This window comes from Leptosomus discolor, chromosome 1, assembly GCF_034619465.1.
Source record: "Leptosomus discolor isolate bLepDis1 chromosome 1, bLepDis1.hap2, whole genome shotgun sequence".
In the NCBI taxonomy this organism is placed as follows: domain Eukaryota; kingdom Metazoa; phylum Chordata; class Aves; order Leptosomiformes; family Leptosomidae; genus Leptosomus; species Leptosomus discolor.
The window spans coordinates 122,490,089-122,562,177 of NC_141391.1; positions in this window are offsets into that span (position 1 = coordinate 122,490,089).

The following is a 72,089-nucleotide window of genomic DNA, read 5'->3' on the forward strand; positions in this document are numbered from 1 at the left end:
TTGCCCCTTAGGAGACTGCAAGACTGTCTCGACTGTCCAGAAGAACAGAGAAGAGAATTGGCAAGAGAACCTCATAGGCAACTTTTCTGTGACTTACAGAGAGAGATTTTCTTACACTGCGGTTCACAATTATAATTGCAATACACAAAAGTCAAAAGTGGTCACGCTGGTCTTTGTAGTAAATATTCATGAGGATTTGCATTTTAAAGCCAGCTTCCATCCAGAAATTTCAAAGTTCTGTTTGGTCCTTCTTTCCTGCTTTCCCCTTTTACATCACTCATTTGAGCTATTGGTACTGACTACAACCTATATCTCTGGTCAGGATAATAAGTTTGACAAACCAAGCCCATATTTCAGGAAGATCATCCTAAGGTTACTATCTTTTCTGAAACCCTCTCCTTACAGCCTCTGGCTGCAGAAGACAGAACTACTTTTCCATCACTAGCCCTTCCATATGAGCTAATACATAGACATATTCTGATCTAGGGTCTACTTTACCAAAATAATAATTTTAGCAATAAATCAAAGCTATTCTACCACCAAAGTTCTCAATAGAGACAGCTCATAGGCCATAAGCCATATAAGGGTAGAAAGCAGAAACAAAAGACAGTCACACTCAGACTTACGGCGAACAGCTTGATGTCCTAGTGAAGACCAGCGATGAGTGGCATTCATCAATGGTCAGTATTGGGACTGGTGCTGTTTAACTTCTTTGTTGGTGACGTGGATGGTGGCATTGAGTGCAAGTTTGCCAACAGCACCGAGCTGTGTGGTGCAGTCAACACACTGGAGGGAAGGGAGGCCATCCAGAGGGACCTGGACAGTCTGGAGAGGTGGGCCTGTGCAAACTTCATGAAGTTCCAGTGCAAGGTGCTGCACCTGGATCAGGGCAATCCCAAGCACAGACACAGGCTGGGCAATGAGTGGATCAAGAGCGGCCCTGTGGAGAAGGACTTGGGGGTGCTGGTGGATCAAACACTGAACATGAGCCAGCAAAGTGCATTTGCAGCCCAGAAAGCCAATCACATCCTGGGCTGCATCAAAAGAAGTGTGGACAGCAGGTCAAGGGAGGTGATTTTCCCCCTGTACTCTGCTCTGGTTCAACCCCATCTGCAGTGCTGCATCCAGCTCTAGAGCCCCCAGCAAAAAAAAGGTGTGGATCTGCCTGAGCAGGTCCAGAGGTGGGCCATGAAGATGATCAGGGGGCTGGAGCATCCCCCCTGTGAGGACAGGCTGAGAGAGTTGGGGTTGTTCAGCCTGGAGAAGAGAGGACTCTGGGGAGACCTTACAGCGGCCTTCCAGTACTTAAAGGGGGCCTACAGGAAAGGTGGGGAGGGACTCTTGATCAGGGGGTGTAGTCATAGGATGAGGGGTAACAGTTTCAAACTGAAAGAGGGGAGATTTAGATTAGATGTTAGGAAGAAATTTTTTGCTGGTGAGACACTGGCACAGGTTGCCCAGAGAAGCTGTGGCTGCCCCCTCCCTGGCAGTGTTCAAGGCCAGGCTGGATGGGGCTTTGAGCAACCTGGTCTAGTGGAAGGTGTCCCTGCCCATGGCGGGGGGGTTGGAATTAAGTGATCTTTAAGGTCACTTCCAATCCAAACCATTCTGTGATTCTAGGAAGAGATGAAACAAAGTCAACACTAGTAAGTTTAAAGCAAAGTCAAAGCATTAGAGACTTAGAAAAAGACACAAACCTAGAGTCGTGTCAAGATATCAAGATTAAAACAAAAAAACCCAAAACTTAACGGAAGAAGCAAAGGAGGAAACAGCAGCTCTGCAAGATCAAACGTCAGCCCATTTGTAAGGAGTTCCAGAGACTGACATTTCCCCATGTGACAAGTGCCTGGCCATCTGAGACTCGGTGTGTGACTGTCCTGGGAGTGGTAAATATATCACTACTCAGTTCAACAGCATGTTCATCTTAGCTCATTACTGACAGTATTAGCAAAAGTTAGGTAATTGTAATCACTGTGTACTCATAAGCCTATTGTCCTGCTTTCAAATCTCCAAGCCTTGCCAAAGGTGCCCAAATTAAAGTCACGCGTAGACAGGAGTGTTACAATGCGACAAAAGGAAGTAATCTCTTCTCCTTAAATACTTAGCCAACTGCATTGCATACTTCTCTCTCTCTTTCTTCATGGTCTAGTATGGAAACACAGGCAGTGGGATGACTTAGAAACATTTTAATGGTAAGGTAAGTATATAAATTGAGAGATTTGTTACCCTGTTTCTCTCCCAGAGAGGAACTTGGGAATTTTCTTATAAAGAGATTGAGAAATGGGCTCATTACGAAGGGAAATTGTCAGCATGGGTTCACTAAAAAGGAGTACTGTCAGAAGAATATGACAGAATGCATTGATGAGGACATCAGGACAGGAGCCAGTCTGATGTAATATAACCCGGAATCCAGAAAGTGTTTTGACAGCATTTTTTATGGGAAGTTAAGCAGAACAGGCCTAGTTTCTAGACTAAAAGTCAGAGCAATAACCTGCAGATAAAGCTGACTGCTAAACTGAGAACAGTGAGGCATTTGTAAATAGTGGCAAATCTCATTCTTAATGGAGAGACATGATCTTTAGCAAAATGGAGAGGCAGGCCTGATTTTACTTAACAATTTTAATATATTCACTGTCTGAAAAGAAGAAGAGGTTGATATGCTGATTCTATGCAAAAGGAACATCATAAATCTTATTTAATTATATAAATATTAATCCTTTCCTGTAATTGTACCATAAACCACAGAAGTTATCTGATAAAGGTTAAAAGCATTAGACAGATTGGCAAGATTCTCCTTTTTTCCATTAAGATTAATGTAGTGATTTTTATCCTTTCAAAAATATGCACCTGTTTATAGCAATTCAGTATCTAGCACCTTCAGGATTTGTGCTTCTGCACTTCTGAAACTTGTTACTAGCTAAGGACCACCTGAGGAATAGGGGCCTAGTTTAAATCTCCTAAAATAAAAGCAAATCTTTGAAGGTTCTTTTGGCTTCCATATTCTTTTATATATAAATATATATATATATAAGCGTATTTGCTTTCTGATAATTGTTAGACAAGTTGCAGCTAGACCTTCTAGGTTATAAAGGAGATTAAGGAGGCAGCCAATGCACTGTCTTGTAATGCTGGCGCTTCAAGAAATGCTATAACACAGAGATGTCCCTGTGGGTTTGTTCTTTGCTCACAGAGATTCTTCTGAATAGACTCACAGGTCATTTGTTACTCATATGAACCTGTCCTCTATCCATGAAAATCCATATGTTCTCTGTCACTGGAGTTGGACCACTCTTCCCATGAGCTCAAGATATTGCACCTGAGCAAGCTTGCCAGTTTTCATGCTGCTGTGTTTCTTGCTGGGGAGGGAAGATCCATGGAGGTCACACCACAGTGAATAGCCTTAAAAAGGGGAAGAAGAACAGAAAGTGTCTACACTTCCCTCTTCCCCCCTTTCTTCAGCCACTACTACATTTGTTCAGCTCTGATGAGATGGGAAAAGGTGCAGCGAGGAAAAGACATCAGAGAGGAACCTTCTACATAGGCAGCAGGGCAATGGCAGCAACAAAAGAAAACCAAAACAAAAAGTGTAACACTCAAGCAGTTTCAGGATAAATACAGGTTGCTGGCAATTCCAAATAGATGTGGAGAAATTAAGATAGCAGTTGTTTAAATTCATTACATATTCTGAATCCACTAGTTCCAAAGGGTACAAGATAATCAGAATTTCTTTCAGAAGATTCTGCCAACTTCTAGTAGTGCTACAGCAACAACAAACAGAATAAAGAAAACTTTACGAATGCATATAGCGGACATTCTGTTGTACCACTTTTGCAGCTTTAGGTGCTATACAGTTGAGAGCTTAAACAATCTCTGGTCTCCAAAGCTGACTGAAATTGTGTGCAAGTAAAGAGTAGCCAAAATGGAGATGGTTCATTTTGACATGAGCTCAGTCATCTCAGCCAAGTTTCAAGTGAAGAGGTGCCCATGGCCCAGAAAATCACAGTCCCCAGGGAAATACTGGACATCACATGAGGGCACCCAAGGCCTGACTGGAGATGAAGATTCCAGTTCTCTCTGATGCCAGATGTAAATGATTCAAGTTTTTAAAACAGGAATAATAGGATGCTCTGTGAGAATGGAAAATGTAATTGGGGAGGAATGATAGAATGATGCAGGGTAATTGTTGTCTAGCTAATCAGGGACATAGTTCTGCCAGCTGAGCCACTGGAAGTGAAGTGACAACACAATCTTCCACTAATTTAAAGTCTGATTCCATTGTGGAGCAATTAATTTCTCGGTTCACAAACAAAAGGTTGACACTCAGATCCCAGCAGAGAAGGCAGCATACTTTAATCTTGCCTCGCAAAATTCTTCTCACCCATTTAACCAAGGGAGTTTATTTTTTGGCAGACATACAACTATCATTAGTTTTTAATTATCAGTATAAATGGCAAACAAGCATAGATGGTGTTTGGACTAGTCCATTCCTGATTTGCAGAACTGTTTTAGTCCGATCTGTTATTGCATATTGCTGTGCAACAATCACTACACAAAGTGGATTTCTAAAACATGGATCCTGAGGATGTAAGATACAAGGATGCTTGGGCAGTATTGAATGCTGGCCTTACTGAACATGGAACAGCAGCCTGCAAAAGGGGAGTGATGGGAAGACTTGACATAAAAGAGAAAACAGTCATCCTTGTAAGGAGGCAGCTGGTGCTGACAAGACAAGACAAACCAGGAAGATCAATATGGCAGCCTGTTGAGCCATCTATTCCCAGATGTTAGGAATGTGGTTAATACAACAGGAAGAATTTGAAATTTTAGTACCTGGATGAAAGTGTCAGCACTACAGGAACATGATGGGGCAAATCTGTACGAGTGGTATGTTAGTATCAAGCAAGACCAGGAATGACAGGCAAGGAAAAAAGGGAGAGGGCTGCAAAAGATGCAAGAAAATGGTATGTGCTTGCTCTAAGTTCAGATGGGAGAGAAGAGTCAAAGTTGCAAAAGGTTCTGAAGAAGGACAAAAAAACCCCCAGGATTTCCTAACAGCAGCCTATTACAGATTCCCAACGAGAAGAAGAGAATTAATGCAGCTGTTCTTGGGCATGGATTAAAACATATAAAGCACAGAATTGGTAAGAACGGGAAACTGGAAGTAACCACATGGTATTTTCAAGGATGGTGTTGTAAGACAAGGAGGACAATACATTACTTTGTCAGGATGTGGTTTTATATATGCATACATGTATCTCTGATTAGTCCAATTTTTCCTGCCAAGTAAAGGAGCATTTAGTACCACCCATCTCTGCAAAAGTCTACTGTAGTTCATCAAACAGCTTTGGCATTTGATGGTGCCCTGGTTCCCAAATTACCTAAGATCAGAGTGCATAGCAGGGCTTCAGACAAAAGAGGAACAGTCCTGGTAGCACTGCCATACACTAAACTGGTAGAAGCTTTTCTGAGCCCATTTCCCTGTTGCATGATTAAATGTATATACAATTCCTAAGAGTGATTATTAGCTCACAAGCCAAATTAGCTTAACCATAAGGCCAAGATGGGTTTTGGGATGCACCCAGGCTAAAAGCTAAGATGGAAACAACACATTTTGGGGAAACTAACTAGTAGGGGAAAGGATTTTTTTTTTCCTCCTCATTCAAACTAGGGAGAACTGGCTGTAAAGTCTGGACATCATTTGTAGAGTATCACAAAAGAAGACTTTGCTAAGAAAACTATGGTATGAAAGCAGGAAAGTAAGGATCAATGGAATTAAAAATAAACTAAAAAAACTGTCAGGAAGATTTTGTTAGGAATATAATCCAAGGAATAAAAGTGTACTGTTTGAGAGCCGGCATTACTGAGATAGTCTTTATTAAAAACATGATGATAAAGTGTCCCAATGTGGATGAAAGGTAAGCAGTACTGCAAGGCAATATTACAACTGTATCAGAAGCTCATCGCAGATCTGAATATCAGAAAGGCATTGCAGAAGAAGTGGAAACAAGACACAAAGCTGAGATGACTATAAAGGAATAGCCCAAGGAAGAAAACATAAAATAAAAGAAAAAAAAAAAAGGGGGGGGAGGGGAGAGGAGAGGAAGAGGACTGCACAAGATAAAGCTATCAAAAGACAGAATTAAATAAGCAAAATACATAAGAAGCACAGGGAGGTAATGGAGAATAAAAACCTGTGTCTGACAGGAAAGGAGAGCAATCAACAGCTTCTGTGAAGAAGGCTGGTCTGCTACACCCTTTTGTTCCATCTTCAGGCAAAAGGTGAAGAACATTTAGATTATATTAATTAAATATACTTGCATGAGTGATGTTTGATGAAATCCACCAATATTTATAGAACAATCTTAAAGCAGTTAGCATCAAAAAGTGATGAAGGGTGGAGAGATCCGAAAGACTGAAGAAGGAAAAGTAAAGCACCTACTTTATAAAGGAAATAAGCATGGAGGAAACATGGGTAGAAGAGACTAGGAGAACTACAGAATAGTCAGAATGCCTTTGTTTTTTAGAAGAATTCTGAAACACACGACTAAAATACCTATTTCAAAAACTAAAGGTGAACACTGGAAGGGTGAGTGACAGGCAGGAACTGGCTACCCAAAGAGGGTGCAAAACAGCCTTTACTGAATGCTTTTGAGCAACCAATGAGACAAACGTCTCTCGAGAGAAGGTCGTGGCATACCAGGATCCTGCATCTCGGCAAAGGTGTGGAGAAGTTTATTCCTCAGGGGCTTTTCCAGCCTTCTACATGTGTGATTCTAGATTCATGTGAGAAAAGGATCTTTACCAGAGTTTCCTCAAAAGATAAGATGTCTGAAGTTAGGCTTCTTTGGAAAAAATTAGTTCAAAAAGTACTCTAATGATGTAGGCCTTGGTTAAATAGTCAGCTGGGCAACAATTTGGAGGTTTTCGCTTTCAGCAGGTCAAGATTACAGCCAAAGGCATTAACATTGTTCTTGCCTGTTTTAACTTAGGAACGGGTAAACCAGAGTTTTGTGCAGAACAGGAGAAGGAGTGGGCCCACAATGTTCTTGGTCGGTTTTTGGAAAAGCAGCAATATCTGCTCTGAGCCAGGGGACAGTCCAAGTGAGCACAAGCAAAGCAAAGCAATTTAGATGCTCTTGAGAAAACAATATTGTAACCTTCAACAAGTCTCAGGAAGTGATTTGTCAGAAGCATAGTGCATTTCTTTTCTCTAGTACCCACCTATAGACTTAGTTTTCTGCCTAGAAACTTTCTTAATCTAGCCAAGAAAATTTGATTCTGGTCATCCTTTCTCTATACTGCAACTGCATCCATTTTGAGGTGCTCGTCCTCAGCATCTTTCATTTTCACAGACCTCTGTGGTTCCAACTCTTAATAGAAATATCAAAGCATGATGGGAGGATGTATTATCATTTGTGTTTCATCTTGCCAAAGGAGGTTTTCCATTGTTGTTGTTATATAAATTACAGCTTTCACTAAAGATGGCAATGACGTGCAGGACTAACAGTGCCATAAAAAAAAAAAAGTATTATTTTAGTACTCTTTAAAAATATAGATTTAAAAGAACAGTAAAATCTAATTTTTGTCTGCTGCCTCAAAGTATCATTTGTTTCCTTCTAAATACCAAGCAGTAGAAAGTTAAAAACCTGCAAATAATAAAGTAAAAGATACAAAGATGCCAACACCAAAACTTTGCATTAGGAAGAGCAATAATCACTACCCCCTTCAGTATTTCTGTTTAAACACTTGGAAGAGCAACTAATTTCAATACTGAATTTCTAAGATGACAATGGAAACAAGGCTTTTCTGAAAAGTATTACATTCATATAGGGCTGTAACTTAATCAGGCAGCACATGCAGCTTTAGAGCATCCTGTACCACACCAGAAATGCTGTTTTGCTGTAACACTGATCTGGCAAGAAATGAATTTGCTTATTTTCATTTCTTTAAGAAATTACTCTGATGGGTTAATTTTGCACCAACAAGCTCTATGACAGATCAAGTGTCACCTGCTGTCCTCACCTGCTTAACTTTATTCAGATTAGGCATCATCTGTCCTTCCACAGTCAGCATAAAGCTGGCATAAAGCTTAAAGCCCACATAAGCTCTTGCTAATTTGACAGAAATGTGACAGAAATTCAACACTGGATCTGGATCAAAAATTGTACTGCTGAGTGATCCATTCATGCACACACCTGGTATTAATGATCAGACAGACACATGGCTTAAGAGGAAGGCTAGCACTGTGTAAACTAGGTAAAGTCAAAAGGAAAGGAGCTACAAGGAGTTTCATACTCAAAAGGCAGCAGTATTGGGAAATGGGTTGAGATGACAGTTATGGGACCATGCAGGAGCTGACAGGAAAAGGTGTGGTACATGCTGTCAATCAACAATACCACATAGAGATGTCTTCACACGTAGAGCACTGTAATGGGTCTGCGTGGCAAGGTTTTGGTAGCAGGGGGTGGTTAGAGGCGTGGCTTCTGTACGAAGTTGCTAGAAGTTTCCCCTATGTCAGATATAGCCAATGCCAGCCGGCTTTAAGACGGATCCGCCACTGGCCAAGGCCGAGCCAATCAGCGACAGTGGTTTCGCCTCTGTGATAACGTGTTTAAGACAGTGAAAAAGTTGTTGCGCAGCAGTAATTGCAGCGAGTGAGAGGAGTGAGAATATGTGAGAGAGACATTCTGCAGACACCAAGGTCAGTGCAGAAGAAGAGGGAGGAGATGCTCCAGGCACTGGAGAAGCAATTCCCCTGCGGCCTGTGGTGAAGACCATGGTGAGGCAGGCTGTCCCCCTGCAGCCCATGGGTGGTGGAGCAGATGACTGCCTACACCCCGTGGATGCCTGCAGGAAGCTGTGAACCTGTGAGAAGCCTGCACCGGAGCAGGCTCCTGGCAGGACCTGTGGCCCGTGGAGAGAGAGAAGCCCACGCTGGAGCAGGTTTGCTGCTAGTGACCCCGTGAGGGGGGCTCACGCTGGAGCAGTCTGTTCCTGAAGGACTGCACACCATGGAGGAGACCCACGCTGGAGCAGTTCATGAAGGACTGAACCCATGGGAAGACTCACGCTGGAGAAGTCATGGAGGACTTTCTCCCGTGAGGGGGACCCCACATTGGAGCAGGGGAAATGTGTGAGGAGTCCTCCCCGTGAGGAGGAAGAAGCGGCAGAAAACAACAGAGTGATGAACTGACCCCAACCCCCATTCCCTGTTTTCCCCCCTATGCCACTGGGGGGGAGGAGGGAGAAAAAAATCGAGATCAAAGTTAAGCCCAGGAAAGGAGGGAGGGGTGGGGGGAAGGTGTTTTAAGATTTGGTTTTATTTCTCATTACTCCTCTCTGAGTTAATTGGTAATAAATCACATTTTTCTTTAGTCGAGTCTGTTTTGCCCATGACGGTAAATGTTGAGTGATCTCCCTGTCCTTATCTCAACCTCACAAGCCTGTTGTTATTTTTTTTCCCTCTCCCCTGTCCAGTTAAGGAGGGGGAGTGATAGAGTGGCTTTGGTGGGCACCTGGCATTTTGGCCAGGGTCAACCCACCACAAGCACACAAGAAGCAAACAGCACTTTGGATACAGAAAGTGTTGCTGCTCAAGAAACTACTTGACACTCTCCCTAGAGGTTTGAATATAGTTTAGCAAAAAATTCCCACTAACTCTTAGGTGTACACAGGCACCAGCTTAGATCCAAAGTCTCCACCAGTGGAGATCCAAAGTCTTTGCTTTCAAAAAGAAACAGGCTGCCCTTGGGCAGGACAATCAGGAAAGTGATGGATACTGCAGCAATTCATCTCCTACATTCAGTGATGCTGAGATGTGTGTGTGATAAAAATGGGGTCAGCGTCCTCATTCTGCAAAGTCTGAGAGCAGACTGACCTGCCCACACTACACAGTGTTGTTCTTGGCTACAAGGGACTTATCAAAGCCCTGATAAAATGAGCACATTAAGGTAGATAAAGATGTAGCCTGCTTTACTGTAGGATCTGAGCACTGATATCTAACATTTATCCTCCCAACACTCTCAGGATATAGCACCTGAAGCACAGATGACTAGAAGTTGTATGTTCAAAGGTACTTCAGAAACTACCTAGCTCTTCAGGTGGGTAGTTTTTTAAGCTCTAGAGCTTCAATTTAGGTGCCATAGTCAGTCTCAAATCTTCCTTCTAGCAACTAGAGCTTCAAGTTAGATGACAGTCTCAAAACTCCCATCCAGCTACTACCCTAAGACCTGTGACACTTTAAAAGGGATCCAGGTTTCTCCAAGCTGATGCATAAAAAAACTGTCAAGATACTGGAATTGTGACATAGCTAATCATGAGCTGCTTGAGCTGTTTGGAGCTCTGGTTCAGAACCTTGAAGCTACAAAGGCAGATTTCCAGGTGAGGCTTTTCTCCATCTTAGATATTTCTAAGGTAGGTGAGATCCTTTTTGTGAACTGGAACTTCCAAGATGCTCAAAACTGAGGCTGAAGGAATTAATGGTTAAGTCTTTTACATCTCAGCTACAAATCTTTATTATTGGACTAAGAATCATAGAATGGTTTGGGTTGGGACTTTGGTTTGGACCTTTAAAGATCATTTAATCCAAGAAGTCTTCTCGAACCTGATATTTCCAGGTATTTATTTGAAGAGCCTTTTACTACTTCGGTTCAAGTCAGCAACATGGTGATATAGGAACTCTCAGTTTGAACACAGAGTTGAAAATCGCTGTGCTAAATCAAGCACAGCTGCATTCTGATGATGCCTCACTTAAATTCCAGGTAAGCGCTGAGCAGCAGGTAAATTAGCCTGTGCTGAACCTTGTGCTGCAATGACCAGATAGCTTTCTTTTTTAAAGACAGCACACTATACTTTTCTGAAGAACCTTATTAGAGGTAACAGCATTAGCATCAGATGCATTGGCATGTCTATGAGATAAGTGTGATGCTGCTCAGAAATGCTAGTTCAATTCCCAAAGCCACAGAGCCTCACTAAGGTGGCCTTGCATCCAGGATACAAAGCCCTGCTTTACTGCAGGACAACGCAGTTGCCCATTTGATCTGAGGGCTCTAATAATAATTCCTGCTTGTGTTCAGTAGCATACACACTCTGTTTACAGTGTAAATGTGCCACCACGGGCAGGATAAATTGCATAGGGCAGTTGGGGTCAGAAAAAGGACACAAAGCTTCCTTAGTCCCAAGCTTTGCCTCTCACTTTGCCGCACTATTCCCCAGCACAAGCAGGGTGAACAGCTGGGCTTGAAATTCAAACCTTCGAAGACCTTCTGGCAGCCATATCGGGAGAAGTTAAGAATGAGCACTGAGGCACAGCACAGTTGCAAGGGCAAGAGAAGCCACAGCAGGATGAGCACTTTGTAGTGGCCCCATTCTTCTGTCGCTGCTGTACCCAGATCCTGGCAGTAACTGAAGCCAGAACACAGCAGTGCAAGAGAAACATGTCTCTGCAGAGGAGACACTAAAATGAATCAACATCCTGAAAACTCATAAACCCAGTGTTGATGTATTGATTTAATTTAAATAATTCTTATAGGCAGGGACTGTTATTCCTTGACACTATTCTATAAGTGAAGCTCTCAACAAGTGAATACTACTGCTTTTTCTGATTTACTGTGCACACAAGACCTCTCTAAACTTGACAATAAATATTCTGTTTGTTTGTTTTCTCAAATAAAATGGAAGGACCAAGCTCAAGGCTGCAAAGTCAGTATAACAGAACCAAATTTATTCAGAGAATATGAGCAAGGTTGTAATAGGAAAAAACAACAAATTAGGGTGAGGGAATATAAAACAGAATAAATAGGAAAAGTTTTTAGTTACCACTATATATGCACTCAGTTCTTCTGCTACAACCTAGCTGTGTGTGCAGTCACTTTCTCAGTCTTGCTTGGATGCCGTTCACATACCTAATCACTGTTAATCCCAACCTTAAATGTCTCCATGAAAGCACAAATGCTTAAACATTTGCCAACGTGCTAACCTACTGGCAAAACAAGTACAGAAGTACAGATTTTCAGGAGTGGTTAGCTTCATTTCTTAAGGCTTCAGCAAACAGGACGATACAGGAGCAACACTATCTTGCCCTATTTGGGGTGGAAAAAATGAGGTCGGATTGTTTCTGTCTGAAAGGCAGCAGCAGAGTTTACGTGGAAACGTAACGCCTCTCCACGACCGACTAACACTAGGTGGCACTGGTGGTATTCACACACATTTTCATCTGCCTTTATTTTTGAAAAGTCATCCACTGATACCGTTCGACTTTCAGCAAGCAAGAATGTGGTGGAAAACAACTCAAGTATTTCTCTCACTGGCTTATGAGTCAAAGATTAAAAAAAAAATACCTTTTGCCATATTACTGGGGGCTGAAGGAGAACTGACTGACCCTCCTTTTCTCTCTCAGCACTGTCTGACTGGGTCTTTAGCTTGTTAACCTCACTTTCATGGTATTTAATGATTACAAGCCAATTGATAGAAATATTGTGTTGCACATAATGGTGTCTTTATAACCATTAATTATGCTGTTATATTACATGTGAGAGTTGCCAAAGGGCTGGATCCTATGATAGTGAGCTATCAGTGCTGATTGATGGCATTAATATCCTGATCTTAAAGTGTAATTAGACATATTTGAAAGTGTTAACACTACACAAGGGTTAATAGCATCAGAAATTATCCTCCTCTAAGCTGACTTCAGAAACTCCCTAAAGGTTGCTTGTCAGTATGTTTACTTGCTCACAAATTCAAGAAAACAAAAACAGAACAAAGCAGCAATAAAGAAAAAGGAAATGGCTTTCCTTGGAGCTCATGCATTAAAGCAAACTGAGGCACAGCTTAAAAACTGTACAAGAGAGATCATTTTGGTGTGACCAAGAGAATCAAAGCACCAACAAGGAACAGAAACTGCCACCAAGTTAGCAAGCTCTAATGAAGGTCACCACTCAACCAGCCTGGTTTTAGATTAGCTTCTTAGAGTCCTAGGGAAAAAAAACAACAAAACAGGGTAATTCAGAGATAGAAGAGGGTTTACCTAATTTCAAGAACATAAAGTAATCGAACCGTTTTCATTATAAATGTGCTAAAAGTTGCTCTTTCTGGTCAGAGCACTTACACAGAGTTAGCTGTGAAACCTTTCTTAACAATGGCAATTAGAGCACAGGGCTCATCTCTGCATGACACACAGCAACCCATCCATGTGGTGCTTTGTTTTACTTCTACCTTGTAGAGATCACATAGCCCCCCGCACAGTCTCTGCTCCTGCAAGCCTGGTTCTAGCAATTCCTAATCCCATATTTAGAGATGAGATGTGCAGGCAGAAGAGGTGCAGGGCAGAAAAACAACTTCAGGCACCTTTTGTAAATCCCTACTGGAATATTTAATTTCCTTTAATGTGGAGTCTGAATGAAAGTGATTGTCCAGTGACACATCTAAGGTCCAGCTCTGCCTACTCTTGATCTAACCAAGCTGGAAGTTTCCCTGAGATATTGGCTCCCAGCGCACAGGTGGGCAATTTTACTTGATACCAAATCTTTCAGTAGTCTTTTCTCTTACACATTTCTGCAAAATCCCAAACCACCCAGTGCTCAGCAAGTTCAAACAGTCTGTCCATTTAGAGGTTATATTAAAAAAAAACCCCACAAACAAACCAAAAAACCCCACAAATCTGTGGCCCTAGAGTTCATCTTCCAAAATCTGTTTTGAGTCAAAAGAAATGGACACAAAACATTGATTTATAGTTCCTTAGCACACCTGCAAATCAAGATCCTTCATGTGAAAGGTGATCTTATTTCTAAATATTTCCAAGCTCTGTCTGTCTGCCAACACTCAGTAACTGAAAATGCAGCTAGCCAGCACCCAGCTACTCTGTGTGATTTCTAGGATCACTATCACCTCTTTTCAGATCTTCTCTGCTACCTGTCTTCATGTTTTCCATCTTCAACTATCTACCGAAGAGGAGAACGTACAGGAGAAAGACAAACTTTTATTGGAGGTATGTAGTGGAAAGAATGCATGTTAGGACATGCGAAATTCTAATTTTTCACTGTAAGGGAGGTCAAACACTGGGGCAGGTGCACAGAGAAGTTGGTGAATCTCCAAATTTGGAGATGGTCAAAAATCAGTTGGTCAAGGTACTGGACCAAGGTCCTGTTCTAGCCTGACCCAGTTTGAGTAGGGGGCTTGACAAAATGACCTCCAGAGGTCCCTAGCAGTCCGAAATTTTCCATAATTCTAAGTTTCTATGACACACTTGTTAATATTAGTTATATGTTGCAGAAATAATCTTTTAAATTGATGATGCTTTTGTATCTGCACATAGCCACTATTTGTCTATAACATTCTGTTGTATTTAAACAAGGATTATCTACAGGATCAGTAAAAATTTGGCTGACTTGAACTATTCTCTTCCTAATTCTTTCAGTAATGGCTAAAAAAAAATAATATAATAAATGATGTCCATGATACCTAAGGGTATGCTCAGTTATAGCACCAGAGTCGATCAATACTGGAACTGAAAACTGCTGGGAAACTGCCTCAAGGTTAGCTGCAGTATATCAGCTTTTTCTTCAGCAAAAATCCATGCAGTGCAAGAGGCCAGTTCTTGATACCGGAGAAGCGAACACCAAAAATATCGCATATGTCTGTCTTGTCACCAGAGAGCACTTCAAAACTTCTTGAAGTGCAAATTATTTAATACTGGCACCTTAACCAAAATGAAACATGTTTGTTACTGCATGTCCTTCCCACCCTACCCTTTCTCTCTGCTGGGTTTCAGCTAGCAAGAACATTCTTCCCTACAGTGCAAAGCCCTTTAATTTTTCCTAGACCCTGTATGTGAGGGGAAAAAAACAAGCAAGCAAACAGGAAATCCCTCTCCATGTTTCTTTAACTTGTGGTATTCCTGTGTAAGTCCTCTGACAGGCAAGGAGCTGAAGGAGCGTGAATTCCTGGCTACATCTCTGTTGTGACACACTCCCAACCTCACCTTCTCCTTTTGAAATCTTGTTTCTTTGGTTGTTAAGGAGGCACTGCAGTGCCCATTTTGTAGCTGGGTGTCACGCATCAAAGTTCACTCAAGCGAGCACTGCTGGTCCTAAAGCTGCTTTATTGCAAACTAGAAGGCCTGAGAATAATGATGCTTCAACCATTTAATAAAAATCATGTGAACCATTATAAAGACTAAACATGCTGCAGTACATCTAAGTAGCTCTGGTCTTCAGAAATGTGCTGTGAAAGATTCTTCTCCTTTTAGCCCTGCTCTTTCAAATACTTCTCTGTCCAGCGTGGTGATTCACTTTGCTTCATCTTACATAACATGACAGAAGTGGAGATGACAGCCCAGCCCTAGAAACTGAAATTAGTTTTCTGAAAAACATGCCTCAACTGACTTATTATTATGATTATAGATCATGGAAATTCACTGATTACTGCAAATGAGGAAGATACAGTAAACTTCCACCAAAGGGATATAGTAGCTATAAACAGGCTGGCACAAGCAAATAAATGCACCCTGAGATTAGCATTTTGAAAGCAATGGAGCAAAGAAGATATGAGAGGGACTAATCATTCACAGAAAACAAACTATTTTATTTGGTCTGTAATGAGGCATTTGAGGGTGTTTTAAAGTTTCAGATTGTCACTGAGTGAACTATTCTCCTATTAATCTGTTAGAGAATTAGTAAACAGCCACGAAAGGAAAAGCACATGCCTGTGGCATTAGAGGGAAAATTGCCTACAGATTACAGTAACAACTGTTTTCCAAAGGCTGGAAGAACACCTGAGAATACTGCCTCTGCTGATAACTCTATTTCTGCAAAGGAGCAAATGCTCAACAATTATCTACAGCACAAGAATGGCCACATTTTTCTGAGCACCTCTATAAATGCAGCCAGGGACTAGGTTTATGAGACATGGAAAAGTCAGGTAGAGAATTACAAAAAAAAAACCAAAACCCAAAGTATTAATTTTGCCTGATAAATGGTAGGGGAAGGGAAAGAAATGTAAGTTTTCTTCTTTTTATGCAGGAATTATTTTATTATGTTTTATTTTAACCTCTGCCCTCCTACATACCTTTGTCCATGCCCAGGCACCTGTAGGGGTGTGACACTTCAGGGAGGAGGTGGGTTCTCTGCCGTTATGCAGGTCAGCATGCCACACTGCATCAGCCAGATGAGATTATCCACAAGATGTTTTAGTGAGTCTGTGTATTTTGTTCTCTTTTCCTTACACCATGTTGCAGATGGTCTCTGCCAGTGAAAAAGCTGGGGGGGGGGGGGGGCGGGGAAGAAGAGTTTTCCTGAAAAATACTTTAAAAATATTGTCTCTTGTCTTTCTAAAGCCCTCACTGAGCTATGAAGGCTACTGGAGAATCTGGAAAAAAAAAAAAAAAATCAACACTACCTTCACAAGAAACAGCAAGAGGGTTTTTTGGGTGGGTTTTTTGTTGTTGTTGGGTTTTTTTGTTTGTTTTTAAGACTAGGGCTGGGAATTAAAACAAACTGGCTCAAACTATGCAGCAGGGTAAACTGGTGTGGCATCAGCAGGTCCAACTTCAGCCATGAGCAGGGGTCAAAGAGTATGTATGCATGCCTGTGAGGGGCTCTGTGTGTCCATTGGTGTGCACATACCATTTAACACCTCCCTTATTACTAAGGTGTTTTTAGCCTTTGTTGCCCCTGACCTGGTGATGGGAGACACTACAGAGAGTGTTGGCACTGGGAGAGCAAACAGCCTGGGTCTTCCAGACGAACTTCAGAGTGACTGCATCTTCCTGGCACGAACGAGTACAGTATCCCTGTCTAATGGAATGAGATACAGCTATTGTGTATGACCAGCCTACCTCCTCTCCATTTCAAGCAGGTTTATCATTGTGTTCCTTTTTCCTCTTAATGGGATAAGAGGAAGTAGAAGAGCTACCCTATAATGAAACATAAACAATATATCTTTTATTCTTTTTAAATGTCTTTACAGCTTCTACAATACACTGAGTGTAGCACTTGGTACTTTAAATGAAAGATCTCTTTTTTTTTCTGCTGTGCTTTGCTGCTACAACAATTCAGACCGTCTACTGCAAGGAAACCCTGAAAGTAAAGAGTTTAGATAAGCAGAGACCAGGACCATCATAACTGTGCCCTACACAACAACATTCACACGACTTTTGCAGATACACAGGATAGGGGCTGCTAAGGGCCCAAATAGTTAAACTGGATTGTTGAAAGGGAATGCTTTCTGGACACATAACACTGGGGAGAGGGGAAATGGCAAGTAGTTTTCTGCAAAAAATAATTGATGACTGTGGACTTTCAACAGCCATTAGAAAGACTGTTTACCCAAAATATCTTCATTCACACCTTGTGTCCAAAGAACTTTGAAACAAGAGATAATAAATTTTTGATGACAGCAAAGACATTAGAGTTCGTATAGATTATATTCTAAGATTGGAACAAACAATAGAAGAACACAGAGACATTGCAAAAACCCAATGTGCAGTTTAAAGCTCCCTGGATAGAAATACAAATTTAAAGGAATAACCCACTCTGAGGAAAAATGAATGAAGAAACAATACAGGCAGATCCCCATGACTTACAGGTCAGTACATCTCCATCTCCAGAGGGAGGAAGTATACAAAGATATTGTAAATTGGGCATGGAATAGTCTATATCTATACTGGCTGATGAAACTGCTAATGCAGGAAAAAAATTAATGGTAATGTGAAGGAGTAGGAAAATATAAAAGCAGTGGATAAAGATATAATCAAAAGTGCCAGACAAAGCTTTCAAGACATGTCTTTAAGCAAGCCATCAGGTCCTACTTTTACTGTATGTATGGTATACTGCTCATGGCAAACAAGTCAAATGTACCCAGAACCTTATCTAGAATTGATAAGCATGAGTAGAAAAAGGGTTTCCATCTGCATCTGAAGGCATTATTAAATGCTTTATGAGAGAAGTACAGACAACACAGATCACAAGGTTTTAGTGACATTTGCAAAAAAAGAGTAGTAGACACACCTTTCTAATTTATGTGAACTATTTTTCCGGGTGCTGCTTGATGGTTCAGTACTAGGAAGCACACTTGGAAAACATGTGGTGATACCAAAATACCTTGTCTAGAGCTTTCAATAGAGCCAAGGTTCAACAAAAACAATAGTCTTATACTATGCCAGCAAATATCTGAAGAGACATTCAAAGTTTGTATAGCTTCATTCTCCTAGTCAAAAAACAAAACAAACCACAACATGTTTTTGGATTTTGGATGATAGTATGTTCTTCCAGGCACAAAGAAGGGCAGTTAAAATGATGGAGGGGGTGGAGAAACTGCTTCATGAGAGAAGACTAAAAAGGTGGAAACTCTTCAGCTTAAATAAAAAAAAAAAGACTGGAGGGAATCAACCAAAGGTTGATTAAATCATGCAGGCAGTGGATAAGCTGAATGCAGAACTGTTATTCATGAGATCCTGCAATACTAGGAGCAGGGAGAACTCAGGTGAGACCTAGAGATACACTTAAAAACAGATAAAAAGAGTACCTTCTTACACAGCAGGGAGTGAACTGCTAGTGCTTGCCATCAAAGTAGGTTGCAGAAGCAGGTTCAAAGAGGGCTTAGACAAATCATCAACCAGAGGCCCATAAACTGATAAAAAAGGCCTAGGCAGGGATGTACCCTCTACGACACAGAACAGTCCTGAAGGCTGGGGCAATACCAAGGTGAGGGACTGACTGCAGGGAGTGACCAGTCTCTTGACCTTCCCCAAAATAATCACTCTATTGCCAGTGTCAGAGAAAGAGCCCTGGGCAGAATGGAACACAGGTCTAGCTGAGTGGTGCATCTCCTATGGTGTTAAACATGTAAAAGCCCTGGTGTATTCTACTAGAACTTATTCTTCTAATAATAGATAAATGTAATTAGGAAAAAAAACAACAAACATCTTTATGCTCCTAACTCTTCTTCTCCTTTTTTCCATCTCTTATTCTTTCCTCTGCTGTTTGTTAAGGCATCAGTTGTTATATTAAAGACTCATTGTCATTATAAGCACTAACACTGAGTTATTATGATTACCAAATAATATTCTTTGGAGTTGTAAATACCTTTCAGATCCACCTCTTCTTGTCCCCGTTCTCCTCAGCGTGCATCCCATCATTGAAAAACGCTCTTTCACATGACAGAGGAAGTGATATGAAGAACCAGTAAAACCAGGAGAGCTTCTCATTGAGTCTTTTCTGTTTACACAGAGACCCTCACTTGCAGAGAGGAATTAAAGTGCAACTTCTCTCAGCCTTGAAATGCAGCCAGCTTAGAGGCAGACTGCTGCAAGTCTTTAATAGTTCCCAGAAGCATTAATTGGTAGGTAAGGACAGGAGGTTAAGAAGGATATCATGTTGAAATAAAATGAACAACCCCATTTCAAAGGTCTTATATTTCTTCAAAGCTGTCAGGGAAAAGACAAAAAGAGAGAGATAGACATAAAATGCAAGCACTGGAGAAGGCAATCAGAAAGGGTATTGAATGTGTGATGGAATTAGAGAGGTAAAGATAATGAGATGTTTGGCAGCTAACTTCTGCCAAAAGCAGGGAATCTTTGAGCTCTGTAACACTTTAACCTGTGTCACGAGTGTCAACAGTTTGGTTTAAGGAAGAATTTCTTCATAATTTAACAATTAATGCCCGGTGAGACCCTGGCAAGGCAGATGGCTTTTTAAGCTGTGGTACAGAAAAAATTGTGCTGTGGTAAGAGCAACAATCCATGAAGCTATTACACATTTCCCAACCCACTTTATGTTAGTTTTTAGCAAGGCTGCTTTTCTGTGGAAGTCTGGCTTTTATCTTCCAATTCATTCCTTTTTTTTTTTTTTCCCCAGCAAAACAGTTTTTGCAGTAAGACAAAATGAGTCAGAATTAGATATTCAAAACACTTCAGTTCTCAAGGCAAGGAACTAGAGAATGTGTGGTCCTTGGAAATTCAGAAAAAAAAAACATTGTATGAATTGTGGATTCTGTGGAAGAAAAAGCAACAAACTAGTGTTTAGAAGACGTGAATCCTTATTTCCTTAGTGCAGACAAATCCAGATCACTGAAATGACAAACTCTGCTCTGGCCCAAGCCAGATGTGCGTATATGCATGCATTCCCACAGGAGGTTCCCTATTCCTTATCTTTCTCCTTTAGCTATTATGACCATGTGCACATCTTACTTGCCAATGAGAACTGCAGCCAGTACACAGCTTCCTGTTTTCAAGATGTCAGTAATGCTACCAAGGGAGACTTCAATTTAAAAATAATTGAATAAATTAATCATATTTGAATACCACAAGTCATAGATGTAAAGCTTTTTTATTTCCTTGGAAAGACTGCGATGTACTCATAATGTTTATTGTTAGCTCTCTGCGAGAAATTTCACAGGCCTGGACTGTATGTGTCAGGACAGTTAGGCATTGCCTGCAACATCACTGTCATAAAGTCCAGTGGCTGCTAATACAGATCATCGTTGTATTTGCTTTCTTTGATCAGGATGTAAAAAGAATTATTAACACCCAATAGGCAGAACAATCAAATGTGGAACCAGTTCATGTTACATGAGCCATGGTGGAATCTAAGATTTCCAAAGCTTGGTGGGTTCAAGTTGCTTCTTGTTCTCTGGACAGCTGTTTACACAGGACAGTGTTTGGCTGCCTGGGTGGATCTGCCTCACAGCAGACGGTGCCTTCTGCATCTGATGTCTCTCACAGAGAGTGGCTGGGCCGGGCACCTGTTACTCCTGCTAGTGTGCGAAGCATTGCCAGAGTCAGTTCAGGTGCCCACAGGGAACAGAATCCACATGGGGTTTGTTAATGTTCACCATTCTCCTCTTACAAGGAGGGAGATGTTAGGCATATCTGGTCTCAGTGCATACGGCAGAATTGCTGTACTTCCATTCTGCATGCCAACTGTTGTCCTGTGTCTCTTCAGCTACGTCTGTTATGCCAGGAACAAAGCAAATTCCATATAGCATCTCCTGTGCCTGACAGGAGACAGGGTTCTGTGCCTTGAACCATACTTCTATTTCAAGGATCTGTGAAGGTATCAAGTAATTAGTGTTAATTTTGAGACCATGATGGTCTGGGATCTGCTGTGCAGTAATTGGTATATACTGTATAAAAAGCCTAGTTATTGGATTGTTTAATGTAAGAGTACGCTGTGTTTACTTCTTAACAGACATTTAAAGAAGAACAAGGAGGATACATGAAATGGTTACACATTAATCATTGTATTTCCTCCTGGTCCCAGCCTACAGCTGAAGACTTCTAAGACACAATGTAAATAGCAAAGGTTCTCCTGCAATGCAAAGCCAAAAGAACTATGGAGGTAAACAATCACGGGGTAAATTTTCCCTCTGCAAGAAATCTGGATCGGGTTGATCCATGTTGATGCAGGCAAGCTGATTGGGCTAAGGCAAAGGACTCAGGGAAGCATGAAGTTGCTCCCACTTGCTCCTCGTTAGCTGGGGAAAGTGACACAAGTAACAGGGGAAACTGTGGAACAGTGTTGCAGTCTTCAACTTCTTGCACCCCAGTTTAAGTCTCACTTGCATTGGAGGATCCACAACTCTTTAGGATGAGCTGTCACATAGACTTTCTTTCATGGTGAAGGGACTACAACAGTTCCGCCAGAAGGCCCTATCCACCTGCAGCAGAAGCTCACTGCCCCCTTTTGTACAATGTTTTGGGTGAAGTACTAGTTTCCTCCTCCTTTTTAAGACCTGGATCATTTTAATGACACAGTTTACAGGGTAGCCCTACAAACACTTGTATTAGCAATAACAGAATGTGGAGCTGGGGAAGCAAGGGAAGAAAATGCTTGTCTAAATGCATCCCTACCAAAACAAATATTTAATGAACACACAGAAAAATGAAAGTAATCTAAACACAGGAGTTAATATTGGAAAGATATGAATCTGTTTTAAATAAGTACCAGTAGTCATGCCTTCCCTATACGGACTTTCGTGGTTGGTTGAAAGGATGTTCAGATATAATGCGTCCATATTATGCATTTTAGAAGAAATAAAAACATACTGTCCTCTGATCATTGATCAAGGAGAGTTTCTAATGAGCACAGTGGGCACGGTGAACTATCCCTGAATTCATACCAAGCAAATTAACTCCTGAAACTGGAAAATGCAACAAATTCTGCTGCGGAGTTAGGCTAATCCGCTTAGCATGGTGCTGTGCTAACCCAGCTGTGCTGCTCCTGCATCCAACCTGCAATCACTGCCCTGCTTTGCTCTGCACAAAGACACCAGCTTGATCAGAGAGCCCTCAAGATCCCTTCATCATGCTCCATTACACAGCTGGAAAGATGACTCCCATCTCTCCCATGTGATAATAAAAAGTCATACTGCGCCCCCAGGCTTGTCAGCCGAGAAGAAAGCCATCTTCTTCACCCTCTCCACACATTTCGGAGACCTGCTAACCAGTCCACTGGGAGTCTCAACGACCTTGGCAACCTATGGATCAGTATGGATTAGTTGCTAGTGAACAGGTATCTCCGGCCTGTATCTCTGAAGGACTAGGGAGCAGCATACAAAGATTTGCCTCCTGCATCTCTCTATGGGTTACAAGGAAGTCAGATGAGTACACACAAGCACATGTATCACTCAGGTCTCATTGATTTTCTTTGTTGGAGAGACAGAAGTTAGATAAGTGGCACAGACTCCAGCACTGACAGCTGGTCACCTCCCCGCTTTCCTCTTCAATCCACAAACACACCAGAGCAATCAAACATTATGTGAATAAAAGCTTTCTCCGTTAAGAAATATGTAATATATTGATTTGTTTCCAGACTGGTACAATGCCTAGGATTCAGCCTAAGGTTAGTCCACCTAGATCCCTTTAAGATCTTTATTTATACTTTTTCTCTCCTTTACACGTTTCAGTTTCCCCCTGGCCCTGCTCTGAATGAATGAGCATGGGAGAGGGACAACTAGAGCTGCGCTTCCTGCCACAGCAAGTTATGAGACCTGCAGGTGCACCCTGTCAGACTTTGAAAGGACAGAGCACCTCTGTAATCACAACAGAAACACTTTGCTTCCATAAAAAAAATTAGAAAAAGGAGTGAAGAAATATTTTAGGTTTTCAGTTTAAAAAAGAAGTCAACTTAAATGCATGGCTGGGTGCTGCTCAGTATCTGTATTTACCTGGACTTTAACTTCTGATCTTCAGTTTGGTTTGCTGAATCTTCAGATTCAGCATTTAGATTACAGAAATGCTGAGTCAGGACTGCAACATAAACAAAAGACAGAGGGGTTTTATGGCATTATTATACGATGCATTTAAAGAAGTTTGGAAGACTGACTGACTTTGGGTTTCTCATATGATGTAGTTATTTTAATTGCAACTTTCCTTCTCTTGCAATTCTAAGCAAGGATCAAACTTCAGAAAGGGGGAGGTTCCTTACTTAGTTCCTTGCTAAGTTTCCACAGCAAAATTAGAAAACATTATTCCTATAAGAATTTAACATATATCATCCATAAATGTTAATGGAAATTTGTTTTTAATATTACTCAGCTGCTGTCTCTGTTTAGCCTTTGCTAAGATAATCTCTGATCTTGGTCATCCAGCAAGAGTCTTCACCACAGGGATACAGGCATTTTCATAGCTTTCTTTCAAAGCTATTGGGATTTGGGGGTTACAGTTGTCCTGTGGCTTTGGACATTCTGTGACTGACTGCTGAAATTAATGGTTTGAGTAATTTCTCTGTGGAGTAACAATTTTATAATCTCTTCAAAAAGCTCCTTGCTTCTGATGCTTTTATATTCGTTTGAGTTGGCAGACTATTAAAGAAGAGTTACTGATCTCAGAAGAAATTTTTTCCTGTTAACTGTGCTCTTCATTTTACCTTTGCCTTTCCAGCAGAGAATACACCCCAAAACAGTAGTTTGTCACCTTTATGCAGCTCATACGTGAATTGTTCTTTGGGGAGGAAGCAAAGCGAGAGGAAATATAGAAAAGGAGTTGATCTCAGATCAATCATACTCATGTCTAAGGGATTTGACACATGAGCCATGAACGTTTCTGTCTGATGGGCTCTGTGCTGATCCGGTTCCTCATGTCAGAGCAAACTGCAAGCTTGCTGTGCTGGCTGCAGCTCGCGGTTCCAAGAACAAGCATGGGAGGGCTGTACAGGTTTGCCACAAAAACCATTCCTGTGCCAGTCGGAGGCACGGGAGATTTCTGCAGATACCAGAGAAACAAAGAACATTTCAAAGGAAATAACACTGCATTTCTCTGTTACACTATTTTTTTCTCTCCGTGAAGGATATTTATGATGGGATTATTATTTTCATACCTCTCTTCTGCATACTGTATGTCTCTACTACATATCTCCAGTCAAGGACTTGCTTTGGTTTTTGAATAGACTTTTACTTAGAGATTTCGGCAATTCTTTTCAGTCTAGTTGCGATAGTACATACCATTCTAAAAGATCAATTGAAATACATCTTAAAAAAAGTCTCAGCCTCCAAAAATGAGGTTTGTGAGAATGTGGAATAGTCTCCTGGGGATACGGTAGAAATGACTTTGCTTGCAACATGTAGAACTGATGAAATAAAACACAAGAAATTAGAGTAAAGAGAAAATGAGGGTTTTTTTCAGGGACTGAGCTGGAACTTAGCAGACATAACGGATCAACGCAAGCAGGTTTGATTTTTTTTTCCTCCCCACTTTTAACTCTGTACACAAGAAAGGAAGAGTTTTCACTTAAAAACAAGCAAACAAACAAACAAAACAACAAATAAAAACCCCACAGAAAATCACTTCTTTTAGGCAATATGTTCTTCTGCGGTTTAATTGAAACTACAGTTTACTACATTTCTGCAATGCCTTCAAAGTCACCGTATACTATCTTCGTTATGGTTTAAGCCGTATTTGCTTTAAGTATCCTCTTTGAAGCAGATACTTTCTAGATTTTAAGTAACATATCTGATTTGGTAACATCTACACTTGTTTCATGTTTCTGTAATTTCCCAAAGTTATGTGAATGCACATTGTCTTGGTTTGAAAGACAGGTGTCTGCTGAGGAAGGCAGGAGCCTCCCTTGAAATGGAAAATGCAACCCCCTTCCCTCCAAATTATTATAATTTTGAAATTAAGGGGCCTTCAGGCAAAGATATGGGGAATAGGAATAACAGTTCTTTACTAATATATATATATATATATATATATATATATATATATATATATATATATATATATATAACACAAGGCAGAAAACCCCGCAACCCACTGATTTACACTGACAGAGTCAGAAATACAACCTGACACCCTGTTAGGGTGGCAGTAGCAGTCCGATAAGATGCTGGCTGCAGTCCTCCTGAAGCGATGGATGTAGTTCTGAGGAAGCAGCGATCTTGTAAAAGGGTCTGGTCTTCCTCCGAAGGTCCAGTGGTAGGTAGGTAGCTCTTGTCCTCTGGAACTCCAGTGGGGAAAAAATTCCTCTGGGAATCCAGTGGAAGAAGGCTGCTAGGGTGTTCGAGATCTCAGTTTTTATTTAGCATGGACTGCTTGGCTCCTTCCCCCCGGGCGGAGCATCTCACAATGGGATGGGGAGTCCTGAGGCAGCTCCTTGATGGGCCATTAACAGGAGGTAGTCCAGGAGCGAGTTATCTATGGGTCAGGCGATAAGGCGTTGTTGTGCCCATTAATAGAAGATAGTCCAGAGGGGGGAGGCAGGGAGCACCGCCCCACCTGGTCTCAACAGCTCCTGAAGCTGGTAATGGAATACTTTTTTTGGACACATTTTACACTGTAACCTAAGACACACATATTCTTTTTCTGAGCTGGTAAGAGTTAGATCCTTCTCTTAGTTATTACTTCCCCCTGTTCCTTCACTCACAAAACACACTACATTTAAGTTTTGTACAAGCAAAATCCATATTGCAAGTTGAGGCAATCCTGTGGAATGCCACGGAATCTATTCATCAAATTCAACTGTGAGGATGCTATTTCCTTCCACTTCTTCGTATGAATCACAGTGAAACAAGAGCTATGAAATATTCTGTCCTGCACAATTTAAGGAAGTCACTTTTACACTATCTTAAGTGTGAACATGCTGTTAGATGTCCATGGTATACCAGGAAAGGGCAGGATTAAAATGTTTCTCTCATTTTCCTGGGTAAAGTGTGATACAATCATATATTTGTAACTTGAAGGTAAAGCCAGAGTAAACCCCTATTTAAATGTGCAAGTGAATACTTACAGAACTTATGGTGTTCCTCTGGCTCTCGTCTACATTGTTTGAAGTATAAGACGGAAAAATCAAAATTTGTCTTGGGAAGATGCAGGGCCAAGTTTTTTGTCATTTTTTGTTACATCATAAGTAGGCTACAGTCCACTGAGCACTGTGGGACTGACACAGTTGGACTGTTTAGCATTTAGCCCTACAAAAGTAGAAGCGCTACGTGAATAGGAACAGACATTCAAGCCTACACAGAGCTTGTACCTTTAACCCAGTGAACTAAACCACCATTTTTCAAATGCAGGTGACAATGGCTAGCTGCATAAAAACATTTACATCTGATTTTATAGCTGATTTCAGATTGTGCTTGTTTTTAATCTTGGATGGAAGGGTATCAGAGCCTTTGTGGAAGGAAAATAAATAAATAATAAAACAAAAAGAGTGCACAGATATTTAAGTGCTTGGCTCTGGGCATGGAAAGATGACCAAAATGGACCAGCTGGGATACCTAGATTTATTCTTTTAAGAGATGGCTGAAAGGGAGATCTCTTTGCCTTTCCCTGTTGTTTCAATTTCAAGAGCATATCATTGCATGAATTTATTTCTGGGATAGTCAGTGACTGTCATGAATATCTATAATGAACTTACAGATCCCTCAGATGAATGCAAGGAGCCTTGGATCAGTCCCAAATGTGCAACGTGTCTTTTAGTAACTGATCCCCTGTACATCTGGAACAGACAAATCTGTACAAGTGGCAGTTCAGAAACTCCCTGTCCCCTATGTATGGAAAATTTTAAGGATTTGGATCACTTTTTTTAAGCCTGAACTCTATATTCAGTTTGCTTTCAAACTCCCTACTCTATCTGGTTTTCCTGTGGGCTTTTGTTTTTATTTTCATTTGATTTCAACAGATGTTATTTACTGCTATTTCCCTCTGCTTTGGACAGGATTTATCATTGAGATGTATTTTCATTTTAGTGCACAAATGCATTAAATCCAGGCATGAAGCCTGACCGAAGCAGCTGGAAAGTGACACTGAAATTAAGGCTATAGAGCTGCTTCTCTAATCTGTTGAGCAGTTTATATAAATGCAGTTTAAATAAAATGAGGCTGCAAACAGAAAAGCTTAAAGGATATTAAATCCTGGCTTTATAAACGATGTCCAGGCTAGCAGGAACCGCCCCATAGTGTGTAATCTTTTTCTTTCATTTAACAAGGTTATCTGGCCTCAGAAGCTTCTGAGAGTAAACTTAATTAAAGTCCATGAAGAGAAAATGTAAGAGGGGAAAGGTAGCTGTTTTGATTTTGGAAATTTAGTATTTTAAAATATATATTTATGTGGGCTAGAGGTATGTCTCCCTAGTCTTAGTGGGACATGTAGAGGGAGAAAACTTAATTTCATATTTCTTTTTCCTCATAGTGAGCAAGAAGGAGGTGAGGGTGCTTGGACATTTCCCTTTTCCTGGGAGATAAAAGCTCACTGAATAATAAAGTCTTCCCCAAGGAAAGAATATCCTACACATGTTGGCAATGAGTTTGTCAGTGTTCCTACATTGCTATACAGCTGCAATTCGTGTTTTTAATATAATATTGATATCTCTCTCTACAGTTCTATCGTTGAGCAAAAATCTTTACGTGATCTAAATGAAACACTTCTGCAACGGGCTGGAGATGGCACGTCCTTTCTTGCCCTGGTGGAAAAGCTCTGTGCCACCCCATCTGCTGTTCCAAATGCCAAACCTCAGAAATATCACTGAATGGGAGGGCTGTTGTAAAGAAGGGCTTGCTGTTTTATTTGAGTTTCTGTTTAGCCTGGTAAAACATCCTCCTATCAGTTTGTATCACTGAGCTGTTGCTGAGCTACAGGCTCAAGTCTAATCTCAGATTGATGAAATGCATCCAACATGACATTTGACTCAATCTGCTCATAAATAATAATAATACTACTTTACATTTATATAACCCTTTTCAGCAAGAGCTTTCCCAAAAGGCCTTTTTGACCTCCAATTTATCTATTGTGACTCTCACTGAATCAGAGGCAAGCGTAACGTTCTCTAGCCCACTGCCGCGTACGGCATGGCAATAGCCTTGAGACAAATTACATTTACAATGAGATTCCAGTCATCTTAGTTATGTGGTGCTCAATAATCCATCCCAGCAGAGATCACCTGTAATATTATTGGTGTCTCAGTCACTCAGACAGCTGTCAACTGTACAGAAAGCTACTTGCCCATTAAGTGCTACCTCCCTTCTTCCAAAGCTGGTATTTCCAACTGTCAAATATTTACACAGACCTTAGCTTGACAATATTTACTCCAGAAAAAAACCAATACTTTTAAGCACATAGAATCCTAGAATGGCTTAGGTTTCAAGGGACCCTAGAGATCATCTAATCCAACCTCCCTGCCATGGGCAGAGGCACCTCTCAACTCCACCATGTTGCTCAAGGCCTCATCTAACCTGGCCTTGAATACCTCCAGGGAGGGGGCATCCACAACCTCTCTGGGCAATCTATTCCAGAGTCTCACCACCCTCACACTGAATAACTTCTTTCTAAGATCTAGTCTAAACCTACTCTCCTTCAGTCTAAAACCATTTCCTCTTGTCCTGTCACTGGACACTCTTGTAAAAAGTCCCTCACCAGCTTTCCTGTAGGTTCCTTTCAGGTATTGGAAAGAAGCTATAAGGTCCCCCTGGAGTCTTCTCTGCTCCAGGCTGAACAATCCCAGTGCCCTCAGCCTACCCTCATAGCAGAGATGCTTTTACAATTCACTGTTGACTAAAACCAGAAGTTTGATAAAGTTGAAAAAAGAGGTTCCTGGACTTAGTCTGTATTTAAGGTGTTTGTGCTTCAACCCTAATCAAGAAAAATACCAAAACATTGAAATTTACCACTGTGACACTGTCACTTTGAAAAGATTGTGTAGGTCATATCAAAATAGGGCTTTGTTCTTCTTGCAATCAGTATTTTTTCCACTTTGGCTTTTGAGGCTAGATTTTCAAAGGCATCTAGGCACCAAACAATGCAGATAGGGATTTTCAGGTTCATGTGCGGTGCCTATTGCAGCTGTTGCAGCCTAAATCCCATGAATAAAATTGCCTTTGATAAATGGTGAAGGCTGGCTTTAACAATCTGCCAACGCACAGCACCTATTTACATACCGGTCTAAGAAACTCACTATAAGACATTTTCTCCCTGTTCCTGCTGAAAGCAGAGGTACAACTCCCATTCCTTTCTAGAGGAACAGAGTTTAGCCAATGTGGCATTTTTACTTCTGTGTAAAACTAATTTGTTCAACGCCGACAGTATGGTGTAATGCTTTTTAAACCATCTTCAATTACTTAGGTTACTTTAAGATACCTTTATGGCTTACAGACTATGCTGAAGACAGCTGATGACAAACTTTACAAGAATACATGGAATATACAGTAATTGAAAGAGAACACACCAACACCAGCACCTGAAATTCTCAGCTTGTATATGAGAGATACAACCATAAACTCCTGTTCTGAATCAGGAAGAACAAGGACATGAACCTTGAAGTGAGAGCTCTAGGATTTTAGCTATTCTGGTGTGATTTTTTTGTTTTGTGTTCTCTGGTTTTACTGTAGCAGCTTCCAAAATTACGCCCATAAAGCCATTATACAGAATCTTGCTCCTACAAAGAGGCCAATGTGATCAGCAATTACCAAATGTAAACAAGATGCTGATCTTATCTGTTAGGGATTGAATTAATACTGTAACAGAATCTAAGACAAAAAGTCTAGTAAACCAGTGGTTTTCTCTACACACCCAGGCCTGTTCTGTCCTTTTTTATTTTCCTCACTGTTGACACCCTTGTCCCCACATTCAAGCCTGCAACATTTCCCACTTCTGTTTGGTGTCTGCATACCACCACTTGAAGAGTCAGATATGTATTTGTTTTACAGAGACAACAGTTTTCAAATCCGTGTTTAGATTAAGGCCCCAGGTAGGGTTAAAAATCTCACAACTCTCACAGTGTTTCAGCTCTAACAGCAGACACCCATAAACTCTTACAGTTAAGTTACAATAGATACTATATGTCAGCTTTGCAGTTTGGCGTCTGGTAGCAAACTGAAACCAAAAGGTTAAGTCAATGGTTCTGATCTTATAACCCGAGTCTGAGCTACTTATTCCTACCTTCCTTCAGATGAAGTAATCACATAAAAATAAAGCACTTCCTAATAAAAACAATAAGTGTTCAGACCTCTGCTCAAGACAGAAGTAATTTTGATAGTTCTGATTTTATAGACTGTAGACTAGGGTAGCAAAAGTATGTTGATTTTCTTACAGGGGATAGAAATAAAGTGAAATGAAAGCAGATGGATCTGCCCTAGCAGTGAACCAGTGGATACAATACTTTGCTTCAGTGAGTATCCAAATTATTTTCAGGTAGTTTGGCACATAGGTAATTTATGTGCTTCGTTCTCTGCCTGCTACTTAGAAGCTGTTTCTCAAGTAGGAATTGTTCTCTGAACTGTTCACCTTTGCATGCACTATTTCATTCTTAACTCTTCTAATATTCTTCTTAAGGTTAACTTAGTGAAGTGAATTCAATATACTTTTTTTTTTGTTGCACTCACAGATGATGCTTGCAGCTGGGGTCAAACTGAAAACTGCAAGGGTGCTCTTAAGTGACTGCTTGCTTGATGACTGCATGTGTCATGCAACAGAGGCTCTCCCAGCCGTGATATGTTTGCTCTCACTGACCAGAAGAAACTGTTAGGGCACAGTGTCCCTGAAAAGGGCAATGCTACCAAGTACTTTTTTTTGACAAAATACATAAATTTTTCTTTAGACCTCAAATACAAAACCTGATTTCCAGATGTAGTACATTCTGTTTAATATTTTATAGTATAAAACAGAAGAATGCAGCACAAATTATTGTCTCAGGTGAGCTGTGTCAGAAGATGTGGTGTTAAAATATACAGCTCTGGTACTCCAATTTCCTGATCCCCCAAACAGCAAACTGAAATGTTCATTTGGCTGAGAAATATCGGACACTCATCAAAATGAGCTGAAATTATGGTCATTGAGGAGTGAATGGGTCACAATGAAGAGACAACAATGGTCTCCTAGAGGTTCTCTGTCTCCACTGCAGGATGGAGTTGGGCTCAACATGTCACTGCACCTCTAGCCTTGGCCTTCAGCAGCCCCCCTGGTTCATTTCCTAATACACAGAGCAGTTCAAACACCCCCATCATCCTGGTATCAGCAGAAGGCTGCAGTTAACCCCTGCATAGGAAGTATGCTTGAAAGGCTTGTGAGCTACCTGTGATACAGCACACAGATATTCAAGAAATGCTCAGACTCCCTGGGGATAAGCAGCCCTGGTTTCTACAAAGATTCTTACTGTTGTAGTACTTATTGAGACATTCAAAGATTTGACAATATTTTTACCCTTACTTTATCAGTTCTCCCCTTTGTTTGGTGAGGGAGTCTAGGACAGTGAAGTGATACCATTCTTATTGACAGATACAAAAATTTCACAGAGGAGGCAGCAGGAAAACCAAAGACTCTATCCACAATGGGACTTTAGTACCTGGAAATCATAATGCTGAACTAGATACCCAGGCTTTCTATACAAAAAGACTCAAACACTTCAGAAGAGCGAGGATAAACTTGTGCCTCAGTGCCTACAACAATCCTAGTTAAAAAAAAAAGAAAACAAAACACACACACTCGCAATAGTCGAACAATGCAGATGTGTGTAAAAGTAGCATTATTATAAGGAATTTCTAGGTATCATCACCATATCTTCTTGAGTTAAGCTACATGTACACAAACACTTATACCTTTGGAGATTCCTAAATCTGTCAGAATCATCTTAAAGGCTACAGAGCTGACACGAGTAGATTTATAGAAGATGATAAGTCTTGGCAAAACACTGCATAGTAGTTCAATTATCCTGCTTCAGGGAAATCTAATTTAATTGCTGGAATGCAATCACTTCCGATAAGGTTTGATACTAAGATCTTTATCTGTCTGTAAATGTATCTTCACCAGATGTTCTAAGGCAACTAAATAAAATTGATAGCCGCGCACTTCAAATAGCAAAGTATTGTTGTTACTGTAACTTGCAAAGCGTCTAGTCAGAGGTCAGTAACTAATATTATCAAGAAAAATAGAGAGATTGTAGCCTTCTTTAAAAAAATTGCCCTGGTATTTATTATTGCAGTGTTCCTTTTCTATATAATTCTCCTGGCACAGTACTGAAGTACTGTGTGGCCCGCTTCCTACAGACTGTTCTGCTGTGCCATTTCCTGGAGGGTGTAATGAAGTCCAGCATCTTGTCTCATGGGTGTTTGAATGAACTATTCAAAAATTTTATGTTTAAGGATATTGTGAAACTGCTTTTCTAGGTTTTCCTGACATTTGAACAGTTCCAGATGCAGCCGAACACATTTCCCCCCCCCCCCCCCCCCCATTGTTCCAGTTGTGCAAAGACACCTTAAAAACAAAAAATGTATAGCTCCTAAAGTCCTTCTACACTGCAGGAATGTGACATTATGTATAATTAGAACTCATTCAGACACACCGTGGTCAATGTCAAATGAGGTAGGTAGGGCACCAGCTAGACCGGGGTCGCAGAGGCACAGCCCTGGCTAACTGCACAAATACATACTCAGGGACCTGCAGCCACAATGCACCCCTCATTGATGACAGCTACACTACTCTTGCCGTATTAAGAACCTGGGTCCAGGTTAAGGAGCTCCAAGCATGCTTCTAGAAAGCATCCTTTGCATAAGAAACAAACCCACTTAACTTTCTGATCCCCTTCCACATCCTTCTGTTGATAAGAATATTAGTGATACAAACCTGTTACTGCACCAGTATTCCTCCAGCTTATGACCTGTATCCAACAAGCCTTACTTTGCAGTTCTCCTCACACAATTTTATCAGCTCCATCCTCAGAGCCTGAGGGACCTTACTCTAGTGTTTAGGTAGAATGTTGATTGAGGTTGCAGGTTTCCCACTTTACAGGATGTCACTATTGCAAGGAGAGATAAGAGTGATTCTTTTGGATCACCTCTCATTTCCAAAACAAACATCTTACATTGTCTTGGTTGAAGACAAGGTGTTAGGCTAAATGGCCATTCAGTTAGACACAGGGCAGCCGTTCTCATGTGTTTTAGTGTTCTCTGATATTTAAGGAAACAAGTACTTAGAGGTTCTGAGTTGTAGCATGGTGGCATTTGGAGTGTATGAGAGAGCAAGGAATGCAATGCAGTCCTGACACTGATTCTGAAGCTATTTCTACTGTACAATCCACCAATGAATTCCATCACAAGTAATTCGTATTTATGAAACCGCATAATAGACCCAAGCGGTATTTTTTTTAGATGTTAAGCCTATCCAGTGTAATCACACTGTAGTCAATGTATCTATTGTTAGCATTAGCACCGAGAATTTAAAACTTGAATAGATTGTTGTTACCTAGGGAAATTTACAAATGTGAATTTAAGCAGCAGAAATCCCTGACCTATCGGTATTGAAGTTTTCTTGGTTTGTATGGTAAAAACCTTAAAATAATTAATCTTTTGTATGGGCACAGTTTAGCAAGATATACTATTTTGAAAATAGATGTTTAAGATTTGTAAGCCTGCAAATAGATGAGAACAAACTCTTAGTAAATGAGATAATGTAATAAAATATATACTCTATCTAATTGTAGATGTAATGACTAAAGATCTTGTGAAATAACTTCTGTTATGCTAGGTATTAATATAAATTAGCTCAGCTGTGAGTATGGTCGCTCTTTTCTTAAAAGCTGAGTAGATTTGCTGTGACATTACTGTAAAAATCTCTGGAGATGCTGTGTGGATAATGATGAATATTGAATTAATTTCCATATCATTAAACTACACTGAAACATTTGATTCCTAGTTGTATTACCTGCTTTATTCCCACAACCCTGCCAAACAAACTTCATGCATAAGTCCTCTGATATTTAAGCTGAAGATACAGCACACACCATAGCCATCCTTCCAAATAACCACTGGCTTATCAGAAGAGATAACCGGACTCTGTAAGTGAAATTTTGTAAAATTTTGTTTAATAAACACAACTGAATATATGTGAATGTGACACGTGGTCTTTGTCCAAGGATTCACAAAAACCCGTTACCTCAAAGTAAGAATGTGCTGTTGGGAGTGGAAGGATGGAAGCCCAGATTGGTGGATTTCCACATCTCCGATTAAAATGTGTGATGGTGACTATTAGAAAGTCAACGTCTTCCAACCCTTTCTACAGAGTTGTTCTCTTTATAATTTAGGAAGAAGCCTGTGCTATCTTGGATACTGCTGTGTAGAAGCACTTGATGGTCCTGACTACAATACACTCTTCTCATACTCAGAAGAAAATTTTGTTTGTCCTCCAGAGGGCTTCCTGATTAGAGCCAGCAACATCATTTGATCTGACAGCAGACAAAATCTCTCTTCAGAATAAGATATTTGACCTACAGACCACTACACCTGAACAACAAATACATGGGTATATTTATACACTCTAGAGAAATGGAGAGTTGCATGCAGAGAATCATGGTTAGCAAGATATAGGTACTCAAATACAGAAGGAGATAAAAGGAGGACTCCCACCTTGTGATTCTGTGGCTCACAATAGTCTTATTCCAATTCCTATTCCCCTTTACAGAAAGGACCTATGGAGCATGCAGAGGAAACTAAAGAGGTGTGGGAAAGCAGGGAAGACACAGGGGCAAGGCTATGTCTTCCACTTACGAAAAGTCCCACAGAGCAAGACTGGCACTGGAAGTAATAAATCCACTGCTCAAGCAGGGTGATGGCTGCTGTTGCCTGTAATCCTCCAAGCTGGTGGTGAGATTCACCAGCTCCAGTGAGACCCACTACTTGCACAAGCCCACTCAACTCTGGCTGCAATTTAACCTAAGTTAAATAGCTCTCAGGCCCTTGATAAACGAGTGACCTGAACTGGACCTTAGTTTCCAAGTGCTTTATTTTACCTCACATTATAGAAGTTCTCCCCTTATGCAGCATGAATATTTGCAGCCTGAGTCCTGTTTTTCTTTATCATGCCCAAATCTGTAGAAGAAGAAATAATAAATATGATCAGGGGAAGCTCTGGAAAAGCACCTGTCAATTTGTTTGGGGTTTGTTATCCCCGGAGTGATATTAAGACAGGTTGCTGACATGAAGGAACAACAATTGTCCTTTCAGAAAGCCTCTTACCCTACTCTATGTTAACATGAACAGTTAGACTAGCAGGGAGCATTAATTAATCCCCACTGGTACTACATATCCTGTTCCCTGAAAGGCAGGGTATACTTTTTAAATAAGATTTTGCAAGAACAACTAGTGTAGAGCACGGTGAAAGAGACAGGTACAAAAAGGTACAAGGATTTTGTTTGACTGCAAAATGAGCCTTGTCTCAGTTGCTTTTACTGGATCCCAGCTCACAAGAATATCCTTTCCCTTTAGATCTGCCCTCAAGGACAGGTACAGTTTTGTGGCTCCTAAAATGAACTTGAGATAATGGTCTACTTTATAGTTTGTATACTTTTAAAACTCTATTTATTTGTGCAGTGTTAATAGCAAAATCATCCCAGGTTCAATCCAAACTGTGACAGGAGGCCATGAATGAGCCACACTGAACAAAGTTTAGGCAAACTTTCTTCTTTTCTACCAGTCTTCTCGAAATAGGTCATAAGGATTGTACCTGACTGCCTAAGGCACTCCAAGTCTCTAGGCTAGTCATTTATCAGAAGACGTCCAAAGTAAGCTACACACTTTCTACTCTGTACTGGATTTAACCTGAAAGTAGGATTTGTTTGCAATTTCTGATTCCTGATAATAGCTAAAATTAAAAACAGAGGGGCAAGAATTTGGTTAGTTGGTTCATTGGGGTCTTGTGGGGTTTTTTTTTGTTTGTTTGTTTTATATTTAAACCAAAAGTTGAAACGGTATATAGTTTCAAGCAAAAAATACAGTCAACTTTTATTTCTTAAAACTTGCTTAGATTTCAATCTGAGAATGTCTATGCATAAGATCACACTTGAAAATAGCTTTCTTAGTGCAATATCTTTATAAGAGTGATTTGGAATATCAGCTCATTTAAGATTAACACATATTGCTTTCTTTTTTAATTGCCAAAAAGCAAAGCTTTAGAAATGATGGTTTATTTAATGTTTGCATTTACAAGCCTATTAAAAATCTTAAAGCTAATATGGTGAAAGTGTTAACCACATTGTCCTCTTTCCTCCTGGTTTTCAGTTATGCTCTTAATACTTCAGGCAACCCTCTTATAGCACAAATCTGGCTCCACTGAGTATTGGAAGCCGTCTTCGAGAGAGTCAGTTTTTGCCATTATTCCTGTCAATGCTAAAGAATGAACACGGCCCAAGGTCAATAGACTGACCTCTAAACCAGAGGATCTCAGCCTGTGGTGTGTGAACTACCCACAATTTGCAAAACTTCAGAAAGTATTTAAAATTATTAGGTGGATGACGTGGGAGAAAAAAAAAAAAAAAGATTCCTATCCATTAAACGAAAGAAAGAATTTAAAAGGAGGTGAAATACGAGTACTGGATGACTGTTTAGAATTTAATCTAATTTTTATTTGACTGTGAATGTAACTGTGTCAAGCCATGCACAACATGGTCAACGGGAAGAAAAGTTAATTATTTGACCTTGTATCAGTGCAAGTGCACCCTTGACTTTGAGGGTTTCCTACAGGACTTACCTATTCAGGGTCCATAATCTCATTACTGCTAAAGGCTTTAATATTATCACATTTGCTTTGATAATCAGTGGAGCATAAAAAACAAGTGTTCCATGAAGCTGTTTGTAGGATCACTTTTCAAAATAGAACAACTCTAATTTATGTTAGAAAGTTGTGTTTCATAATCTAAGAGATCACAAAATTCTAAGTACACATTGACAAGAAAAAGCTAAGACTGGCATTCACTTTTAGCCTAGTTTGACCAAGCTCAGTTTCTGCATCACAGAATGGCAGGGGTTGGAGGGGACCTCTGGAGATCATCTAGCCCAACCCCCCTGCTAAAGCAGGTTCACCTACAGCAGGTCGCACAGGACTGTGTCCAGGTGGGTTTCAAATGTCTCCAGAGAAGGAGACTCCACAACCTCCCTCGGCAGCCTGTCCCAGAGCTCTGTCACCCTCACCCTCAAGTTGAGGCGGAACTTCCTGTGCTCCAGTTTGTGCCCATTGCCCCTTATCACCACTGAAAAGAGCCTGGCCCCATCCTCTTGGCACCCACCCTCTCAATCTTCTCCAGGCCAGGTCTCTCAGTCTTTCCTCATCGGAAAGATGCTCCAGTCCCGTCATCATCTTCGTAGCCTCTGCTGGACTCTCTCCAGTATTTCCCTGTCCCTCTTGAACATGAAGGCCCGGAACTGGACACAGCACTCCAGGTGTGGCCTCACCAGGGCAGAGTAGAGGAGGAGGACAACCTGCTGGCCACACTCTTCTTAATGCACCCCAGGATACCACTGGTCTTCTCGGCCAAAAGGGCACATTGCTGGCTCAATTCTCATGTGAGCATGTGTCTGCTCTTAACTGCCTGTCATCCAAATAAACAACTTTTATGCCAATTTCAGCAACATTGGACAGAGTAAAGGTCTTTGAAGTAGGTCTCAACATTCTGGATGTTAAATTTTCTGCAAAATTTTGGGAAACACATAGCCAGGTAGAGATGAAAGGCCATCCATTGCCTGCACTGAGTATGTTGCAATGTGACCTCAAGTCATAATGAGCCTTAGGGGATTTACAGAAGATAGAGAAGTGCTGAGTGTACCGGCAAAAGAAAAGTTTCTGTCTGCACTCAAATCTTCACTAACTGTGACAAAGAATCCTACCATGGGACTCCAAGCCACCAGGAACTAGACCTCATTACTGCCACTGCCCACTGAACCACTTTCCAAGTTCTGTTCAGGTGTATTAGCAACCTGCACGGATAATAAAATATCCCCACAGAAGAGTCATTTCCCTGCCATATAAAACCATTAGTCTTTGGATGGGTGCCAAGAAAAGGACTCCTGTACAGTCTGTTTGATCTTGTCACACACAATTGCTTAACATGGTGCAAGCACTGTTTTGTTCCTGAATCTAAACTCTGGAAGCTGAGAAAGTATGTACGTTGTCACATCTCATACAAGGAGGCTGAAAAGTGTGTAGATACAAGTATTCATGCTCATGCATTGCACTTTCAACTAACTGAAAGTCATCCTGCTCTGTGCTTAGTATGAATCTACGGAGAGGAGTTAAGACAAACAACAAAGGTTTTTTTTGCTTGTTTATTTGTTTTCCCCTTTTTTCTCTAGTTTCTTTATACTAAAGACAGCTAAGGAATGTTTAAACCCCATCACATACTAGAGTTGCTCAAACTCGTACCAAACTGTCAGTAGCACCAGCTATTTCAGTGGCTAAAATATGGACATACAACTATCTTTCCCTTAGGAATGCCCTCCACACAGAGATAGAGGAAGATATTAATAACATATTGTCTCTAATAAACCTAGGTATTCAAAGTCTTTAGGCTATTTCTTGCTCTCGCAGAAACAGAAGACAGAAGTGCCCTGATTTTTAATAAGTTTGGGTTTGGATTATTTGTTCTGTACTTCCTAATCTTCCTGGCTAGCTAACTAAAATGTAGCACAAAATACAGCTTATAAAGCACAGGAGACATATGGTGTTCACAGAGAGGGGAGTGGCTGCAGAGATGCCTGCAAAGGATGTTGGATGCTGAGAGATGGAAAAGAAAAGGATTTCAATAGAGCATTTTATTAACTGTTGCTTTTTTCCTTATATCTGATTACACTTGCATTTTTTTTAGAACTTGCTCAGCCTTCTCCTACTCCACAGCTCAGGTGCTGAAATAAGTAGGGATAACGTGCAGATCTAAATCAGCCATTTGCTGTCTAGCATTTCCTTTGGATATTAAGGTGGATTTGCTACCTTGAAACCCTTCCTTCAGCTGGTATAGCTGTCAGAGTATAAGAAGTACTTCAGCGATGTTTCTAACTTTTTATTTTTAACAGTAGTTTTCAAGCCTCCTGGAATATATTCTTTTAACATCTTTATCAATGACCTGGGTAAGGGGATTGAAGATGACACCAAATTGGGTGGGAGTGTTGATCTGCTTGATGGTAGGGAGGCTCCACAGAGTAATCTGTACAGGCTGGATCAACGGGCTGAGGCCAATGCTATGAGGTTTAACAAGGCCAAGTGCCAGGTCCTGCACTTGGGTCACAACAACCCCCAGCAGCACTACAGGCTTGGGGATGAGTGGCTGGAGAGCTGCCCAGCAGAAAAGGACCTGGAGGCGCTGGTCAACAGCCGGCTGAACATGAGACAGCAGTGTGCCCAGGTGGCAAATTGCATCCTCGCTTGTATCAGAAATAGTGTGGCCAGTAGGGCTAGGGAAGTGGGGCTGCACCTTGAATACTGTGTGCAGTTTTAGGCCCCTCACTACAAGAGGGACACTAAGGTGCTAGAGTGTGTCCACAGAAGGGCAACGAGGCTGGTGAAGGGCCTGGAGAACAGGTCTTACAAGAAGCAGCTGAGGGAACTGGGGTTGTTTGGTCTGGAGAAAAGGAGGCTGAGGGGAGACCTTATTGCTCTCTATGACTACCTGAAAGGAGGTTGTAGTGAGGTGGGTGTCAGTCTCTTCTCCCAAGTAACAAGTGATGAGAGAAAAATGGCCTCAAGTCGTGCCGGGGAGGTTTAGATTGGACATTAGGAAAAATTTCTTCACCAAAAGGGTTGTTAAGTATTGGAACAGGCTGCTCAGGGAAGCGGTTGAGTCCCCATCCCTGGAGGTATTTGAAAAACACATAGACATGGCACTTAGGGACACGGTTTAGTGGTAGATTTGGCAGTGTTAGGTTTACAGTTGGACTTGATCTTAAGAGTCTTTTCCATCCTAAATGATTCTATGATTACCAGTCAAAGAGCTAACCCCAAGCAACATCACTATACAGGCCTGTAGCATAAGAGCACCCTAAGTTTTCCTTAAAGTACAGACTTGCAAATTTTATCCAGCAACCTACTACCATCCTTTGAACAGCCCTCCATTTGCAAACTTCCCTCTTTAGTCTCAGCATAGACATCTACAACGGAATGAGAGGTCTTCTTTGTCTAACTCCTGCTGTGCCTTGTATAACACAAGTACCAACCCCTGCATTATGAACTGTAATCACTTACAGCAGTAAGAGTCTATTTTCACTTTCATGACAGTGAAGGAAGCAAAAAAACCCAAAGAAAGACTAGTCATGTAACTTAAAAAGCACAGTCTGCCCTCTTGTCCTCACTTTGCCTTCCTTCCCTGGGGACATTAAAAATAAGAAATAAGATTTTAGCCACCACAGAACAATGATGTTAGCATTAGTCTGAACATCATAGCTGACAAACCTTCTACCACTTGTGCTTTCTCATCACTCTTAAGCTGCTAGTGTTTGATAAAGTGCAGTGAAATCCAGAGACACCAGTCAGCAGTGCTCACAGGACTGGGCATAACAAGTGATTAACTCAGGGCACAGATCTTTTGGTAACAGAGGCAATGTAAGAACTAAGGTAATTTGTTTGTGGAAAGATGGTGACTTGGTAGTCAAAGATTCTGCTTGATCAAAATGGGGCTTTGGTGCACTACCACAGCAAAATCAGAAAGTCAAAACAATCAACAGCTGTAGTAAAATATTTTTGACAACTTTTGTATTTCTGAGTAAGATAGCTTTAACCCCTTCTCATTGGGAATCATTCTTGGGTAATTTAATTAACTCTGGACACTGCCAAGTGTTTACACCAAGTTTATCCTTGCTGGCTTCAACAAGAATTTCTATCAGTACCCCTTATTTGGCCTGCTTCATTTAATGTACTCTCACAACTTGCAACCCCCTCCTTATCACAATTCTTTTTCCACACTGCAAAATTTTTCTCCAAGGCCAATATCTTTTGAGCACCTATTTCTTACTTCAGCTCTGTGGGTGGACCAAGGGTAACAAGCACAGACTCAGTTTCCTAAAGGACAAGTAACTTATTCTTCCATTCCCACCTCAAATTCCACGTGCTTCTCTAGATACATACTGATCATATGAACACGGTAAGGAAAAAGAAAGCATGGAGGGTCACATTTGGAAACTGGCAATTAAAAGTATATGATTCAGCAGTTAGAATTAATTCTGAAAGATACTATCAAAAATCTAGTAAAAAAAGTCTAGTTGAGATTTTCAGGTTGTTGCCTATTTAAAAAATGACCAAGATACCTCACATCAGCTTGTGTACCTATTTGGAACAAAGTGAAGGATCACTTTCACCATAGGACTCACCATGTTTTGGGTGAGGGCCAGCAGAAGGTTTTCAGGGAAAGCATGAGTCCTGAGTATACAACTATCCTAAAAAAGTCAAGAGAACAATAACATTAATTTTTCATGTCTTTTTCTACACATACTAATTAAATACTATCTAAGAATCTAAAAGGCTACATTATAACATTTCAATTCCCCTTTCTTATAAAATGCTTTGATTTAAATAAATATATAGAAAAAACAGAGACACCTCAAGTATAAAACTGCCTGTGACTGTGTTCTCCCCTACTGTTTGCCAAGCAAAGCTGCTGAAGCTGTATCCCTATAAACAGAGGCAGAAAAGCCACCATCTCATTCAAAACCTTTTGTTAGACATGATCAGAGCCCATTTGAGCCTATGACAGAAATATAAGAACAAATTATCTGATTGCAAAGGTACAAAGACAGAACTAGAAAAGAACAACAGGGCTTCAGACTCATCACTAGATAAAAGGACCATTGATAGAGAGCTGATCTTATGAAGGCTTATCTGCATTTCTGATTTGGAAGTGATGGCTTTAATTGGTTGTTAAGGCTGGGGAATCCATGAGTTCAGAACAGAAAATTCTCTACATCTGTGCCCTGCTTCTGGATTGGGAAATTGATTAATAGGCTTGAAAGACAGCTAAGGCTATCACAGCTGCAGAATAAAAATAAAGTAAACTAGTTAGCAGCTTTTATCTTCTAAAGAGGCAGGACAAATAATAGAGCTTCACCACACACCAGAAGGCCTTTCACTGAAATACTGCTGGCTCACTTCTATGGCAGCGTTAATGCAAACTGCAGGGTGTGGAACAAGTTGCAGTAAGCTGGTGAAGAAGGCAATTAGCAGGACCAGAAAACTCCAGGCTATTTCCCTTCTTTCCACACATTACTTTAAGAAAGCACTACTGCACGACACATAACTCCCCTTGCTACCTACTTTACTCTATATTCAAAGAACATTAAGCAGGTAAGGCAGGGTAATGTTGCTCACCCAGCAGAAACTAAGTAAAGATGAACAGGGAAGATCCATTCATCCTCTCTTCTGAAAAAGAACTAGAGGGTGTCAAAGAAAACTAGCAGGTGGCAAGTTCAAAGCATGTATCATATTTGTCATGTGATGCCTAGAGAATCTCCTTGGCACAGAACGCTATTGATTTAAAAAAAATAAATTACCTGGATTCAAAAAGCGATTTGGCAAAAACAGAAGAGGGAAGTGGAAGGTGTCCCTGCCCATGGCAGGGGAGTTGGAACTAGAAGAGCTTTAAGGTCCCTTCCAACCCAAATCATTCTGTGATTCTATGAAAAGAACTCGATTCCTCATTGTTATCACATTAATGCCACTTGGAAAACTGTTTTTTAAAGCTGAACTAAACAACTCTAAGTGGCCTTCTCAGCCAGAAAGCACAGAAAAACATTGCAGAAATAATGTTGGCAAACCTGCAGAAAAAATATTAGATGCCTGTACAATGAGAAGATGTTGGTTTTGTTCACTAATATGTGAAATGCAGTATTGCATACTGACTCATCTTTTGTATAACTTAGGCTCTGTGCTTATACTGCTGATAGTTTACACCTAGTCATATATTTAGGAAATTAGGTAAAGAGGTCAGCAAGTAGACAGCAAAAGGGGTCAAACATATATCCAAGAATGAAATCTGCACTGCAAATAAAACAACATACAGTGAGATCTTTTCATCTGTCTGAACTACGTAAGTACTCTACTAATCCCATCAAATCCCATTTTAGGTACTTCACTGCAAAACACTTGGCATCAGACACAGTCTAAAAATTGGTTGGAAGAAGCAGTGTCTCTCAAATGCCATGCTACTTACATGCCAAGTATGCTCTGCTTCTCGGAAGACATTTACCACAAGCACTGGGATGGGCCAGCTACAGAAACCTACCTAGGATCTGTTTGTGTTCCATTTTTATTTTGTTGTCACTATTGGGTTTCTGTTCAATCAATACGCAGTGAAAAGACTAGCCTAATTTCCTACAGAACCAGCCATAATGTGACACCCTGGCAGTATGTGTGCCTTGGCATGTTCAACTAAAATTACAGAATAAGGAAGAAGACTTAAAGAGATTCAGTTCCTATAGGTTTCATACAAGACAAAGCAGAGGAGAAGACTGGGATTCTCAGTTTTGAAAGTTCACTCCCCCCAAGCATTTTTATCTTTTCAGGCAACACTACAGCCAAAGATGGCAGCCTACGTTTTGCCAATACTCTGCAGAGGAGAGCTGATAGGGGAAACAAAGGAAAATGTTCTTGGTGTTTGCAGAGAAGGCAGAATATCTGCTTATTTCAGTCAAAAAAACATTTGACCAAGTGGCATAACCTATGAGGTTCCTTCATCCTGTTGCTTAGAGAAATGCTTGTTTTTTTCTACAGAAAGTGAGTGTCTTACTCTGTTTATTCTGCTCCTTGCTCTCTTCTTTCCCTACAGTGATAAGCCTAGCCAGCTCCTTTCTTTGCTCCCCTCCTGGACAGTGAACAGTCAGTCTTTCAGGCATATTTTGTATTCTGCTGAATGCTTTCTTCTCCACTGGGAAAGCATCCTAAACCTCTTCTTCAAACTTTGTCACCTTTTCTTCTAAGGTGAAGCACAACTGCATAAGATGAAGAACTTGATATGTTTTAAACTCGGTACAGGATATTTTTGTCCCTGGTATTATTACAAACTGTACCTTTGTGATATGTTATTTACTCGTACATTTACTTCACTCACTCTCTTAATGGCAATAAGATCAGAACTGCAAACCTGAATTCTATCTGTTTATCTTATCTGGGCTCTTCTTTCCTTGCTACTGTCACTGTCTCTGACAAAACACTGTCTTGGTACACCTGTGTACAGCTTAAAATTAATAAATGTTGCATTTGCTTTCAGGCTAAGAGTCCATTTATATTCTACTGAAATCTTGTCCATTCCTCTTGTGAAGGATTACCTTGCACAAATGGTGCTGCTGATGTCCTCTCCTCCAAGTTGTCCATAGTCAGCTGGCGTTTGCAAATTTGTGGAAGTCAATGTAATGTAGCGTAATGCTTGGATGTTTTTCAGAGTATATGGCTTTTTGCTGCTTGTCCCAATCCAGGCAGCTCTGCATGTTGCTTTTGTGAACTCAAGACTTTGAGCTTTACCTCCCTTTCTCTTCCAATCTCCTTTTTGAACTTTCTGCAGTGACCCCAGTGTCAGAACTTTGTTCTCCTCTCATTTCTGCCCTTGTGACTGCCTTTCCTTGTCAAATCACCATGCTTTCTTGAAGGTTAATTGTGGTTTTCCAAAATTCTCTCTTGACATTTTCCTTTACACCCCATCATATGCTCTGATCAGGTTCTCATGCAATCCCTTGCAGACTGACAAATCGGTTCTTTAGTCTCAGAACAGACACAGATTTTTTTGTATGCTCATTTTCTTTTTCTGCTCTGTTTAAAAGCTGTATCTCATATGTTCACTTTTACCTGGAGTGCAGGACTCAATCCTCAAATTTCCATAGTGTGGAGTATCATAGTTAGCCATCTCTGCCTGACTTAACAGCAAGATACTAAAAATTCTAGTCATCTATTGTCGTAAAAATGAGGTTATATTCTGTCTGTCTTCCTTGTGACTGGCTCCCACTTCTCTCAGTGGTATCTGAGCACATTGCCATCACCATCCACATTTCCAGAGTGTTTCAGAGATGTAAATTGCTACCAGTGGTTCCTTAGCTCAGTAACATGTGTTCAGCCACCACTAAGAGCCAAGCAATTTAGCAGAGATCCGTTTATTTCAGGGTGCGAGCTCTGACTACTTAATTACACAACTCTCTAGATCATACAACTGCCTCTTTACCACTAAAACATCTTAAAGATATGATTATTATAAAAGTGGGGGAAAAAAAGGCAGTTCACAGAAGATTTGTGAGGAGAAAAAGGATTCACAAGGGACTGTTTGAAAGACAAAATAGGAAAACAAAGTTAGGTGAAGAAGGGAGCAATAATCTGAAAAAGGAGAAGATAATGTGTAAAGAAGAGGCTCACTTAGTTTTGTTTCATGGCTCCCAATATACCACGGACCATTCAAGAAAAATATAATGGAGAAGTAAAACATTGCCCCTACAACATGCATCTGTCTTATGAGAAAAGATTATTATTTTTTTCCCTTCATAACCCAAACAGGACCATGAGGAGGCTCTTCACATTGCCTGGTCATCAGCATGAATTCCAGCTGATAAAAATAATTTGACTTAATGGTGTGAAATAGAAGTAATACTTTCTGTTACAACCTTTATGACTGCCAAAAATTAGGTCACTTGAGTTATGTTCCCTATGCCAGGTAATACCAATGCATTAGTGAAAGAGAATTACCGAGACCAGCAAAAATAGGAGGATTTTAAACGAGTAAAAAAAGGACTTGAATGATATTAAACCCAGAGATTGCACTGAACTTTTGGTCTGGCTTTTGGATGTTATTTCTTGCTTTACCTCCTGTGTGAGTCTGATTGAGCATTGCCAGCTCTCCCAGATTTGTACAGTCAAGCGATTTGAGCCGCTGGGGTAGGAGTTCTTCAGCTTAACTGACAATGTTAAGCTTTGTGCTTTTCCCTGTTAGCCCCCATGTGATAATTAATTTTATGTTCCCAGTCGTTTGCCCAGCCAACACAGCTATTAATTACATACATTTCAGTCCCAAGACCAAGCTTACTCTTTTTCTTCCCAGCATCATTCTACATCCACTAACCTGTGATAATTTCCCTACTCAGTTTGGCATCTGTATTTAACAAACAGTAAACACACTGAAGGATGGGATGACCTTAAAACATGATTGAACTCAGCATTCAGCCTATAAGAAATGTGGGTGCATGTATGTACTGAGGAATTTCAAAAGCCTTGAGGTATTTCGTTTAGATGCTGGCAGCATAAAGTCCTTGGTTTGGAAATATTTTTTTTTTATTACTATTATCAATTCCAAGGAGCTCTTTTCATTTTGGAATCACTTTTTTTTCAGTTGGAATCCTATTCATAAACATTAATTTGATTTAAAGTTGATGTAAACGGAATGAAAAAACTTGAACAAAATTCATATTCCCTTTATCAATGTACCAGAAATAAGTAGGATGCAGCTGAACACATGTTTATTTTTTGGGCCAAAGTGATTTCCACTTTTCTTCTCTCCAGTTGCCCTTCTTCCCGCTTCAAGTATCAGCTACAGAGTTTTTTAGCAGTGCAGCACCAAACCAATCCACCTATTATTCCTCCAGCATTACCAGAGTGTGCCCCTACCCTACACACTGCCCAGCTCCCTTTGCTAGCCTGCCAGGGTGGCTGGTGGGCCTGGCCTCGGGGCGCCCTCACTCCCTTCCCAGTCGAGCTGCAAAGTCACTCTTGGGCCGGATTTGGTGTGGTGAGGGGAAACAGGACAGCACGGGGGAACAGGACAGAGGGGGTGAACAGGACTCACTTTTTCCACAGCAAAACAGGAGAGCCGCTGTTAGCTGCTAACTTTTATCATCTGCCCGTGTAAATCTCTCAGCTTCTGAGAGAACAGGGATGAACATTTCGCTTGCCTCTTGCAAGAGTCCTCCACCAGGCTTGCCTTCTCCAGGTCACAGAGAGTGAGGAGGGATTGTACTGGGTGGTACAAGCACCCCCAATGCCGGGGTCTTTCAGCTAGGGAGCAGCCTGTTCACAAACTGAAACTCTCAGTATTGCACCTACAGAAGATGAAAAAAAGATTTTTACTTTCCAAAGGTACTTCACTTAACCAACTTCTTTGTGAACCAGCAAAATCAGTCGCCTAACAGAGAAGGCCTGTAAAGGTCAAGCAAAATTGCGGTGGAGGACTTGGGGATACATTAAAGTGGTTGCTGATGGCAGGGTTTACTGACAGGTGTCATAGGTATAGAATTCACCATATATGCTAAGAATGCAACATTTTTAATGTGCCTTTCATCCAGAAAGGAGGTTCCTACAACGTGAGTTTAGAGATGACCTAAAACTGAAGAGTTAGGCTGCAAAGCCGCTCAAATTTTTCTGTACTGAAAATGCATTCATTTTCCAAACCACTTCACTGAGATGATAGCTAATTCTTTTGGATCATGAGATCCTAGTTTTCACCAACTGGAGTTATTTAGACTATGTCACATTGTCCATATTTTAAAACTAGTGTGTGGAAAAGCATATTAAAAACCAGCTTCTCCTAAGTCACCATTATTGTCCAAGATGCATTTTGTTTAGGAAATTTAGTCAGGCTTTGTTCACAACGGACAGGAACAAATTCGCCGTTTCTGCAGTGCTGAGATGAGAACTCTCTAGTGTATAAAATACAAAGAAGGAAGAATTGCGTATCAAATTGCCACTAGATAAGGAACTTTATGTGATGAAAAGAGTGCAAGAATTTGGTGGATCATTGGATTTTAACGTCACTACTTTTAAAGAAAATGGCACAGGGACCTTTCATAACCATGAACATTCAATGCTCATTTGAGCAATCACACCTCTCACAGCATGCTTGCTCCCTGACATTTATGCTGCTAGCACTCTCTCAGCAGTCCCCTCATTACAAATCTCCAACTTGTGTCATCTAATTTTCCTGTGAAGAACTTCTACTCACTGCCTTACCACACTGTTTTGCTGACGGTTTCTGATGAAATTGCAGCCAAGGTAATACCAAACACATTACGAATTGGAGAGGGGGAAAGCATTTAGTCTTTGGAAACTTCACTGAAATACTCTGTCCCACAAAGGAGGACATTTTGATAGAGTACATCCTCAGAAAAAAATACTTTACCTCAAGTGAGTTGAGGTGCTGTACATTGACAAATAAAACCCTTTAAGTTGTATCTTGGATTATAAAATGCTGTAATTCACATTTCAGGATACAGTGGTTGAAATTATTCTGTACATTAATACCAATCCCTGTTACTACCTGACTCTTGGAAAGGTCATTAAATGGTAGTCTCTGAATGGAGTCAGGAGGCTGTAAGCAGTTTCTTGGCAGAGGTGAGAGAAAGGAGAACTTTCAGCTGCTGGCTACTTTTTTATTTCCTTTTCCCCAGCTGATACTGTAACTGTGAGGAATTTTTTGGAGAATGTGGGACTAATCGAAAGAGTGAAACCATGAGAAGGATGGAAATGAGGAAGAACAATTTAGCAGCAGAAAATAAAGAACTCAAAGCGTAAAGGGAAACAAATGGCCTTCAGGGAAAAAAAAAAATGCATTTTAGGAGTCTTACTGATGCCTGATGAGGAAAAGGGTTAATTAGCAGATAAGTGAGGAAATTTGCAAAACTGCTTTGGCCTAAGAATGGAAAACTTCACAGATGCAATAGAGATAAACAGACCACAGCCCTCGTGAAAGGCAAAACAGCAAAGCCTCTTGAGATACCAGATGCTGAGCAGCTTTCATTGTACAGCTGATACCTACAAACTGTCAGCCTGGGCGGCACAGCTTCTCTGCATAAAGATGCTGCTTCTGAAAGAGCTGTCTCAGTGATGCAGAGAGTGGAGCTGGTGCTGTAACAAACTTAGCGTGTTGTTTGCATTGTCTGGTAAAATCCATTAGCAAACTTCACTTCTGACTTTCAAGCAGGTTTCCATCCTCCCTAACTCTGTCTCCCTGCACGCCTGCTCCCCAACAGGCAATTTTGTATATCATTAGATCAGTTTTGTTGGCAAGGTGACACACTGGACAAATCTGTTTACTACGTGGTGTGCCCCCATACTAAAACACGTTGATGATAATCCACAGGTCATGTGTGTTTGCGCTGGGGAGCAACAGGGGGACTGGGTTCAGTAAAAGAGAGTGATGCCACAGAACAATTTTATGTCAGCCATTGAGTCCCTTTAGTCACAAATAACTTCCTGTGTCAAAGCCCTACAACATTCACCTTTACCTGCCCTGCAGGAAAGAAGAATCTTGACGGAAAAATGAAGAAAAAAAAAAAAAATCAGTAAAACCTGCCGTCCCCTCGTTGTCCTCCCGGAACATATTGCTAGTCCACACAGAAAGTCCCCAATCAGGGTCGACAGATTTTTCCTGGGTTCCCAGACAGCAGTCGTTACCAGCCTGAGCAGAAGCACCGCAGGAAATTCGTGAGGCGGCCTCCGCCCCGTCCCCACCCTCGTCCCCTCTCCCCGGCCGCCGTCGGCCAGCGGGGGGAGCTCCGAGCACGCCGCCGCCGCCGCCGCCCCCAGCCCCCTACCGCCGGGGGCCGGCCTGGCCCGGGCCGGCCCGCCTGAGGCCGCTGGGGTTTTAGCAGGAATAAGGGAGTTTGGGGAAGATTAAGGTCAGTATCATCCCCTCCCTCCACAATTTATTGCAGGTCTGCCGTTCTTCCAACAGAATTAATAAGCTTCCCGAGGAAATTGGCCTCTCAGGCCAGCACCTAGCAAAAATGCATGAAGAAAAACTAGCACATCTATCATCTAAATACTGCAGGTTATTTTTTAAATAGCAAAGCAATAGCACAATGTAATTTCATTAGCAACTGGAGATCAGAGGCACCCTGGCTTGTTTTCAAGCAGTGCCTGGCTGTAGAAATGAAATATTTGCAGGATTTAACAGCCTGCTATTAAGCCTTCAATTCTGCAACAAACCCTTCTTCTCTCCAACCCCTCCCTAAAACTCACCAAAGAAATACTTGCATACACCTACTGCAAGGCCCCAGAAACAAGCCCTTCTACTTTCAGTAAGCTTAATTTTTTGTTCAGTGGGAAAGTGGAACACAGTGCTCGCCACATGTTGCAGACAACTTTCTGGTGTGTCTCTGTAAAACCCACACAGATTCTACTTAAGTGACCGCATCTCTTACTGTTTGACACCTTTTTTCCCTTTGTTAAACAGTATTTTCTGTTCCACAGTAATGCAGGTTCTCTCACTGATCTCATCATTTAATCCTGAATGAGCACACCATGTTTTTTTTCCCCGTCTTCTCCCTTGAAGAGGTAGCTGCCTTCTGTGCCTCTCGCACAGCCTCTCACAACTCACAGAGCTGACTCCTGCATTTGCATCCTTTCCTGCTGCCCCTCCCCTGGCCTTTCTCCTGCTGCCTGACCTTTCCTGGCAGGCACAGCTGGTTGCCCTGATTTATTATTCCCCCACTAGCTGTGCTCGATCGGGCATATGGTGTCCCACTACAGAGGGGAGGCTGTGGCACTAAACTTCAGCTAGGAAGATGACATTTAGATGAGGCCTCATGCCTCAAACCACAGCGCTTGCAGGCACATCCTTCTGCTGCCACCTGATGTTGCATCCCTGTCTAGGCTGCGGGCTTGGTGGTGCTCTTCTTCATGCAACCAGGCACAGCATTTGCTTGATACATTTCTCTGAGAGACCAGAAAACAGTTCCCTGTTTAAACAAATAGTAGAACTATTTTTGTGGGTGACTGAGTGACTACAAACTCTTCTTAATTATGTCAGGAACCTTTATTTGCTTCCTTAAACATACACTTTAAAAGGTCCTCTGATTGTAAAGGGACACTTAAAGGCTACTGAATGTCTGTTTGAATGTCTCACTAAAATGCAGATGTGAGCTCAGCCCTGTTCTTGTCGAACAGGTGTACGCCTCACAGCTGTGCTAACGGGCACTTTTGTTAGCAGACACAGAAAATGCTGAGGCTGACCTGGCCGCGTTGTACTTTACAGGTGCAGCTGCAGCATTTTCATGTTGTAAGTGAAGACACTCGCTCAGTTATAAAAATGCATCCATTTAGGGCTCAAGAGATCAGTGATGGTTTCTTAGACAACCACTGGATTATCTGTGCAGTATCTTTTCCCACCTGGACAGAGCTCTCTGGAGAACATTAAAAAAAAAACCCAAACAAACTAGAAAAGATTCTAAAGACAAGATCTGCAAACAAATCTGTGATGAACTGAGTGGTATTGATCTAGAGATAAGAAAACTGAGAGAAAATTTCCAACAGAGGACCTTCCTTGACAGGCTGAACATTTCTAAACAAAAATTTCAGAACAGGGACTCAGACCACTGCTCAGACATAATTCATAATGTCGATCATGCAGAGGACTCCCCAATCCTCTACATTATTCCCAAACTCCTTTCATTTTACATACAGATTAGTTCACAGACATTTAAGAAGTTCATCAGACAATCTATTATTTTTCTCCTTGTCCACACTGTTACCCTATCATGCTATCTGTTCTCCCACTCAGTTTTAAGCCTGTGTCCAGACTGGCGCAAAGATGAGGAAAACAACCTGTTCTCCACATCCCTGGTGAATTGAAGAAGAATCAACTTAGTTGCAATAAGACAGATTTATGTTAGACATTCTGAAAGCTTGCTAGGACTTACAAGTAGGAAAACAGGAGAACAGTTCACTTGAGGAGACTATGGACTCTCCATCCTCTGATGTAAGCTACGGAAAAATCTGTCAGGACTGAGAGTTCCCGCAGTTTGCCTTAGTCTGGGGATGATACCTAGGAAAATTGAAGGTCCCTATATGCTGCATTCACTGAAAGGCAAAGCAAGGAAGAAAACATCTTTGGCGAAAAGGAAGAGAAGCCCTGTGCAAACGGTGCTATCACCACAGTAAAGAGAAGAATTCAATTTACAACACTGTCATTCTAATACTTATCAAGAACATTGAGTTTGCTTAAATACATAATGTCTAGCGTAGTAATTCCCTCAATTTATAAATTAACTTGTTGAAATGCTATTGCTTTCACATACGTGTCTGAAATGGATTTCCACCTTGACAGATAAGACTAGAGCTCTATAGTAACTTTTTTTTCACCTTTGTTTGATTTCTTTATGATACGCTTTTAAAGAAAAGATATATTATAGGTAATAATGAATTAAACTAAAAGGAGAAAAAAGACTACTGCAAGTCAGGAAATTGGCTGTTTAACCGTAAGAGATGAAAAGAAATAAGTGAGAGTTTTAAATTGTAATAAGCATCAAAAAATGAAAACATGCAATAAAATTAAAAAAGGTCAGCGAGAGCTGAAATTTCATTCTGTTAATCTGTATAGCACTGGTTATAATTTCTGTACTGACAATTGCCCTTTTGCAGCTGTCTAATAAGCACAAAATGTAGTTCTGTATTAAGATGTGATAGAATAATATTGGGGGTATAAAGGAGAAGCAGCAGTGCATTTCACACCAAATAGTGGTGAATGAGTCTTTATTGAGAAGTAAAGAATTGTTGACTCTCAGTTTTACTGCACCACGTGGAATTCAATCCGATCAGATGATCCCATCTGAACTTGGAACTAGTTTCTTCTGATGACTATCTGTGCCTGTATCCAAATGTGCCTCCGAAGCGCTTGAAGATGAAATACAAATAAAGGGAGGTGATTCTAAATTGCTTGGACTATGAGTGAGCCAACTCTTCCCTTCAAAACTTATTTCCTGGAGAGATCCCAGACTTATTTTCAATCAAAATGTGCACAAAGTAACTCTGGCTGTACTTGCTCTTCAGAGACTCCTCTTCTGCCTCAAACTGCAGCTCTCGGGCATGTGACTTCATTTAAAAAAATGAAACACTTTCAGGCCATCTGCGTTTTTCTGCATAGCGAGCAGCTTTATGTAATCCTGTTCTGCTGACCTCTCTCTTGCTGCAAGGCCAGTCTGCACAGCCATTGCGCTAGGAGGAAATGGCAAGAGGCCTTTTGGAATACTCCCTCCCCCAGCACAGTCGTAAATCAGCCTCCCAACTCCTACACTTCTGGGCACTGCATCCGTTGTTGTGTCTGACATAAGGCCATCCCCTGGGTTTTAAAGCATATGTCCTGATCTTGCCTTCTCAGCAGAGAATTTGTGGGAGGGGATGAGAAGTTCCAAAGTCTAAATTCCTTCGGAAATCAACGTCATTCAGTGTTGGTGATGTGTCCCCTTGGCTTATCAGATGAGCGGCACATTGCACGTCATCCTTAACTTTACCACAGTTAGTCATGAAGCTAATCCAGAAGAACTGGAAGGGCAGTGGCTGCATTGTTTGAAGGTCAGCTAAATGAGAACATATGTGCTACTGAGGAACAGCCACAGCTATGTCCTTCAGTCCGAACTATATTGTGAAACAAGGCTGACACAGCCTCAAAACTATTAATTTCCTGTCTTGTTGATAAATCTCAGCACCCTGCTTAAGAACCATGAGGCTGGAATGAATCTCCCCACACCTTCTCGACCCTCTTACCATTTTTCTAAAGGAAACCTTTCTGGATTGATTAAGTTAAAACTGAGGATACAGCAAAATAAAGGTTCTATTACATTATAATACTATATCGCAATGTATATTCACCCTTGCTACAGTATTTTCTGGGCTAGCTCTTCAACAATGCCTGCGATCTAAGCGCATGGCAACTTAGTTTGCATCAGCAAACCCAGAAAAAAGCGGGGCAATGTTTATGTTCCTCAGTTTACCTGTCTCTGAAGCAGGCATACTAAAGGCCTCTCACCTGAAATTCATTCTGACAATTGAAGAATGACCAGTTTTTAGTACCATATGGGAAGGACATTAATTCTTCACAGAGGTGGAGACCCTGCTCTTGTACTGTCAGTTGGAACTACAGTCACGGTTTTGGGGCTATTTCAATGTTTCAGCTAGCCAAAAAGGCAGGTAGTTCCTTTCTGCTGTCTCTGACACATTTGTTCACCGACTTCTGCCAGTGCAACACTTTTCAGCACTCATACTAACACATAAAATTATTGAAAAGCTGTATTTTATTCTGTAACATACCAAGGTGTTTGGAGACTTGAACTATATCTATAACCACAGAGTTCCACACTTGAATGGAAAGCAACACCAGCTTGAAACATCAGCAGTGATGTATTATGTCATCTTGACTGTGGTGTTATTTCTGTTATTATATGGATTAAAAAAAAAGAAAAGTAACATTTTTCTGACAATGGAAGCAGTTGTTTTTAAGCAATAGCCTGTAGGACAATAGGCAGACAGAGAAAGCCAGCGATCCTGGTACAGAACGATGACCAGGCTCTCCACTAGAAATGGTTTCATTTTGGGACTGTCGAAATGATTTGTAAAAGTGCTCCTTCCAGGGCGCAGGGACAACTAGCAGGGTGGTAGGTTAAAACCAGGGTGTACGCTGGATGTCTTTATGCCAGAGCACACTCAGGCTCTGCGGGGAGTGAGGTTACTTTCTGTTGTAATGGAAGCTTTACCCCTCATGATCACACACCTATTTTTATGCAGCCTCCTCTCACCCCCGCCCCTTCACTTGCACGAGTTTTCCAGCAGTTTGTCTGAAATCGCAACTGACAGGCCGATACCTCGGCAGCCTGGCTCCTCTAGTGTCCCCAGTACGGCGCTTCAAAGGGCAGCGTGAGCTCTTTCACTGCTGATTACTCAGGAGGTAAAACGCTCTATAGGCGAGGAACAAAGACAAAGTACTCCCCTCACATGGGAAATGTTAGAAGCTGAGGAGAAGGAAAGGAGTGTAAGAGGTCCTAGAGAAAGGAGAATTGGGGTAATAACTATACCACAGATAACACACAGAGGTCGTATTTTACTCTTGCTTTACAGGCAGGCCTACCAGAGAGTGGCAGGTTGGGAGTTCTGCTTCATACCAAGGGAAGATAGAGGCCCAAATGCACACAGGCTAAAATTAATAGATATTCTTAATACGCCGTCTCAGTAGTTCCATTCTGCTGTTTCACACTGTCAGTAAACCCAAATAGTAGCACTGTAGCCAAACTGTTTCTGTTTTCAAATCCTTCCCAGCACATATGAATGTGAATAACAATTTTGAAATAAAAGCTGAAGTTTTGACATAGCCATGAAATACTACAGTCATGAGCCTATAAAACATCGGCTTTACACATTGTCTCTTAGGATGTAACTGCACAACAAAATACGAAGTACAGACTGCTGATGAGCCTGCGTACCTGGAACAGTTCAGCTTTTCTCTGCTCTCAGCCCATTTCAAATGGGATTTGTTATTTTTCCATAGCAAATTGCATGGCCATGCAGACCTACCTTCAGCTGTCTAACAGACAGTATATTTAAGCACTGCAATAATTTACATAGGAATACAGCCATTTCCCCATTATTTGGAGTCTTTAAATCAAATCTGGAGGTCTTTCTGATGATTTGCTGCATCTCCAGTAAAAAACATGGCCTTTCTAAGAGAATTTCTGAAGAAGAGACTGTATTTTGTAAGAAGTCATGTTAGACAATAATACAGATAATTTCTGATAATGAAATCTCTTACTTTTCCTTAGTGGAATTACTCTGGATTGACAGCCTTATAATCAAGGCAGAATTTGATTTGGATTTCGCAACTAAAATACCACATTATCAACCACACAAAAGGAGAGAGCAACACTGAATTTTTAATCTCACTCTAAACATTGCTTCTTCTGACTTTTTTGAGTGCCTAACACCATGTCATTAACAGACCGAGCACTAATGGCATTAGCAAAACTATCTAGCAAAATACAGAAATTTTGCTAGTATATATTATATAGGCTTTTCCTCAAACCAGATTTTTGGACTCACTTTCTAATATCTGTGATCTTTCAGGTAATCATAGGGTGGAAGTGCCTGTTTGAGAGATGAGGTAGCTTTCTTGCTATTCTTAGGCAGCTGAAATGAATAATACCTTAATCCCCTGGCTACTTCATTTGTTACTGCTTGGTAATTGTGAAATGGTACATTACAGCTAAAGGATTAATTTAGTTCCTGTATGAGAATTCTTGGCACATACCACATCTGCAGCAGCCCTTCTCAAAAGAAGGTGACTCAGTTTCATCTAACACATTAGGAGTCTGCACCTTCTCTGCTTCTGATTCATTTCTGAGAACTTAGTACAAACAAATAGCATTTCCACAGACCTTACTGATTCAAATAGCATCTCTCCTGAAACTGCAGGTGAAGTAATGCTCATTTTCAGACCACTGCATATGATACCAAAGATGAACACAATTACAGGTTTGCAAAAAGTGCTAGAGATAAACAAAATTATAGGTTTGCATAAGAAGAGGCCATTGTTGCAGGTTTCCAGCCAAACCTCTCTGTGGAACCAGGTGAAAAATAGCTTCTTTCCCAACTGTAAGCATCGATACATCTTTTCATTGGGTTTTTTTCTTTTATTTTTATGACCACTCAAAAGCCCTGCAAATAAATATGAAAGAACATAAGACTGTACAAACTGCTGACCCCTTTCATATTAGTCTGAAGAGAAGGAGATACAGATAAACATCAGAAGAGGACATAAGAAGTTACCGTTTCTTGAGATGTCTAGGCTAACAATACCAAATTCTGGAAAGATGCAAGGTCAAGTCACCAGGCAGAGTATTGAAACAATTAGAACATGGCTTACCAAAATGTAACACAAGAATCGTTCAAATCTGCACTAAATGAGATGTATAGTGGAAAAATAATGTACTGCCATTCATTCTGCAATGTTCTGTGCTCACAGAATCCTCCAGGACTGGCATATCTGAGCCATAAGTAACATATTACTTCAGCTCTAGACTGTATAACATGAGGAACTAAAGATATAGACAAATTTAGCAGAGATTTCTGCTGAAAGTGGAATTACACTATAATAACATTTTTGCATCTCTGTCAGAGCTTACATTCAAGGCTTTACAGGAATTAAATCCAGTAACGCTCCTTGCTATAAAGGAAAAACAAGGAAACTCTTTCTCTCTAACCTCAGCAGAGATCCTGTACTTGTAGACACCTATACCGAGTGTAAAACAGGATGGGAAAATACATTGTTATTCCTCTCGACAAAGAACACTCGTCATTTCAGAGGCTAAAGGCCAGCGGCATTCCCTTCCTTTTTGCTCCCTTCTCCCCAGTGGGACATAACAATTGGGTAGAAAGCAAAGAAACTAAGGAGAGATTCACAATAAAAAAAATGGTTTGGGAACTATTTAGCACATTTGGGGAAAAGAAAATAAAAGAATCACCAAAGAAATGAACAGAGAGCTGGTAAAGGAGAAAGAATTTAAAAGCAGGCAGGTGTATTAAAATGGATTCTTCAAAACCCAGGGTGGTCCAAGACCTTCACATTGAAGAGTGGCAGTCACTTTAGGACCCTTCCCAGTGCCTTTGTAGGCCCTGCCATAGCTGTACCATGGAGGCTTACCTGCAGAAGTACCTGGCAGTGCACTGGAAGAGGGCTTAGTGCGGTATTTTCGATAGCCATCCTTTGGCAACTGCAAGGCTGCAGTTAAAAGACAGCAGGCTGGATGAAATAATTCTGTAAAGTAACTTCTCATCATAGGTTGTAACACTCCAGTTTCTGTTTGTGCATCTACCACTGCTTGACTGCCTCCTTGGAACTTCGAGGCAGCATATATATTTATGAATGAAAACATTTTGATGTATTTTTCAACTCAGCTCCTCCGTCATGTAACATTCAATTACAAATGATAGTATAATAATTGACATTTTTATGATGTCAACTAGTACTGCAACTTGCAAAAATACTTGATTTCTAACACCAAGCTAATATAGTCATCCAATGCCTAAAATAAATTTCTTATCTTGGAAATGTGATGGTTAGATACTTGAATTTTCTGTTGAATCATTGTATTTTATTTGCATGTGTCACACCAAAGGTTAATAATATTTTTTCATTTGAGTAGAATATTGGAGATCGGCAAAGTCTGCCAATAACTCAGACATAATTGATGTGTCTGCTTGCAAATTCACAGATTTCATATACATCTTGTCTGTTATAATGTGACTCATTTTTCTGCCCATGGTCATTTGTATGGGGTGACATTTGTGATTTAATTTTACAAATTAAACTTAAAGCAGCAATGTAGCTTAGTTTCTTTGGCATGATAATTGGACAGTATATTATAGAACATTAAGGTCTATTCCCATTCTCTTTCAACCCAGTTCTCAGCAATGCAATCTATATTTATGTGATGCTAAAAAATTATTGATATCAACTGCCTCCATCTGTTGTACAACGAGATACTGAAAGGCGAACAGACTCATGGGTAATGCAGGGAGTGGAGCTTGGGAGATATGGATTTAGATCTCAGCACTTTCCTGTTCTGTCTCAATGGCTTAAACCCTCCATGTTTCAGACCACTCCCTGTACAACAATATTAACTCTGGTTTTCTTATGTATAAAGGTAGAGATACGGACCATCTGTCTTGCTGAATACACACAGAGTTTAACACAGGAGGCCTCAATCTTGTTCGGAGCCTCCGAGCACGACTGTGATGAAGATACAGTAAAAGGGAATAGCATATTCAGTATTAATTCACTCATTAAAACCGTGCAAATATTTGTAACAGGAAGACTGTTAACAGGGACTAGAAGTATTATCCCAGACTCTGAAGTTCTCCCATATATTTTTGCTATAGTATTTGCATCCTGCTTCCTGTGTGATGACAGTGGTGTCTCAAGAATTTCCTCTCCACAGCCCTTTAACATTCCTTTTCAAAGCACAAGACTCCCTTGCACACTTGCTCTCCATTGTGTGACATGACGCTGAAGTCTGAGATCAGCTCAGGGAGAGGAACATTAAAGAATTTTCTCCTTGAGGAGAATTTATTTTTATTTTAACCTGAGCCAATTTCCTTTTTGGTCATGTTAGGTCTTGTTTAGGGTTGGATTCAGTACCTTTGAAACTCACAGGAGTTTCATTGAACAATGAGGGAGAAAATTCATAAATGTACTTTGGGCTAAACTTACAAGTGAAGTGGATAAAATCATCACTAAGAATGCAAATTTAATGCAAGGTCTTAGAGGAATTTTTTAGTATGTTAATGCACCCCAGATGATGAGTACAAACATTACACTTTTCTACGCCTCTCCTCACCTCTGAATTTTGAAGAGCATGTTTTGCTAGGGGCAGCTACGCTTCCTGGGAGGAATGCGGTTCCTTTTGATTTCTCTCTGCCTGCATTCCATATGGTGACACTGAGCGCCGTGTGCTGTCCTCTGCAGCCGCAAAGCTGACGGGTGTTGAAGGAACTTGCCGCCTTCAGTCCTTGCTCCTCACTGTGCCAACAAGAGCCCCACACCTACTAGTTTTCCAGACAGCAAAGGTGGCATGAGCTGGAATATCTGATAACAGTCTGGTCAGAGCCATTCTGGGTGTGAAGACTTCTGGTCAGAAGATGCTAAATAATATCTCAAGGGAAAAATGAAAAATGTTTCCAGTAATGCCACAGAAATGCTGGCATCCTGAACGTGATGATGTGTTTCTTCAAACATCTAGCTCAAATATGGAGTCAAAAGTTTCATTTCCTCACTGGGAGACTCTTTGTGTTGGGTACGTGTATCTTGAAGTATTAAAAATCCCTCAGCCTGTAATTAATTAGCTCAAATAGCTTTGATGATGTTTACAGAGAGAGAAGCAGTGGAGATTGCCTGCAAGGCTCAACAGTCTTAGTGGAACAGGCCTCTTCTGGTAGGCAGGGATTTTAATAGCGCTACTCACTGCAAAGCAGCTCAGCCAGGGTTGTATTTTAATTATTGCTAGCCTGATGTGGAATTTCTCTGAATGTGAGTGTTTGGACATCTGATTAACTGCTGTAAACGTGAGGATAAGGCTGGAGGAGATTTGACTAGGAGAACTTGCCCTCTCGTCAGAGAGGGCTAGAGTCAGAGCTTCCACTGCTCTCAGGACTGCTTCCAGTTTAGTGTATGAATGTTCTGGGTATTGCAGATTACAAACAATAGCTGCAGAGATGTAAAAGAAAACTAACTGATGGAAGGGAGAGCAAGAGCAGATGGAGGGCTTGTTTCTGAATAGAAAGAATTAAGAGAGGAAAAAAGGAAGTGGGGACAGAGAGAGAAAAAAGGAAACACTGGCAGTCCAGTATATAAAAAATGTACCACAGAAAAAAGATTCTGTTTCCTGAGGTTAACAATATCTGACTCTGCACTTCAGACCAGTTTTACTCAAACCATGTATGCTGTTTCGTTCATGCTTTGCGTGCATTCAATTACAGGGGTTATCCATTCTCTGTAGGGGTTATCAATAGTGGTTATCCAATTCTTCGGGTTAATTCTTCACTTAGTCATCCACTGATATAGAACAAATGCCAAATACTTTAAAGGAAATCGCAATAGTAGGGATCAGGCTGTATCCTTCCTATTGTGCACTATGATTTTTTTATAGCTGCTTCTGCAGATATGTTTTCAAATTTACTTGTGGCTCAGAGACAAGAGAAACAAAGAACATTTTCTCCGATATCTTGACTATGTTTATTTTCCTCCCTTATTTAAACGGGGATGTTCTTTTTGCCCTAAGGTTACAAAGTAGCAGGTGCTTTTCAAGCTCTCCAAAACTACAAAATAAATTCACGCAAGTTTTTAAATGGAAAATTATTATAAAAGCAAAACTTTTCTAAGGTTTACATAAGAAATCATAGACTAACTCAGGTAAATCAATATGCATAGAGTTTAAAAAGAAAAACCTCGAAAATACATGGCAAGGAAATGTGATTTATCAAGTAAATTTGAGAAAATTGATCTGTTTCTTCGTATTCTACGAAGAGAAGGAAATGCTATGTTAGTTTATCTAGGAAATAGTGAAAATTTCTACCTCTTGTTGTTGTACCCAATATATATTCAACTCAAGGCCTGGTCCTAGATGTGTTTGTCTTAATTATAACGCTTAGTTACATCTCTAGATGCGCAACGACTGGATGCTTTTCCCAGTGGCTACAACTACATCAGATGCCAACAATTAGGAGAATATTTTCCCTGCAATGCTTGCTGCCCTGAGGTTTGATCCTGTATCATTGAAATTAGTGGAATTTTGCCAATGATTCCAAGTGGTGCAGAAGGACTTCTACCTTTAAAATCCACATAAATGTTCCACCTCTGATCCCAATACTCAATAACTTCACACAGCTTCCAGTGGAGCTTCCTATAAATGGTTCTCTAAACTACAGCTTCTGGGGCTTTTTTGAACCAAACTGAAAGGAAACACATTCAACACAGAAGCAGGACAGGTAGAAGAATGCACAAACTACAGCAATGTTTTTTGGCTGTGTTACATTGCGTACATAAATTTACAGACATAGATACACCAGTTAATCAATCACCTCCAGTCAGAAACGTCAGGGTATCTTAAATGATATTGTACCATGGGACTGTGTTCAGGCAATTCCTTTTCACTCTATTATAACTTTTCATCTTGAGCCAATATTAAATTCCATTTATCACAATAGGTGTCAGTAGCTATACCATTTTCAGTAGCATCTTCTAGAGAAAAACACCCCGATGTCTCTCTGCAGCACCATTAGCAGTATTGACTGCTCTATTTTCTCTCAATAGAAAGCCCCTCACAGATACCTTATTGTTGAAAAGGCATCCTCAGCAGCACTAAATGTCTTTTGAGCAACGTTTGAAGGAAATGAGATTAAATACTTAGCAAGAGTTATGGAGTTAAGGCTCTATGCCATATTCATTTAGGGACTTTGATCGTTAAGGGGACGTGCTTTTCCTTGTCGATGATGTTTTATTGTGATTTACATGGGCTTCTGCCATACAAAGGGGTGGAAAGTTATTAATACTTTGGCTAAAAACCCCTCCAACAGTTCTTCATTCAACTCTGAACAACAGAGCAACTGACAGAAGCAGTGAGGTGATCAGATGTATGGAGAGGACAGCTGATTTTTTTGTCAGCCATTTATCTTGCCTCCTTTTGAGACTGCATGCTGGGACACAGGATGTTCAATTGGTGCCCAAGGGATTATCTCAGATCATCACTTACAAGTAACGAAGGAATGCTATTATTCTTCTACTGCAACTGTAAGAAATGTTAGCAAGTGCCAAGGAGTATAGTCTAATTGTTAGAGCAAAGGACAAGGGGCAGCTGTTCTTTGCTTTATAGCTGCTTGGATGATTATCTCAGCTGAGTCATATTAAAGGAGGTAGGAGTGGAATGGTGGGCAGAGGTGGAAATCAGAGCATCTATTTGTTCTTAATTAAATGGTCTCTTATTCTTCCTACCAGCCTGCCAGCAACGTTAAAGGAAGACAATGGCATTTGATACATCATAGGAGAAATTACCTGAAGATTTTTGCTCTTGGAAGTCTCTGCATACTGCTATTATTGTGTCTTCTTGGGTAAATTACTCAGCTCCTGTGTAGAGTATGTGACAGAATATGCTTTTCCAGTCCCTTCCACTATTCTTATTTTAGTCATGAAAAGGTTCTGTTGCATCGAAATGACATCTGTATTGCTGCAATCAGGGAGAGAAAATGCATATGATATAGCCTGACCTCAATGCCCAGGCAGCTGATGAACAGAGCTTTCTTTCTGACCTCTGTGAGCATATCTCCCTTAATAGAAAGAAAACAAAACTGGAGACAGTGACAGAAACTCAGGAGGCAGTGGGAAACTGAAGAACTGGTTTTAGCTATTATGAAGTCATTATTCCCGTCTTGCACTGCCAAAACTGCAGTTTCGGGACCACATCTCTTCAAGGATTTGATAGATTTGTGGCCAAATAGCTCACTCATGATATTACGGCGTTTTCACACACAGATAAAAGCAAGAGGTTTGGGCAAATAGAATATTCAATTTAACCACTACAAATGCTTTGTTTACTTTCAAAACTGTGTAGGACTGCTTCTTCATAAAAAAAAGATTGATCCCTCTCTATTTAGTGCATTATTAAAGTATTATCCTCTCAGGTATGTCTATTGTTTAAATCAAATGCTTTTCTATTTCAAACAGATGGATCACTATGGAAAGTGGGAAGTAACATAAAACTTACAGGGAAGCAGCAGGGAACAGTCCATCCATACCCATGTGGGAGAGTCCTAGAGAGAAGTGGACTGGAAGAATAATCTTTGAAGTTTTTTGTTAATGATCTTGAGTACCAAGCTGTTCTATTCAGCAAAAGGATACATGCTGCAAGCAGGTACAATGCAACAAGCACTTGACTCTTCGCAAATATTATGCTTATGTTAATTTTCTAGATATAATAAAGTACGTAAATTTAGATATTAACATTAGATGAGTCCCATTGGCAACCGACAGATTAAAAGCAGAGCTCTGACAGAGTTTTCATACCCTTCCCTGCCACTATCTCTGATTTTTGAGTTACATCTCTCCTGACTTCATGGAAAATTGACTGTATTTGGTACAAAGAAAATTGCAGAAGAATGCCCTAAGAAGACGTACAGTGCATTTTTACCCTATCCATATGATGATCCATATTCTCTTTGAAGTTTGGAGAAACTTGGAGTTTCATGACCGCGGTATGGTTATAACAGTTATCGCAGTAGCTAGAGAAGACATTTTTTGAGTGACCCGCCTGTTTGGCAGTTCCTTTACAGACACATTTGTTTTCAGTGAGACAAATTTTCAGATCAGGCACAATTGCATCAGCTCACAGACTATAGCTGAGGACAAACCTACCTTGCTGTTCTTCACAGCCTCCTGTATAACTGCAGCACTGTGCAGTTAGGGATATGTGTTCCTGATACTTGTGAAACTTCAGCTATACTTGGGTTCGAGCACCATGCTCTAAGCACTTGCCCACCATCTCTGCCAATGTGAGTTTGCATGTGAAAACTCATTAGAGACATCGGAAAAGCTTGTTATCTCAGCAGCTAGTTTATAAGCCTTAGCTGAGCCTGAAAATTCCTCCTTAGTCCCAGGTTCAGCTTACGGCTCTCAAAAATAAATAGTAAGCAATGAAGGGCAAGAGAGACATACCATGAGTGCTCCTCATGTGTTTGTTCTGGGTTTCCCTCCAGATCCTCTGCTCCCTGTCCTCTCTCATCCTCTCCTCCTCTCCTCATACTCTCTGAAAATACATGACTGGAAAGGTCAAATGTTATCTACTTCCTCAGTTTGTTGGAGGCTGTTTAAAAAGTTTCTTCTCAAAGCTCTGTAAAAATTTAGCTCCTTTCACTTGTTTTTTAATTTCTTGCGAAACTCAGATAACACTCCAGAAAGGGACAAAACACACTGACCAAGTTTAAAAGTATGCTGCCAGTATTTCTTGCTCTGTGGAAAGGCAATCTCCCTCAGCACACTGGATAACGTCCAGACTAATAACTGTAATTAATAGCTAGAGTAATCACATCCCATGCAACTGCAGCATGTGACCCCTCGTAAGCGTGAATTTATTTTCCTTTTGGCACCCACTAAGAGAAAGAAATATTATCTATCTCACTTGCACAGGAAGCTCAGACAGGCCGAGCCACTTGACTAGAGACCCCGAGAACAACCACGGTAGCCCTGTGGGTCTTCACCTGCCTTGAGGCCTGTCAGGCCATGGCACCCCACGGTGGCCTACCAGGAAGGAGGCAGAGGCCTCCTTTCTGCTGGGGATGGCAGACGCCCAGCAGCAGCTCTTGGTGGGCTGGATCAGTAGGACAGGGACATTGACAAACCCACAGAGGTGGCAGGGGGCACTGTCCCTGGTCAGAGCGGGGAGGGCAGGGGAGGAGAGGGAAGTGCTGCCCACAGGGCCTCCCTGGGGGGCACCACCCTGACTCTGGCTGAATGGCATGGCTCTGGCCCTGGCTTCCCTTACAGTGTCCCCAGTGCCCTCCAGCGACCCAGCGGGAGCCACCAGAGATGGCTTGGGGGGGGGGGGGGCAGGAGGACGGGTGTCACCAGAGGGTGTCACACCTGACAGGCCCAGGGGAGCATTTCCCCTCTTCCCCAGGAGGAGGGCCCCCTCCCCAGGTACAACAGGGAGGGCCAGCCATCCCCTCTTCCCTCCTTCAGCCTTTGTGTACCAGGCCACCACCAAAGCCCTGCTCTCCCTCACTTGCTGCTTACTGTGCAGCATACCTGGGCGAAAGGTGCATGATCCCCCCCAGCCCCACTTCTTGGAACAGCAATGCACAGGCCTCCTCCATAATTCAGCATAACTGGCACATATCCACATGCAGTTCTTCCCCAGGACACCTTGTGCTATGAGGCAGCCGTCAATGTTAGACTAACCAGGCAGATTATGAGCGGACACAGGCAATGAAGATTAAAATAAAATTATTTTTCCCTTTAAAAAACAGACACCTGCCTGTTACGTAGCCTGACCAAGCAGAAGGCATTTTATGCACCAGTGCCACAGTATGAGGGCAGTTGTGGAAAACAGCCTCAGGCAGGGCCACTGAAGGACAGGAGAAATTCAGCAACAAAACAAACTATTAATTTAAAACAGTCCCAAAGTTTGTGAAATTATGCTTTATCCTTCTTCCCCATTTTACTTAACTGAAAAACAGTCTGGATGAAGTTCAGCCATATAAACCTTTAAAAAAATGTAGTGTCACTTATGTAGCTTCCTGACCTTTCTACATGATCTGTTTATAACATGCCTGTACTTTCTTGTCCTTCCATGACTTTTCTCCCTCTATCACTGTGAAATGGTTTTGTTCATTTGTTTATTCACTTTAATCTACTTTGAATGTATTATTTTTTTCAAAATAAGTACACTGAAAAAAATGTTAATGAAAAGCTTAGCTACAAACCTCTAATGTAAAAGGTATACTTCTTTAAGGCTTTGCCTCCATACAGATTTATAATTTTGTCTGGAGGTCCCTTTCCCATATATTCATATCAATAAGGTACTTAGAAAAATACATGGCCTGATTTCTATTTTTTAAAAATCCATGTTCTGGACTAATGTTAATGCTTAAATAGAGTGGGGGCAGATCTACATTGTTGATGTAATCTGTTGATATACACCATGATAAATCAACTTGTAGGTGTTGGTCTACATGCTGTTATACATTACCTGGACTGTGACAAGAGTCTGCACTCTTGTAATGAAGTTCATGTTTTACTGCAAGTTTTGCATCTTTCATTCCACAGGGCAAAAAAGTTTTTTCTGAGGTTTTATGTATTTTGCTGAAAGAAGATTTCCTATTTCTGCATGCAGGCTCAAGGTCATCAGTAGTCCACAGAAGTAGCAATGGAGCAAAGAGCAAACACAAAGCTGTTTGCCATTCTTAAAGACAGTTCTTCCTAGGTGCAGGAAACAGGATGAATTGCTTGCACTCTTAGCTAATTTTATGACAACACAAATTATCTCTGTGCTGCTTCTGACTATATATTGTGGAAAGATATTGCAATACTGGGAAGGCAAGCTGCAGATTCAACTTTGTACTATCCTAATAAAAAAGTGCATCTGATACAAGGACCTGGAGTAGTTTCTTCATTTTCTAGTCTGGAATTTTCCCAGCTCTTCTGTACTGTATCCACACAAAACTAAACTCCTGCGGCATTCTCGAGGTAGGGTAGTTTCCTCCAAGAAAAATGGCATTTCAGTCTGTGATAACTTCAAATCTGCAGTCTGTAAGCCTGTTCAGTTTACTATGGAACCTGCTCCTCTGGGGTTGTTTCATACCCCTTCACTTGTGTCAAAGGAAAAGGGGTTAATACTATTTGCTTCAAACTTGGCATAGACTCAGAGAGAGCAATCTCTGAATAGAAATCGTGCTTGCAGTCTGTATCCTGTTTAGAAAACTTCAAATGAGTAAAAACATACAAAATGAAAGGTTTTGAGAAAATCTATAACGAGAGGGACACCTCTAATAACCTGTTTTGGCTCCTAAGGTGCCTCTGGAGAGTTGGTTTAGACCAAGACCTTTGGAAATGCAAGGAAACAATTTCCCACAGGACAAATTGATGTAGAGAAATACAGTTTCTAGTCCATTCTTTAGCTCACAGGAGAAAAAGTTTCATATAAATAGACTTTTTCATATCCCTAAGGTGATAAGAAGTCAAAGATGCAGGCATGATTAGGTTTGTGCTTTACTTGTAAAAGCAAAAATTTCATCTTGGTAACCTTCTGAGCAGCAGTGTTATGCAGTCATATGCTGGAGCATATTAACATGCAGAAAGCATTCGAGGAAATATAAGCCTGTTTCCTCTATTGACATATATACAAGTGTAAAAGGGTGCCGTGCACAGTATTCATAAGATACATGCCCTGATTTCTCAGAGCTTAACCAAGAACACATATCAAGCCTAGCCACAGAATGATAAATGGTGGCAAAAGGTGAATATAATTTTACTCCTTACAAATGAAACCCAGTGATTTATAGTGTTATGCTTTGGATACAGAGCTAAGACATCTCCTATCAATCACCCAGAATAAAACTGTCACTTTGGAGGGGCTGGAGACAGACCCACCTGCTGAAAACTTTGGCAAAACTTTTCAAAACACAGGTGCATCAGATTAGGCACCTAAGAACAGGCCTGGGCCTACATGGGAAGCTACAAATTCAGGAAATTACCACAAAATGACTGGTAATGAAATTACCAGGAAAACATTTGGCAGCCAGAGGTCAATATTTTTGCCCTTAGGTCCTCAGTTATTCACAAAAGTCCATTTTTTTAATATATAAAAACTGCCTGTTGTCTTTTTTATGTTTTGGTCATTTACTTTGCAATATAATGGTATGCAATTGTAAACAGTGTCAGAAGAATATGGGCACAGATAACTTAACAGATTAGTTCCAAGTTTATAAGCTCATGAATATGTTCCAATAAATAGACAAAGTGAATCCAAATCACAACATTTGAAAAACCTGAATTTTAACATAGCTTGAAAAATTTGCTCACTTCTTCACTTCCTGCTTTCGGCCCCCTAATTGGATCCTGTTTATTATGCATGCAATATGATGCAAAGGGAGGCGTAGAGCTGTTAAAAGCTGAGCTTTTTTAGCCAGCTACAAGGCCAATACTATACACTTGGAGTATACAAAAAAGGTACAGCAAAAAAAGCTAATCTGATGAGATGCTGAGCGTGAGCTGAGCTTGGGAAGCAAGCTACATTGAGGTAGCGCTCTTGCTTAATGACAAATGTAAGGTAATTCAAGGCAGCTTACCCCTCACTGAAAGAGAGATAAGCAATAACTTTCTTGACAACAGTCCTACAAACTCTGATTTCTTTAAAGCTGCTCCACTTTAAGACAGATTTCAGGAGAGGAAAAACTAGGGTTTAGCAGGCATTTGAGTCACAGGCCTGCCAGGTACTCCAGCTCCATCAGCTTTCATGCTAGCCTACGATGGGGCTTAAACTTGGGAGTGCACAGTAAGATACATTAAACACACCTCCCCTTCTGCCTCATAAAATGCAATAGGCTAGCCATAAATAGATACGTTTTGTCTAAACGTGTTGCACAGTTTGAAGTGTATAACTAAATTTCATTTTGGGGGTGGGGGTAAGAGGAGCATCAAATATGTTAGCTCACTATCTGTAAGTTAAAACAAATGAAAAAACCCCATCATATCCCCGCCACGTACCATTCTAGGAACTGTGAGATTTAGTATACCAAGATTTAACATCTCAGTGAGAAAAACGAGCTCAGAAAGATACGGCGAAACATATGGCATGAAGAAGGTGCTAAACGGCAGAATTTGAAAATAATTTGCAAGATGCTCCATAAATATTCCAACCCCAAACACAAGCTGTTTTTCAGCAGACTCCTGATGGAAGTATATGCACACAGTAAAACGATATATTTCTTAGCTCACAAATGGCCTGTCCTAGTGTCACTCAGAATGCTGTGATGTAGAATTAACCTGCGTGTAGGAGGAGTTCAGAATCAGGCAGTTGCTAGCTTGACCAGACAATGTAATTGTTTCCACTATACTCAATAGCAGCAGACAATATTGGATGACGACAGTGCCTCTCACAGTGTGCCTTGCATCTATGGGCCCAAAGGATGAGCTTTCAAGAAGAGTAAAATCAATGCACTTCACAATCTATGTTGCTCCAGAATACAGGCCTTCTGGACACATTTCAGCTGAAGTCTGGATGTATATTTCCAAATGAAGTCAACAGAGTCATTGCTGAAAATCATCCTGTTCAGCTTTCACTTAGGGTAGCAAATGATTTGTGTGTGGCTGCATTTTGGTTGACACCAGTTGACTGGAGTTTCTTAGTAGGCATTTTAGTAATACAATCACAGGCACTTAACAACAAGAGCAGCAACAAAAGACAGGAATCCATTTAAAATCTGAGACTGTCCAAGCTCTTACTGCTGAATGCCACTGAGGAGATCAGCTGACATATGAAGTACTGCAGAATGTTAACAAGAAAGGAAACTCAAACAAAGTCCTTTGGGCCACACTGTTAATTCTCATCTAAGTTGCCACAAATCTACCTACCGTCCACACAAGTGAGACGATCTTAAATTTCCATCTATCAATCAAAAACCAATTTCCTTTCTTTGAGTGTAGTGGAAACAGAATGATGTGGCTGAAAGCTTCACAATCTGAAATCTCATCACAAAACCAGATATTTAAGTTAGTTTAGCCAGGTTTGTGATTCAAGAGAACATTTCCTCACAGGGTTCCCTTATTTGAGTCTGCTTTTGTGTGGAACACAACGCACAGCTCATAAAATTCAGCACAGTAGGTAACATACCATTTTATTGTGAATGTTTTGTTTCACCTCCAAGGCATCTCTTAACTGCTAGTCTTTGAGGGACTCATTTGCTTTCATCTGCACAAGCCTCCAGCTGGTAGCCCTGCAGTAAAGCCACAACCTTCCTATTTCATGACTCTTACTTCAAATCCTTTTGTGCATTGGAGAGATGCTGACAGAAAAAAAAAGAGTTGCACAAAAGTGTCTTGACAAGGACTGAGACAGCCAAGGCCATGATGTGCCTCTGAACTACCTCTCCTCAATGTCTCATTAAGCATGGACACTTTTCCTTTGGGGAAAATAATAGAATATACTGGCATCATCTTTTTAAGCTGCTGCTTAAATACGTCTAAAATACATAACATGGACTCTTACTTATTTTAAAAGGAAAGGATGCCTTGGGAGACCAACTATCTTTATGTATGACTCTTCTGCTTAGAATCAAAGGGCCATATTTACTATTATTCACTTACAATATTGCAAATGTTGTTGGAGTCCTAGAGAAAAAGAAACCATGTGTGAAGACTGGGATTAAAACGAACCGATGTTGTTGGCAAAAGGGGCAAAATGAAGGAAGAAGGACAACAGAGGGAAAGAATAGACAAAGATGGAGTCAAAAGATGGCCTTCAAGAAACCAGATGCTTGTGCATAAATACTCACTGTGCAATGTGCTCTCTCTGCCAGCAAAGATAACTCCTTACAGGAAATGCATTTGCTGCAGGACAAACCCGGAGCCTGCCAGGTCCTCTCTGCACAATTAGGATCATCCATGTTGGGACAGGGTGTTCAACCGTTGGGTTGCATCAGTGCTGTGGACTGAACTGGAGGCACTTTGTTCTAGGTCTTAGAGTCCAATCCCTCCCTGTACAAGCATCACAACATAAAATCCTTCAACAAGCCACCTCAAGACGGGTATCTTGAGACTAGGAGGCTACTTTATGTCTGCCACTCCTATTGAAAGGCTGTTTAAGGACTCATTTCTCTGATGGTTAACCATCTCTTTTAACCTTAAAGTAATTACATGCGATTTATACATGCTTCTTCTCCTCCTCTTACGTAGTACGGTATTTACGTAGGGTAATCAATCTCCTCTCATCCTTCATTAGATTAGCCAGGTCAATACATAGATTTCCATTCCCCACATTATTCAGGTAGCTCCCACTTGGTCAAGGTTTATTTAATCTTACCCAGCTATTGCAGAGCACTGCTCTCTACTCAATATTCTAGATGAGGCCTTAGCTGAGCCTCACACAATGAAATTACTGTTTCCCCTCTGTTGACAGTATCTCACCCGAAATTGCCCTCACTTTCACCCTTTTTCCTGCTCCCTCACAGTTGTGCTACATAGTGATCCTCTGATCAAACAGGTCTGTTTCTCTCTCCTCATGTTAATTTTTCCCCAGCTGACGGCAATTCTGTTGACAGCAGAAGGTTTTGTTCTGAAACTGAGTGTGTCTAACTCTACATACTACCCTGGACTAAGTATTAATCTTCATCCTATTTCTTTTCTTGTCCTTAAGGTCATCCAGTTCTCGGAGTGTACCACTCTGGTCCCATACTGCATTAATGACCTCTTCTTGGGCTGTGTCATCACTGCAGTCTGTTTGCTCCTTTCTCATTTTGTGCCAGGTTTATTTATGAAAATACTAAACAGGATTGTTTTTGAGATCCATCCTTAAAGAACACTGGTAATAGCATCCTTCCAGCTTAAATGCTTCCCTTAATAATCTGTGTCATATCCCCACTAAACCAGATACTTTACAACTGTACAGTTCTTACACAAGTCCATGTCTTCCTCAGCTGAATACTTAATTAATTGCATATTCTGTACCCTGTCAAATGCTCTACTGTGGCTTAACCAACACTTGCTGAATTTCCTTTGCCTAAAAATATGGTATATTACCAAAAAAAAAAAAAGACAGACATATATGTTATTATGCTGGGACCTTCCTTTGATAAACTTGTGTTGCATTTGATCCTGCATCCATTTATCCTTTTGAAATATGTGCAAAGCCATATGCACAAATGCACTTAGTTAGACAGGTCTGCAGCTTTTTGGATTGCTTTTCCCTTGCCACTCAGTGCCTAAATATTGGCAATACCTTTGCTGTTCTCTATTCACAAAAGCCCACTATGACTTGATTCCACTGTAGAAAATCCTTGTGCTGGCCATCCATTTTTTTATGCCAATCCCTTCAGGTATCTAAGGCAAAGAGTCCTTGCAAGCTGGAGTGAATGGAGATCACAAAGTTTATTTTTC